Below are 72,089 nucleotides of genomic sequence, written 5' to 3'. Positions count from 1 at the left end.
GTAAAGTTTAAACAAACTCAGTTTGGTTGGTTGATTCGGGGTGTTCGAATCACATGACGGGAGATAAACTGTTGTTCAGCAATCTTGATGAGTCCTTGAAGATCTCTGTAAGACTAGGAGATAATAAGGAAATGAAGGTTCATGGTGTAGGCATTGTGACAATCAACACCCAGTCAGGAGCGCAGAAGAAACTTCGTAGAGTTCAGTACGTGCTAGGGCTTGCACATAATCTCCTAAGAGTAGGGCAGATGCTGACCAAAGGATACTCGGTGGTGTTTGAGAATGATCAATTCATCATCAGCAATAGTCAAGAGAAGAAGCATGTTATATCTATCACGAGGTCCAGGAACAACATGTTCCCTTTAGATGTTGCAAAGATGGAGTGTTTGTCAATGATTGTGAGGAGTTACACACCAGAAGAGCTGTGGCACCTGCGGTTTGGCCATCTGAATTACAAGAGTCTAATATCTCTAGCTCACAGAAGGATGGTGAAAGGGATGCCTGAACTCAAGGAGAAATCGCAGTGTGAAGAATGTGTATTGGCAAAACAAGTAAGGAATACATTTCCCAGTGGTGTGTCTCGATGAGCAAACTCGTGTCTTCATCTCATTCATATGGATCTTTGTGGTTGTATGAGTGAGGATTCACTGGGAGGAAACAGGTATTTTTATTTACTTGTTGATGATTTTACTAGGTGGTGTTAAGTATTCTTCATCAAGAACAAGTCAGAAGCCTTTGAGAGATTCAAAAGCTTTCATGCACTTGTGGAGAGGCAAACTGGCTTAAAACTCAAGGTTGTGAGGAGTGACCGTGGTGGAGAATTCTCCTCACGTGAGTTTCAAGGCTATTGTGACAAACTGGGAATAAGGAGGGAATTCACTGCCCCCTACTCACCTCAACAAAATGGCGTGGTGGAGAGGAAGAATAGAACGGTGGTGGAGATAGCCAGGGGTCTACTCAAGAGTGGAGGTTTGCTATCAAATTCTGGGCAGAGGCTGTATCCACTACGGTGCATCTCATCAATCGATCTCCAACGCAAGCTCTACACAACAAGACTCCCTATGAAGCCTGGCATGGAGTTAAACCAAATGTAAGTTATCTCAAAGTATTTGGTTCATTTGCTTTAATTCCATCACATAGGCATCAGAAGCTCAGTGACAAGACTGAGAGGTGTGTCTTTGTTGGGTACTGCTCAGAGACCAAAGCATATAAATTATACAATCCCATCACTTGCAAGACTATAGTGAGTAGGGATGTGGTATTCCATGAGGGGTCTTGGTGGAATTGGGATGCATACTCTCAGAAAAATCCAGTGATCACAATTGAGGAACTAACAGAAGGTTCATATGGAGCACCAAATGAAAATTCAAGGAGTGGTGCTAGTGAAGCAGCAAGGGGAGCTGATGTGAATTCAAGTGAAGACAACTTAGTTCAGAGATAAGGAGATCAAGTAGCTCAGGTGGATGAATCACCAGTAAGGAAAACCCGATCAATGTAGGATATTTACAGTAGCTGTACCTTTGCTTTATGTGCTGGTGATCCAACTGAATTTGAAGATGTAGTGAAGCACAAGAAGTGGCAGGAGGCAATTAATGAAGAGTTGTTTTCAGTTGAGAAGAACAAGACTTGGGAATTATGTAAGTTGCCACCAGGGAAGCAAGCAGTGGGCCTGAAGTGGATATATAAGTCCAAAGTCAATGCTCAAGGCCAAATTGTGAAGCTAAAAGCCAGACTAGTTGCTAAAGGATACTCGCAACAGTATGGGGTGGACTATGAAGAGGTTTTCTCTCCAGTTGCTCGATTGGAGACTGTAAGACTAGTATTTGTACTGGCGGCACATACAGGGTGGCCTATGTTTCATTTTGATGTTAAATCTGCTATCTTATATGGAGAAATCCAAGAGGAAGTATATGTAGTACAACCTGAGGGGTATGTAGTCGAGGGAAGTGAAGATCATGTCTACAGATTGAAGAAAGCCCTCTACGGATTGAAGCAGGCCCCCGTGCATGGTACAGTAGAATAGATCAGCATTTTAGGGACCATGGCTTAATCAGAAGCGAGTGTGAGCATACACTCTACAGAAAGGAACATTCAAGTGGTGAGAATCTTTTGCTGAGCTTGTATGTAGATGATATTATATATACAAGCTCATCAAGTTATCTCATTGATCAATTCAAGTCTAAAATGAAGAAGACGTTCAAATGATAAACTTAGGTGAGCTGAATTACTTTCTCGGGCTTGAAGTCAATCAAGAACCAGATGGATTTTTTATTAAATAGAAGAATTACATTGAGAACATGTTACATTAGCTCAATATGAAGAATTACAAATCAATCACAACTCCAATGGGAATGGCAGCGAGATCACAAGGTGACTCAGATGCTGAGTATGCGGATCCAAGGAAGTATAGAAGTATAATTGGGAAGCTCTTGTATCTCTCACACACTCGACCTGACATCTGCTACTCGGTGAGCTACTTATCAAGATACATGAATTGTCCGAGCAATGATTACTTCTCTGCAGCGAAGCGAGTAGTGAGATACCTTGCTGGAACTAAGGATCTTGGGCTCTGGTATTCTCGGGGTGAAGAGGGAGAGCTGGAAGCGTACTTGTACAGTGACTGGGGAGGGTCTCAATCAGATCGGAAGAGCACTTCTGGTATGTTGCTTTGCTTGGGCCAAAGCACAGTGTCATGGAGCTCAAAGAAGTAGGAAATTGTTGCTCTATCCACAACAGAGGCCGAATACATCACATCAACATCAGCTGCATGTCAAGTAGTCTGGTTCAGGAGAATTCTTCATGAATGTGGGCATGTAATCAACAAGGCTACTCGACTTTGGTGCGATAATCAATCAGCAATCGTAGTGGTGAAGAATCCGGCACACCATGGGAGGACCAAGCACATTAACGTGCGATACCACTTCATCAGGGGCCTGGTTTCAGATAATGTTGTCTCACTCCATCACTACTCCACTAACGATAGAGCAGTCAAAGCGAGTGGCTGGGCGGGCGGCCCGCTGCTCGCCAAAACCCGCCATTTAGCGGGAGCGGGGCGAGCCCGGCCCGCCATTTTGGCGGGCGGCAAAAATGGCAACCCAACCCGACCCGTTTTGGGTTGTGGGTTGGGCGGGCCGGCCCGCCAAAAAATTAAAATAATTAATTTATTTTATTTTTATAAATGTTTTAATATATGAAACATTCATTATAAATTCATAAAAAAACTAAATTAAAAATTAAAACATACAATAATTAACAAAATAAAAACATCCATTATAATATTCAAAACCTAACAAAATCAACAATAATTACAAAATCTCTAAATAAAAACATCTATTACAAATTTACAATCAACAAAATTAAAAAAAAAACAACAAAGCACAAGATAAAACATCTATTATAATTATAACATTCATCCATTACAATCAACAAAAATTTAGCAAAATTAACAAAGCACAAAATAAAAACATCCATTACAATCACAATATTCATCAAAATCAACAAGTCATTAAAATATTTTGTTATCTCCATATTTCTTTTAAAACATAATTAAATGCATATTAAACTTCATTAACCATCACATCACATCAACAAAATTAAACATGCATATTTCTTTTAAAACATAATTAAATGCAATTTAAATCCTTAACAATATTTTATATATTATGTCAATATCAATATATATATATATTATATAAATTATATGGGCGGACGCGGTCGACCCGCCCCAACCCACTGGCCCGCCCGCCCAACCCAGCGACCCCGCGGGTTAGCCCATTTAGGCCCCGCCTCCAGGGCAGGGCCTATAAATGACTCAACCCGACCCGCCCAATTTTATTGGCGGGGCGGGCCGGCCCGGCGGGCCAAACCCGAATTGACAGCTCTAACTAACGAGCATCTAGCAAAACTGTTCACCAAACCACTTCCATTCGAGAAGCACATGGCAATGAGAAACTTGATTGGAATGTGCACGCTTCAATCAAGGGGGGTGTTGAAGATGTGATTGAAGATGGGCAGACAGGTGATGGTATGGAGAAGCAAGGTCTATGAACTCAAAGCATGGTGAAGAAAGGACTGAATGCATGGTGTGGTGGAGCGCTGGAAGCGGAGGACGGTGGTGTGCAAGCATGGGTTTGCACCAAACCCAGGATGGCATCGTCTGTGAGAAGCTGGTAGTATTTTGACTAGTAAAAGTATGTTTAGTATGTTTGTTAATGAAGGTTGACTAGTCTTTGTGTTTAATGTTGTGCTATTTGAGACAAAAATCTCTGGATGTTAGTGTCTGACCAATGGTGATGCAGCCTAAGTGTGTGTGTAACCAATAAGATAGTAGTGGGTGGCACTGACCAATGAGTGCATAAGTTGCTGTCTGTTTGTCTTTGTTACTTTTTGATATATAATACTAGTAAGTGGATGAATGTGACTAGTTGGTCAAGCTTAAAATATTGTTTCTCTTCTCTTCTTGACATATTGACCAGGAAAACCCAGAACAAAAGAAATCAAGTTTTTTTCACAAACACTTGAGAGAATATAGGGTATTTCGTCGAACACCTTGGGTCTCACCGAATTTCGGCAGGTCATAGCTTCAACACGATTTTGATGGGCAAGGCTCCATGCAACCTTAGTTTCTCAGGAGTTTTACTTTCATTGTTTCCGTTCTTATCTTCCTTCTTTGTTATTATGATTTCCTTAAATATCCTTGCTTGGAACTGTAGGGGCCTCAGCAATTGCAACATCATGAATCGTATCAAAGATCATATTAAATCCCATAAGCTAGACATTGTCTGTCTCGTAGAGACCAGAGCAGACGTGGATAGAGTTAAACGTTTTAGTCGTCACTTCAGAAGAGGCTAAAATTCGGCTGCAATCCCTTCTTTGGGATTTTTGGGTGGAATTTTTATCCTCTGGAAAAGCTCACTCGGTCTGGTCACTCCCTTGGCAATCTCGAGGAAATCTCTCCATTGGCAATTTCTTCCCAGCCTATGGGCGCTTGGATCCTGTCTGTTGTTTACAATATACAGTCAATTGAGGAGCAGAAAGGTTTGTGGAATAAACTTTCTCGTACTATTATGTTAAATTTTCCCTGCATTTTCATTGGTGATTTTAATTCCATTACTAATCACTCAGAGCACAAATGTGGTTGTTTTAATCATTATTCTTGTAAAGCAGTTCTTTTCAATAATTTTATAGCTGAAAATTCTCTTCTTGATATAAATTTTACTGGTTCGGAGTTCACCTAGTATAATGGTCACACTGGTCTGGCGCGCCGTTGGGATCTCTTAGATAGGTGGCTGGTTAATACCACTTGGACTTCTCACTATAGCAATTTTTATGTCGCTCACCTTCCTAGAATCAATTCTGATCACTCCCCTCTTTTGTTAATTGCCCAGGTTCGTGTCTCTTCCAGTAGTAGAATTTTCAGATTTGAAAACTTTTGGCTTGAATTCCTTGGTTGTTAAGACCCTTGCCTCTCTCACTGATACTTATGAAACTTAGGACATTAATTCTCTGCTTAATTCTCCTGTCTGAATTTCTGATTATTCTTCCCAGCTAAGGACCCTTTACAATTCCTATAACTCCCTTCTCAGGCTTGATAATCAGAAATGGGAACAAAGGGCTAGATTAATGTGGGTAAATGGTGATATAAACTCCGCTTTCTTTTCACAATTGTGCCCGCATTAATAAGCATAAAAACTCAATTTTCCATATCTTAACCAAAATGGTAATATTTTGACTGATAGGACTGCAATTGAAAATGCCTTTCTTCTTCACTAATCTCAACTTTGGTCCGACCCCAGTCATTCTTCCTTCTCTTCAATCCTAGAAGCTCTTCCAGCTAATCTCCCCTTCCTCTCTGAAGATAATAGTAACCTTCTCACAAGGGATATTTCTCGGTGAAGTTTTAGAACTTTAATGTCTCAACCTTCTGGAAAAAGTCCGGGCCCGGACGACTTTAATAGTGAATTCTTCAAATTCTTTTGGGGGTGAAATTCAAGATAATATCTATGAAGCTATTCCTTATTTCTTTAAAATTGCGACGATGCCTAACTCTTGGGGCTTAACTTATGTGGTTTTAATTCCTAAAATTGAAAACCCAAAGACTATTTTTGATTTTCGCCCCATCTCTTTATGTAATGTCTGCTATAACTCATTGCTAAAATTCTTGACAATCATTTAAAGCTTGTTATCCACAATTTAATTGGTAACGAGCAAGTGGGTTTTCTGTATGGTAGACACTACAAGAAAATTTTCAAATCAGCATGAAAAAAAATCGTGACAAATTTGCCACAATATTTGACACAGAATTAACAAACTGTGTCAAATATATAATTTTTTAAAAATATTCTTCATTTATCTTGGAGTGTTCATTTCCCCTAGTAGGCTTTATATCCACAATTTTAATCATATGGTTTCCAAAGCCTTAAAAATAACCTCTTTTTGGAAACGGCAACACATTTCCGCTGTTAGAAGAGTCATTCTCGTAAATTCTGTCTTAATGTTTATCCCTTTTTACACTCTTGTTGCTCAGCACATTCCTGATTTTATCACTCATTCCATTAACAAAGCTACTAGGAGTTTCCTTTGGGCTAAAGATGGCAATTGTAGCGGTCTTCCTCTTATTGCCTGAAACAAAGTTACTACTGCTAAACCTGAGGGTTGGTTGGCTATTAGAAACCTTTTTAGTGTGCGAACTGCTTACGTAGCCAAGAATGTTATTAGATATCTTAACTCTGATAATGCCCTTTGGATTGAGATTTTGAAATGCAAATATGCCTTCATGCATCCTTGGGACATCAAAATTCCGCCTAAATGTTCCTGGTTTTTTTGGTTCTTTTGCAAGAATATGAGCTTGATCAAACCTCAGCTCGGGCTTAATTCAATTGATCCCAACAACACCTATGTTTTGCATGATCCTTGGTGTTTTGAAATTCCTATTATTTTCAAGCCTACCTTTTACAATATGGATTTTGCAAATTGCAATTTGCAGGTTTCTGATTTGTTGCTTGATGATAATTGGAATACTACAACCCTGTATGAGCTTCTCAGCTCTAATCTCAACCCTCCAATTGGTAAGCTCGGTCAGGTAATTTCTAGTTCTTCAAATTCTTGGGTTTGGATGCCTAACACCGGCATTGTCACTTTGATGTCTTCCATTTACCATGGTCTTAATGCTGGTATTAATTTTATTGATGAGTGGCAAGCTTGGAACAATCTTTTGAGATTAAATTCTTCTCCTAGGTCCAAGTTTCTCATCTAGCTTATTTTACACAAAAAGCTCATAATTCACAACTTTTTTACTTTTTAAAATTAATTTCAAATGAAAATTGTGCTCTATGCGATAATGGTAGGGAAAACATCAATCACCTCTTCAAATCTTGTCCTAAAACTTTAGTAGTTTGGGATGTGATCATGGAGAGGACACATCTCCAAAGATTCTGTTATGCCAAACACAACAATAATATGAAGAAAAACAAAAAAAAAATAGTAGCACACAGAGATTTACGTGGTTCGGTCTATATGACCTACGTCCACGGGCAGGGAGATAGAGATTTTTTATTCTTCTCTTTCGAGGTAAAAACTCAACTAGATGATACAGATAAAACCCTATATATATCCAAATTAAAATAAAATAATATAACCCATAATGGATCAGTCTGTTGGGCAGGCCCAAGCCAAAAGCCCACCACAGATTTTCATTGAAATCTCTAATTTAGGATTAACTCCCTAAATTAGGGTCGAGTCATAATTTGGATATGGTTACAATCATAATCAATTTCAAATTCAACAAATCTCCACCTTGACTTGAATTTTCCCATACATCAAGAACCAAGAACATCCCCATGCCATCCACGCCCCGAAGGGCCTCACGCTGTGTGGATATTCACCAAGTCTAAGCTATGTTTGAACTTTTTTATAGGTAAAGGCTTCGTCAACATATTTGCTGGATTGTTTGCTGTGGCTATTTTCTCTATGGAGAGCCGTTTGTCTTCAATAACATCTCGAATAAAGTTCAACCTGACATAAATATGCTTTGATCTTTCATGATAGACTGGATTTTTCACCAAGCTTAAGGCACTCTGACTATCACAATAAATAATTGGTCTCTGCCCATTCAAGCCCAAACTATCAACAAGACCATGCACCCACATGCATTCCTTCACCCCTTTTGTCAGTGACATGTATTCTGCTTTAGTGGTAGACAAAGCAACTGTAGACTGAAGTGTTGCTTTCCAAATGATGGCACACCCAAATAGGGTAAAAATATAGCAAGTCAAAGATCTCCTCTTAATAAGGTCTCTGCCATAGTCAGAATCTGTATAGCCAACAAGACTACCAGTACAACCATTAGTACCATAAACCAAGCAAATATCACTCGTACCTTCAAATATCGCATAATCCATTTAACTGCCTCCCAATGAGCCTTCCCTGGATTACTCATAAACCTACTTACCACACTAACTGCATGAGCAAAATCTGGCCTAGTACATACCATTCCATACATCAAGCTACCAACAACATTCGAATAAGGGACTTTACTCATGTCACTACAAAAATTTCACAGATTTGCAACAGCTAAATCCGTTGCAATTCCGTTGCAAACTATAATTTTCAACGGAGTTGCAACCCATTGCGGACGTCACTATTTCTCTCGTTGCAAATATTTCTGTGACGGAAAAGTTATCCGTTACAACATTTGCAAGGGATTTGCAACGGACTGATTGCCCATCCGTTGTAAATCTGTTGCTACCTTGGAACAGATTGGTATGCAGTTTACAGTGAGCCATTACCAAATCCGTTGCAATTTCCGTTGCAAATTTGCAACAAATTTGTAACGGAAGTTTTAGATCTGTGACAAATTAGTTGCAAGTCCGATACAAATTTGCAAACATATTTGTACAGCTTTTTAATTTGTTGCAAATTCAATGACAAATCATTGTAAATACGTTGCAAAAGTTGTAACGGGCTTTGCAACGACCATTCCGTTCCATATTTGTTGCAAATCATGTGCAAAATTTACAACGAATCGGTTGCAAAAGTCCGTTTCAAATCCCTTTACAAATCCCTTTACAATTGTTTTTAATGGTAAATTTAATTTTTCATATATTTCAATAGTTACCTCGCTACATTAAATGTTAAGATTTAAATTTCGTAACAAAAGAAAAACTAGATATTAAAAATAAAAGTTCTACAATGTTCAACAAAATACAACATCCATAGTAATAACAATAAAAAGTGTGTACAAATACAAATGATAAAATAGATCTATAAGTCATGATCATCATCATCATCATCATCATCATCATCATCATCATCATCATCATGCTCCTGATGCTGAGAACTTTGACCTGGTCCATTAGGTAATAATCCGGATTGCATCATCTTTCTCATATGCCTCCACTCACGGTGCATCTGTCTAAACATGGTCTGGTTCTGTTGGATCAAGTTCTGATTTTGTTGCTCCAACTCAACCATCTTCTTCTTCATGCCATCCATCTCGTAAAATGATCTCGGGGAATAGTAGCCACTGGAGGTGGTGGGGGAGCTGATGTAGCACCACTACAAAATGAGTTTGGATACAAGCTAGATGCCTGTGATCCAAGACCATAAACTCTCCTTTTCTTTTCTCCACCAGAAGCCTCCAAGTATATAGCATCCATATTAGGTGGGGGAAGGTCGTGAACCATCTGATAATGGTTGTGAAACAGTCTCAACCATCTTCTGCATGGCGTCCTACAATTAAATTATAATGTTTATTAGAATATGTACAATATACTATGTAAGTAAATCAAATAATACCAAATAAAGGTAGAAAATTACATAAACTGCTTGTGCTCGTGAATCAACACCTTTTTCCTTCTTTACTAATATGAGTCTTGCGTAAGATATCAAATCCGTAGGTGGCTTCAAGTGACTTACTCTAATAATAATCATAACAAAAAAAACATTAAATAAATTAGTTTATAGTGAAATTAAAATTTATATATCTACATAAAACATTCAACCATTATACATGGGATTCATGCAAAATGTTGATTACTACATTCAATAACAAACCTAAATCAATATTCAATTAAGGAAAAAAGTAAATGAATGGTGAATAGATTAATTCAATGATAAAGCTTATTATTTAGATCAAGAAACCAAATCTACTACTTGTTACAATTTCATCTATAATCCTAGTAAAAAATCACAATACATAACTATTGATGTACAACATAAGAGAATTATTTTCAAATGTAATTGCTTAAAAGATACTTAAAAGATTAGATTATACATGTGCTTATGCATTTCATGAAACCATAGACATTAATTAATTCAAAGAAGATTAAATAAATTTAATATGTTATCTTAATTGGTTACATGTTTAAGAAATTATTTGGAGACGTAATTATACATACGTGCTTATTCCTTGTGCATTTCTACAATAATATGTATTAATTGTTAGTGAAGACTAAATAACTTTAATATGTTTATCAAATCTAATAGCGTAGTTAACAAGTCATATGGAGCGATATCTTAACAAGAATAAATATTAATTCAAAGCGAATAAGATTAAATAAATTTAATATATTTACCAAATCTATAGCATGCTCAACAAATGATTTGGAGCCTCCTATATGCCTGCTCATTCCGTTCCCTTCACCTCATGTCTCACTGCGCCGATTGTTAGAGGCTTGCCTAGACTTATGCTTGAATTCATCTTTATTCCAGTATTCAAGCCATTTATTCCAAACTTCATCCTCAACCCAAACAGGCTTCTTACTAGTCTCTTCATAATACTTGTGCCATCTACATAAATTGCGGCTATATTGACATCGAGAGACTTTTTCCCAAACTGCTTTAATAGTTTCCTCTTCTTCTGGGGGCCAATAATATTTTTTCTACAAGAAAGAAGAAAGAATTTAATACAATAAAACAAATATTGTCAATAACAAAGCCTAACATGTAAATAGTAATAAAATCATACCTTAAATTCTCTCCAATAAAAATCATGTGTGTGCTTATCAATTTTGGACCATGTATATCCTTCTTTATACTGTCTCTCCTTCATTTTCTCAGTGATAAATTTAGAAATTCCATGACCATGCGGTATAAAGCTACTAACATAAAACAATTTAGGTTAATAAAAATTTGTACAACTTTATAATACAAAAAAATTTCATGTAGTTTTTCTTTATATATATACACTTTCTCTTTTACCTGCCCGACTGGACATAGATACGAACTCTATGTGAAGCATAAGCATCACCACCCCGTGAGAGGAAGAAATAGAAGGACGGGGACCCCACTGTAGTAACTCGCAATGAGCCGGAGTAGTGCTAGTAGGAGGCACTAGACCGTGGTAGGAGCAATAGTAGATGGTATAGATATGGGATCGGAGTAGCGAGGGGAGGCAGATCGCCTCCGGACAGACACTAGAAGAAGATGACACAGATGCCGCTACAGGCCGAGATTGAGAGGTAGGAATACCACTCCAACGATGACTAGGCAAACGATTTCGCCCAGTCATATCTATAAAAATATATAATGCTAACACTATTATTATAAGATCATAATATATAAATATGTGCAATAAGAAAACTAGAATAAGTTTAAAAAGTACATTCTACTTTCAAAAAGTGTAACTTAAAAGTTAAATATTCATTTCCACATCAAATTCTAATTCAATATGCATCTTCTACATCATTGAAAGCATCTAACTCATCCTCCTCTTCGTCATTGTGTTCATCTTCCTCACTTTCTTCACCTTCTTCCTCTTCCTCTTCCTCAAAATCGATACCATCAATTTCAATGAATGTACCATCAGAAGATTTGAGAGATACTTCTTCATTTTCATTCTCAATTTCATGTATTTGTACTTCATCACCTGAAAAGCGTAAACAACTCGAACTTGCATTTGATTCGGCTATCTCCACAATAGATCTAGCCTTAATTGCACAAAACCATAAGCCAAACATTAGAAGATCTTGTCAACGAAGGATATGGAGAATAGAAAAACTTGTGCAAACATTTTGAGTTGCAAGAATAAATGGTTCATATTTGTTAAATATTCTATTCTTGTGCACATCAATGAGCTTATATTGTGGATGTATTCTAGTACCAATTCTCAATGTAGGATCGAACCATACGCATTTAAATAATACAACCTCTTTCATTGGCCAACCTTCATATTCCAACTTGACTACCTCAATCAGCTTCCCGCAATATTCCATCTCGCTAGCACTTAAATTAGATCCCTTAATGCACACTCCACTGTTCATTGTGTACTTCATAGATCCACGTTTTTCTGTGTGGAATTTGTAGCCATTTATATAGTAACCATTGTACGTTTTAACCTTATACATTGGCTTGGCAGCAAGACATCTCAAACATTCATTTGTGATACCCGAACTTGGATGATGTGCCTGTTAATGATATGTATATACACACATCATTATTAGATTATTAAGACACAATAGAAATTCAATATGCATTCAATAGGATTAGTTAAGAATACTCACATAACTATCAAACCACAAGGCAAATTCTGTTTCCAACAAGTGATCAATTTCATGATCTTGAATGCTAGGTTGATTTCCTTTAAGCAATTCTTCATACAGTCTACATTAAAGGGAAAAAATTGTCATATTTAGTTTAGTTATTATTAACATTATTTGAAGACAAAGCATTGCCATGTGATATTGTTGCTTACTTAATATAAGGTTGAACTTCTTCACAATTTAATAAGACGTATGTCCGAGCAGCATGATATTCGTGTATTGTCCAAACGTCATGTCTTTTTCGGGACCCAAACGCTTACGGATGGTTTAAAAATTGAAAGCATTCCTGGATATTCATGCATGTCAAAGTTAATGCTATCATCATTCCGTGCCACTTTTCGATGTCTTGTGTGAATATGTGACTCAAAGTAATGTGCACAAAATGATGATATTTTCTTCAACAAGGTAGGCATTGCAAATTGATCCTTCAACTTGGGCTTTATTCTTTACGTTATTCTTTTAATCTACGCAGTACCTACAATTTATCATGCTTAAAATTATTTACAAGTACAATACTATTCTTCTAATTTAATGGGGAAACCAATAAAAATTAAATTTATACCTCTCAAAAGGATACATCCATCTATATTGCACTGGTCCAGCAATCCGTGCTTCATATGCTAAGTGAACTGGAAGATGTTCCATGCAATCAAAGAAGCTTGGAGGAAATATTCTTTCTAACTTGCACAAAATAATAGGTATTTCCGATTCCAACCTCCTCATATCCTCCTCTTTAATCGCTCTTGAAGTGAGATCCTTAAAAAAAATGCTCAATTCTGTCAATGCTTGCCATACATTATGTGGAAGTAGCTCCCTAAATGCAATGGGTATCAATCTTTGCATGAAAACATGACAATCATGGCTTTTCATACCAAATAATTTCAGCTTGCGCTGATCCACACATCTACCCATATTCGAGACATACCCATCTGGAAATTTAAGCTCCTTCAACCAATTGCACAATTCTTCTTTTTGTTTTTTATCCAAAGTGTAACATGCCTTTGGACACCTCTTTGTCCTTTCTTCAATATGTAACTCTGGCCTACTGCAAAATTCCTTCAAATCTTCTCTAGATTTTACATTGTCTTTCGACTTGCCAGGTACATTCATTACAGTATTAAATATATTATCAAAGAAGTTCTTCTCAATGTGCATTACATCCAAATTGTGCCTAATGAGGTTTGTCTTCCAATAAGGTAAATCCCAAAATATACTTCTTTTCTTCCATCCACATTTGCTAGAGCTCCTTCTAATTTCAAAATTTAGAACTTCCCCATCTAATTTTGTGACCTTTTGAAGCCCAAAGCTCTCAATTTCTTCGAGTATTTCAAATCCAGATTTGACTCGAGGTGCACATTTCTTTATTACATTTCCTTTTCTAAACCACTTCTTATTCCTTCTGTAAGGATGATCTGGAGACAAAAATTTACGATGATTATCAAACCATGATGTCTTTCCACCTTTTGTTAGGGTAAAAGCATCGGAATCCTCCATGCAGTATGGGCATGCTAATTTTCCTGCTGTACTCCAACCAGACAACATTGAGTAGGCTGGAAAATCATTAATTGTCCACAATAATGCAGCTCTCATCATAAAATTTTGCTTGCTAGCTACATCATAAGTCTCTATTCCAACCTCCCATAAATCTTTCAACTCAGCTACCAAAGGTTGTAGAAATACATCCAATTTATCTTTTTGGATTTGACGGACTGGAACAATTATTGAGAGAAACATGTACTCTTCTTTCATGCACATCCAAGGTGGTAAATTGTATGGTGTGATTATCACCGGCCATGATGAGTATTGCCGACCTGATTGCCCAAATGGTTGAAACCCATCCGACATAAACCCAATCGACATTCCCTGCACTCGGATGCAAAATGATGGATGCATGCTATTAAAAGTGCTTCCATGCAAGAGAATCTCGAGCAATGCCGCATCACATCATCATTTTCCATTTCATGTCTTGCATGCCATACCATATGCTTGGCTGTGGCATTAGATGCATACAACCTCTGAAGACGAGGAGTCAAAGGAAAGTAGAACATTTTCTTGTATGCTATATTTGCTTTTCGGCTATCAATATCAATTCTACCTTTCTTGAACCTATCATCGTCGCAGAATTTGCAAGTCGTCAATTCACTATCTTCACCCCAGTACAACATGCAGCCCCGTTTGCAACAGTCAATTTGTTCAACAGGTAACCCTCACCCTCTAACTAATCTGTTTTTGTTTCATAAAAATCCATCAACCATAACATTATCTGTTGGGAGGCATTCTTTCATCAATTGGCAAAAAAATCATCATACAATCTTTCGGAAAAAAATGATGTTCTGCCTTCAAATTCATTAATCTAGCAACAACAGACAACTTTGAGATTCCATTAGGATTATTAGGCCATAACTCTTGTTGTTCTGCTCTAAGCATGTCATAAACATGTTGAATTGATGGAGTTGGGTTGTCTTCATAGTCATCTGATTGAAATGAAGGCCCAGCAGCATCACGAATCATGGTCTCCAATGGAGTCATATTATCAACCCCAACATGTTGAGCAAACGCCTCTCCAACTACTGCATTTTCGCTAAGAACATCAATATCATCACTTTCCCCGTGATGGATCCAGGTTTCATAATTCTCCACAAAACCATACTTAGCAATGTGTGATTTAATAGTATCTTCATCCAAAAAAATTTCCAATTACTGACACTTCTTTCCGATTACATGGGCATCTCATCAACCTGACCATCAAGACAATTTGGGTGAGCCTTAGCAAACTCCACAAATGAATTTATTCCAACTATAAACATAGGATCAATTAATCCTCTTGTTCGCCTTTGATACATCCATTGTCGGTCTGGCCTCATGTTTTGTTTCTCTAAACTAACATTCACAAAGATAATATTGGAAGAATTTATTAGTCCATGAAGAGAATTTATTGTCATAACTATAAAAATCTAATATTAAATAATTCTTTCATAAATATAAGGGACCATGAATAATAATGAAATCTAATGCAAGTGCCCTCAATGGTATTTTATATATTTTATATAATAGTAATAATTAATTTAATAAAAATTATTTATTTATTTATTTTTGACAAAAAATTTTTGTATATATATATAACCCGGAAGAGTCAGTAGGGCTTGAAATGGAAAAGCAATTATATTTATCTTGTGGTATGTTATGCTAGGCATATTATTTAAAAACAAAAAAAGGTATCATCTAGTTTGGAGGTGTTAGCTTTTGACTCCATTATTATTGTAATATTGAAGCCCTTTGTTATTGTTTGCTTTTAATATGATTTGCACCAAAGACAAAAATTAAAAAGAAAATGTAATTTGCGATTACTCGACAATCAAGTGAGTTAAGAATATAAAAAGGTTTTCAAAGATTTATTAAAGAAGATACAAAAAAATTTTTCCAGAAAAACAAATGAAATATTATGAATAATAACATGCACTTAGATTAATGTAGTTTCCATCCAATAAGAAGTGCTTGAGACTAAAAGTTCTCAAGGTTGGTACACAAGGATGGCGACACATTCTTGTGAAGTTATTAATGCTTAATCTCTAGCTAAAACTTTTAGATTAAGTAGATAATTAATTAAGATTGCTTGCAAGATTAGCCACCTATTGATAACCTCCATTTTAAGCGTTAATTAATTGTCAATCTATGAGATTCTTATCCTTCTTTGACTGATTAGAGTAAAACTAATTTTAATTTGACTCCATCAAAGAATCCACTTATTGTAATAAAGATTCTTTTCTTCTTTTTTTTTTATAAAATATTGTTCTTTTCAGTATTGATTTTGAAACATAAATTTTAATTACATACATACACACACACACACACACACACACACACACACACACATATATATATATATATATATATATATATTACCAGTGGTATTGTTATCCTCATTTATATATATATATATATTTGTTGGGGTTCCCATGTTCACACTTGATGAACAGTGGTCACCACAATGAAGAAACAAAGCAAGGAATGCATCATTGAATTGATGTATAAATCCAAAGAACATTCTCAATTACTGGCCTCATCTCCCCACAACCAAAATATAATAGAGAATTGTAGACAGTTGAATTAAAAGTGATTGAGCTTTGGCTTTTATCCCAATGATCCAACCACATCTGAAAGATATCAACTTACTATCAACACTATATGCACATCTCTATCTTGACTTGCTTGTACACATTCCTACAATTTAAGTCAATTTCAATTAAGCTTTTCATTTTATTATTAAATTACAGCAAGATGGTCACTAGCGAAACAATGCGTAGTAAACAAACAAAACACCTGAAAAAGAATATATATTAATAATTTGAAAGACACTGTTCTTGATTCTGCGCATAAATCAGATTGTCACTTGAGTTGAGAAAATTATTTTTTGAAACAATAATGTTGGCACACATAACTCGAGCAAACTGACCATGCTAACTACACGTCAATTAATTTGTTGATGATTGCTCACCAAATTTTGTTGTCAAGCGCCAAAAGAAAAAGAAGAGGAAAAAAACAACAATTGATGCAATATTTTAGGAACATCTATATTTTAAAGGTTTTTTTAAAAGAAAACAAAAGCAATTGAAAGAACAATTAAGTATTGAACTAGAAGACATCAACAACAATTAAAAGACCATCACTGCCACAAAAGATATTATTATATATAAATATATATTTACATGAGATGGGAAGCAAGATCATGTAACACAAGAATAAGATATGCAGAAACATAACAAGAGAATGGGGAAACCTTTGACTAGTGAGGAACTGAAGAAAGCTATAATAATGTGTACCTGGATAACTTCAATAGCCTGGAATTGAGGGGTTTTCACTGTTTGTAGCTTTCCATTACTCGTGCAAGCAGCCAGCACCAAACCAGAGCCAGTTCAGTGATAATTTCAAATTCTAGATTGATAATTCCAACAAGCAGGGTACATAAAATATTCGAATAAAGAAGAACAAATGAAAATATAATGCACCTATCAAATTATTGCTAATGTAAAACTTCCCAATTTGCTTAGAGAACAAACAATTGCTAGATTATGTGAGATAGATGATAACCTGCTTCAGAACTTCCGAATTTGCCTCCCCATCAGCTAATTCAGTTAATGCATAGATATCATGAACAACGAAATCTTCCGCTGGACAAGATGAGATAAAAGAAAATAAACAATGGAAAAATCATCAAAAGAAAACCAAGTTTGCAAGCATATTTCTGGTGCATGCTTAAGACGAGCCTAAAATTTATATCAATACGAACGAATGAAACAAAATGAGAAGCCCGAGGTTAAAAAAATGTGTCAATTTTTCCATCGACATACACTTGATGAGTTATTGATTTTTATTTGCTAGTATTACATATGATGTACATCACTATAAAAAATGGAAAACAACAAGAGTTTGACATACATATACAAGACCAATGGTTGCTGAAATAGCTCAAAATGTAGAAATTTATCTATAAAACTAGGAAGATCTTGTATTAGGGACATAATTAGGTTCAAAATTGTATAAATATCAACCAAAACCTAAATAAATCCAAGATGAGAAAGAAAAATAATCAAATATGCTGGAACCATTTTTCAGATTTGAAATCCTAGAAATCACAACATGAAAATCAAATTTTGCTAAATCATTTGAGCTTACCGCATATGTAATTGAAACTAATTTCATTGTCGAATTTCAAAGGCAATCAGAGCCAGTAATCTTGATATCTATCAGCCAAATACACCTAATATGCCAATGAAGAAATTACCTGCCCATGATAACCACATCAAAATGAAAAAGATTAAAATAAATCAGTGCCTAAAATCAGCTCGATTTCATTTAAAAGCTGATACAAAAACTTCAAAAGTCAAACCAGCAAAAATTGACAACAAAAGAATAAAAATCATTATGAGGAATAATCTCAAGCAAGAGTTTCCATATGTATATGGAAAGTCTATCATGTTTATAGTCCAGTGTACAAGAGAATTACCCAAGGTATCATGTCATTCAATTTCTGATGGAAGGAAAAAAGTGGAACTACATAAAAACCTATCAATAAAAATTTACCAATAATTCCTGATAAATATGTGCCACCAATTTCATATAGAAGAAAGCATGAGCAAAACTGCATTATTAAGAACTTATCACTAGCAACGCAATACAAATGAACATGAATATAAGTCATAATCAAGAATTAATATAAGTCTATGTTTACCTAGAATATCTCCTTCTATCACAATGTTTTTTAAGTAACTTGCAAAGTTGAAACTGTACTTATGACAACAAGATCAAGCAGACAATATTATACCAATTTGTGAGGGGAAAACAACATGAGGTTAATTGCTTATCAGCAGATATATAAAACAATAATGTGTGCCGATTATTTAATGATGAGAATTAATGATCAAATTGAAAGATAATAAGTAAAATGAGAAATTAAAAACAACTCTAAATGCTTAAAGACAGAGTGAAGCTATTTTTGTGCATAATCTTATTGGCATGATAGACATAAGAAACAAGAAATTTTGCAAGTTTGATGCATCCTAAGTGCATTTTAAGCTTTAATTGATAGAACTGGTTGAAAATAAAGAAATACAAATGAACATGAATATAAGTCATAAGCAAGGATTAATATAATTACTACATACTCCTGAAGTTGCAATATCCCAACAACCTTTCTCAGCCAATTTTTTAAGTGAGCTGCACAATATAACACATTTTTAGTCATCCAATTGAGAACAATGGAAATCATGTTAATTTACAATCAAGTTATGAAAGCTCAACAGATTCAAATGGCATAATGTTAATTATCACAGGAAGAGGAAAAAAATAAATTACCAGTAGAAAACAGCAAAAAAAAAAAATCAAGTAAATGCAAAGATCTGAGAATAAATAAGCAAAAATTCCACCTCAGGATCAAATACTCCAAAAACTTACTAACATAGACATCCTAAAAGTCAAGAAAAGATCAGAGATCTACTTCTCTTTTATCCTTACCATAACAAACAAACTAAATCCACTTTACACAAAATCCAATATTTCAAAAAACAAACAAGAAATTAACTCCAAACTATCAGATACTACTTCATTCATAGAACATGCAACAAAATCACCCCAAAAAAAGCGTTTTTTATCATAAAAAACCGGAGAAAATGGAGATTAAACTCACCTAGAACAACAGAACAGTGGGTATTTTGGATCTGGAGCTTGGTGTCCAGATCCAATCAGGCCAGGGATCCAAGAAACCCTAAGATTAGGCTCGAAGAAGATGAGTACTGGGACCTTTTCTGATCTGCGTCGTAGCTCTATCTCAACAGAAGGACTGGGACCTTCCCGGATTTGCGCTGTAGCTCCATCGGCAGCTCGAAGTTTGTAGGAGTAGAGCTTGAGAAGGAAGACCTGTGTCTGATTCGCGGAGATCGTTACTGATGAAGACTAGGACGGAGATGGAGGAGGAGGAGGAGATGGATCTTAGAGAGATGAGACTGGGATACGAGAGAGATGAGATCTGGGTAGAGGAGGAGAAGGTCCTAGGGTTCCAAATAACATAAGAGGGGAAGTTGGAAATATTAAACAAACCCTTAATTTATTTAATTGATAACAAAGTTTTAAAACCACCCTAGTTTATTTTAATATTAAACTAAGATTTATTTAGATTTATATCTACAAATTGTGGTAATAAAGGTTTCATAAATAAAAAGCATATATTATCATATAAAAAAAAGCTTTTATCCATAAAGATTTTTATCTAACTAAATAAAGATTTAGTTAAATTTTTAAATTCGTAGTATTTTTAAACATTTCGCTAACTATATATATTATATATTTATTTTTTAAAACAGTTTGTCATGAAAATTTAATATTTTCAAATATATTGTACTATTAATTAACTAAAATATTTGAGATAACTAAAATTTCTTTGATGTTTTGAAGAAAATTTGTTGGGTATTAGCTTGAACATATGTACGAGGTTGGCTCCCAAAAATAATTCTTAATTGGCATAAAATATATATGGAAAAATATTAATATTAAATAATAATCAATTTATTTTAAAATTTTAAATAAATATTTTTAATTTATAAAAGAAAAAATTAAATATTTTTATAATTTAATATTTTCTCATAAAAATATTTTAGAATTGAAAATATTATAAAAATAAATAGTTGGTTTGAAGTATTTTTTAAAAATAAATTATAATTTTTAGGAATAATAAAATTATAGAAATAATTAGGAAAGTAAATATACTTACTCAAATAGGAAAGTATATTAATTTTTATCTGATTTATTTTTTAAAAACAATTATGGTAAAAATCCGTTGCAAAATCTGTGATAATTATGGTTGCAAATTTGGAACAAAACATCCGTTGCAAATGTTTGTTTCAAATTTGTTGCAAACTATCTCCCGCGCTCTTCCCTCCATTTTTATTAGTAACGGAAAAACTATTTCGATGTAAAATTTGTTACATTCGGTTACAAAAAAATGCATGCAAATCCGTTTCAACTAACTTTTTGCAATGTATTTTTTTCTCGTCACAAAAATCATGTGCAAAGTTTTTTTAATCCGTTGCAAATCTGTTACAAAACTGTTATAAAATGGCAATAGATTTATTCCGTTGCAATTATCCGTTGCAAAATTGTAATTTTTTTGTAGTGTGTAATACCTCTCATCATTTGTACTAGGTAAGGTACTAGCATCAAATTTAAAGTGTGATGCCAAAGGAGTACTAACTGACTTTGAGTGTTCCATCTGAAAAGAATGCAACAACTTTTCAATATACTTCTGTTGTAAAACATATAACAGTCCTGCTTTCCTGTCTCTCCAAATCTCCATACCCAACATCTTTTTGGCTGCACCTAAATTTTTCATTTCAAACTCATTGATCAATAATGCCTTCAAACTATCAATTTCAACTTTATTCTTAGCTGCAATCAACATGTCATCCACATATAACAACAAATATATAAAGGAACCATCTACAAGCTTTCTAGAGTAAACACAATTATCATACTCATTACGCACAAAATCATGAGAAACCATGAATGCATCAAACCTTTTATATCACTGCCTCGGGGACTGCTTCAACCCATACAGTGATCTTTTCAGCAAACATACACGCTCTTCCTTTCCAGAAAACAAGAAATCCCTCTGGTTGTGACATATAAACATGTTCCTCTAGATTCCCATGTAAAAAAGCTGTTTTGACATCAAGCTGTTCTAACTCCAAATCAAAAGCACTTACAGTGGCTAGAAGAACCCGAATTGTATTGTGCTTCACAACTAGTGAGAATACTTCATGATAATCAATGCCCTCCTTCTGTGAGAAACCCTTTGCACAAGCCTGCTGGTTCAACTCCAGGAATCCCTTCTTTCTTCTTGAACACCTATTTGCATCCCACTGGTTTTACACCCTTTGGTAATGGAACTAGTTCCCAGGTTTCGTTCTTTGCTAGAGATTGTATCTCCTCAATCATGGCAATCAACCATTCTGATGCTTCTCTACTCTGCACTGCCTCTTTATATGACCTCGGTTTATCAGAATCAATATGTTCTCCTACTGCCAAGGCATAAGCAAAAAAGTTAGTATTAACAATATTGACACAATCTGCATACCTCAGAGGCTTTATAATTTCCCTTCTTGGTCTCCTTGCTGCTATACTCTGTGATTCAACAGTTTCTTCTATTCCTTTTTAAGCTTCAATCTCAAACTCCACCTTCTAATTCGCACCCTGATCTTTATTACCTGTAACATTATCAAGCTCCTTTCTCTGGCCAAACATAGCAGATTCATCAAAAGTAACATCTTTGCTAATAATAAATTTTGGAGTTCTATCTTTTTCAGTACACCACAATCTATATCCTTTAACTCCAACAACATACCCTAGAAATATGCATTTCATTAACCTTGGCTCAAGTTTACCATCATTCACATGAGCATAAGCATGACAACCAAATATACGCAAACGAGAATAATCAGAGGGTTTACCAGACCATACCTCTTGAGGAGTCTTCAAATCAATTGCAGTTGATGGAGATCTATTCACCAGATAACAAGCAGTGTTAACTGCTTCGGCCCAAAATTGCTTAGAGAGGCCAACACTTAATCGCATGCATCGAGCACGCTGTAACAGTGTTTGGTTCATGTGTTCTACAACTCCATTCTGCTGTGGTGTATATCGTACAGTGTGGTGCCTCACTATACCTTCTTTCTTGCAGAACTCATTAAATGGTTTATTATAAAATTCTAAACCATTATCTGTTCTGAGTGTCTTGACTTGTTTGCCTGTTCGCTTTTCAACCATAGTCTTCCACTCCTTGAACCTCCCAAACACCTCATCCTTTGATCTCAGAAAATATACCCAGACCTTTCTAGAATAATCATCAATAAAAGTAACAAAGTACCTGCATCTGCCATGAGACTCAACTGGAGAGGGACCCCACAAATCTGAATGAATATAATCAAGAATACCAGTTGAAGTGTGCTTTCCAGAACTGAATTTCACCCTGCGTTGCTTTCCCATAACACAAGTCTCACAAAATTTCAGTTTCCCAGTTTCTGCACCACCCAATAATCCTTGTTTGCTCAGCACTACAAGCCCTTTCTCACTCATGTGACCCAATATGTAATGCCATAATTCTGTTCTATCATCATGCTGCTCCGAGGAATGAGATACAACCATTGTTCCCATCACTGAACTGCCTATCAATAAGTAAATACCATGCTGCAATCTACCCTTCATCACTACTAGAGCGCCCTTAGAAACTCTCAACTGCTCACCATCACCAGAGAAACTATACCCCTGTTTTGGTAGGGTACCAATAGCAATCAAGTTCTTGCGTAGACCAGGAACATACCATGCATCAAATGTTCTGACTATTCCATCATGCATCTTAATCTGCACAGAACCACTGCCTTCAACACTAAGCTCCTCATCATCACCCAAATGCACACTGCCTTTCCATTCCTTGAAAGAAGTGAGCAATTCCTTTGAGAATGTCATATGATAAGATGCTCCAGTATCCAAGACCCAAGTATTTGCAGAACCTGAAATACTGACAGTCAAAACATCACTTCCCATGCCTTCATCAGAACTATCCACTGCTATATCATCATTATCTTGCATCACTGTAATTCCTTTCTGCACTACAAATACACTGGCATTACTACTTGATTCTTTATTCTCATTTCCTTTCTTCCTCTGTGGGCAATTCTTCCTGAAGTAACCTTTTTCTTAACAGAAAAAACAATGTAATCCTCCAGGTCTTGATTTAGAACATGATTTTCCCCTTCTCCTACCATCCCGTTCCTTGATTCTGCCTCTGTTAACAATCAAACTTACTTCTGCACCATCTTCTTTAGAACCAGAAACCTTCCGCTTCAATTCCTTAGACTACATAGCATCCTTTACATCGCTAACAGAAATACTGTCTCTACCATATAACATAGTGTCAACAAAATTCTCATATGAATTTGGCAAGGAACATAAGAGGATGATAGCTTGATCCTCATCATCAATTTTAACACCAACACCTTGTAGATCTAGAATAATCCGGTTAAAATTGTCAAGATGATCTTTCACCTGCATATTCTCTGTCATTCGTAAGGTATACAAATGCTGCTTTTGATATAACCGGTTGGTTAGGGATTTCTTCTGAAACTTTCTTTCCAACTTCTTCCATAATATTGCCGCAGTCGTTTCATCAATAACCTCTCACAAGACTTCATCAGTTAAACTCCAAAGAATAGCGCTATGAGCCTTTGCCAAAATCTCTGCCTTCTCCTCCACCTTCATCTTCGCTGGTAATTTTCCTTCTCCTTCCAATGCTGTCGCACATCCTTGTTGAACCATAATCGCCTTCATCTTGATCTTCCATAGAGTGAAATCATTTAATTCATTGAACTTCTCAATTTCGAATTTATGAGAGGCCATCCTTTTAGCAAACCCAGAAACCCTAAATTCGAAGTTGATTTCAAAGGACCTTGCTCTGATGCCACTTGTTATGCCAAACACAGCAATAATATGAAGAAAAACAAAAAAATAGTAGCACACAGAGATTTACGTGGTTCGGTCTATATGACCTACGTCCACAGGCAGGGAGATAGAGATTTCTTATTCTTCTCTTTTGAGGAAAAAACTCAACTAGATGATACAGATAAAACCCTATATATATCCAAATTAAAATAAAATAATATAACCCACAATGGATCAGTCTGTTGGGCAGGCCAAGCCAAAAGCCCACCACAGATTTTCATTGAAATCTCTAATTTAGGGTTAACTACCTAAATTAGGGCCGAGTCATAATTTGGATAGGGTTACAATCACAATCAACTTCAAATTCAAGGCATATCAACAGATTCTTTTTTGATAACATTTCCACATGTTGTTGGTTGGAGAACACTTCTACAAATACTACCTCCTGGGCTGCTTCTTTAATCTTTGATGCATTTTAACTAATATGGAAATCAAGATGCAATTTCATTTTCAAGAGCACTTCTTGGAATCCTCAGCAAATTGCCATGCAAGCTATTGATCAAGTGGAGGAATTTAAAAAATCAGAGAATTTTCAAAGGGAAATACTTAATCATTTTTATCCTACCTCCCAGGATTACTTTCTTTTCTCATATGGCTCTTGGGTCAATAATAATACCATTGAAGAAGCTAGCTTTGTACTAGTTAATGCTAACAAGAAAATCTGCATCACAGGCTCCTCTAGAGTTGAAGTTACATCTACCTTTGAAGCTGAACTGGGAGCTGTGGAAATTGCTGTTAAAGTTGCAGATTATTGAGGCCTAAACTTTGCTCGATTTTCATTGATTCTAGACATCCACAACAAGTCTTTTCTCAAGGCAGTAATGACATCAACAGGAGATTCACGCAACATCTTAACTTTTTGAAAACCTCCTTTGATGTTAACAATGAAATCGTTATTGTTATTCCCAGTGCTTGGAACACTCTGGCATCCTGTCTAGCTTTGAAAGGAAGAAACACCCATTGTCTAAGGGTATACTATCAGGGTCTTGACCTTTCGAAATGGTTAATGATGGCCATTTTTAAGAAGGTTTAAACCCCTATTTGGTCCTTGTAAGTAAGTTCGAGTGCCCATTTGGTGTCTCTATTCCAATTTTGCCACTAGGAGTACCTTTATTATACAAATTGAGAAATCTTGGTCCCCACCCTAAAAATTGGTAGTTTGTCCGTCAACCATGGCTGACGTGGCTTATTTTATTAATTAATTATAATAAAAAAAACTAAAAGTGATATGTATCATCTCCTCCACCCCCTCTCCTCTTCCCCACCATTCTCCTCTACATCAACGCTGGCTCCTTCATCCAGTGGTTTGGTGGCTCCAAGCGGTGAGCATCATCACCGCGATGATGATGCCAAGTTTGCTCTCTCTTCTCTCTCTCTCTCTCTCTCTCTCTCTCTACTCTTGTTTCATATATACAAATATATCTATATATATATTCTTGTCTCGATCTGTTTCTACATGTCCGAAAATGAAGCTTTTTGCTCTCTCATTTATATATTGAATATACACATGTATGCATACTTGTCTAGTTGTCTTCCTTTCATTATGTCTGAAACTGAATCTCTGCTCTGTTTCCTCTCTATCTACACTTGCTTCATGTCTGCGTGCCCTGCATCTCCGTTTCTGCATTTCTAAATATGAAACATGTACATATACATATATATATATATATATATATATATATAGCTTCATGTATGCATAGTTTAGCTTTCCATTTCTGAAGATAAAGTCTAGCTCTCTCTCTCTCTCTAATTTTGTTTTCTCTTTTCACAGTACCCACTGTACGCACCACTTATTATCAAAGCCATGCATGCATGGGCATGCACACACCACTTCCAAGCTCACTCATGGCCACTCCACGTCCTCACTCTCCGCGCCATCATCTACCAACTCTGGTGCTCCTTCTCTAGCAAGCTCTTCCTCACTCACCGCCTCAAAGAAGAGCAAGGAGTTGATGTCTGTGAAGGTGTTCACGGTGGTGATGATGATGCTCACCGTTAGGAGCCACCAGACCACTGGATGAAGGAGCCGACGTCGATGTGGAAGAGAATGGTGGGGGAGAGGAGAGGGATGGAGGAGAAGGTACATATCATTTTTAATTTTTTAATTATAGTTAGTTAATAAAATAAGCCACGTCAGCCATGATTAACGGACAAACTAACGATTAGGGTGAGGACCAAGATTTCTCAATTTGGAGGTACGCCCAGTGGCAAAATTGGAATAAAGGGATTAAATGAACACCTGAACCTACTTACAGGGATCAAACATGGGTTTAAACCTTTCTAAGAATGATTGCACTATTTGATTGTTGTTTGTTGAAGTTTTTAATCCTTTCCTTTGCTTATTTTATTTTTTTTTTTTTCTTCTAAGAATTTTTTTATGTTCTCTCTCCTTCCTTTTTCAATAAATAGTTGCTAAGTAGCTCTATCTTTGAAAAAAAAATAAAAAAAGTAAATGTGGCTTTATAGAAAAAAAAAAGAAAATTTATCAATCAAGATCATCATGTTATTTTATTTTATTTTTTCAAATCTCCAAAAATCCAACGTCTTTATTTTATTTAAAACTCAACCTCTTCTCTGTTCTCCCAAAAAGTACACGTGGCGCCATAATACCCACGGATCAAACAACGGATCCCAGTGTGCCCGGTCCAACGAACAGAGTCTTTAATCATATAAATCACCACGAAACGTTCACATTTATAGTTGATCTCCAAATCGAGACCACACGATCACTTCAAGATTCGTACCCACAAAACCGATATCCGCGCATTTCCTTCGAGGCCCCTCTCCATTGCTTCGAAGCATTCGTCGGGAATTCCGGAAGAGGGAGTGAGCAATGGCGAGGTCCAGCGCCGACGATATGGAGCTCCGGCGGGCGTGCCAGGCCGCCGTAGACGGTAGCAGCGCCGGTGGCAAGCACAAGGTCGTGCTATCCATCCGTGTCGCTAAGAGCCGCGGCGTTTGGGGCAAATCCGCTAAGCTCGGCCGCCAAATGGCCAAGCCCCGTGTCCTCGCAATCACTAGTATTCTCTTTTGCATACTTTCTCTTTTGTTTTTGATGATAATTGTTTTTGTTTGGTTGATTAATCGTAGTAACTAATAACTAATAGCTGGGGTGGTGAGAAGGTAGAGATCATCTGATGATATTTGATTGATCTTGATAGACGGGTAAAATTTAGGGTTTATTGGAGATGGTAGAACTCGGGAAACATTGCCAGCAATTGTTGTTTGCTCTGTTTATTCATTAAAAAATTGGTTTTTAATCAGTGTTAAGATATTAATATTGATATATCTGTCTTGGATGACTTTATAGGCCAAAGTTCTTTGATTTTTTATTGTTATTGGTTGTTCATTTATGTAAAAGAAGATTACCTTGGCGTATCATTATAGAAATTCTTGGGGATGTTGAGATTTAATTGATACATAACTTATTTATTCATTTTTGTAATATAGATTATTTTAGTTGTTTTGAATCAATCTTATGGGTTGTTTATTGATGGGTAAAATGTACTGACACCTTCTAGGTTATATCAAAAGGTCACCTACATGCACTGAAGCTAAGTTATTTCACTTGGTCCTCTTGAAGTTATACCAAAATGATTTTTTGGGATGCACTGTTTTTTGATTGTGTAACAAATTTATTTACATATATTGTGACCAAGCACACAAGACACACTGGACATATTGGCCCACCACAGATGCGGGTCTCTAAATTTTAAGATATGTAAGGAGTCTAGGTGACATTTTGTTATAACCTGGGGATGTAAGTGTATTTGTTTGTTTTATTGAAAGTTTTGCTAATGAAAGCGTAACTACAATGTCTGTACTCAAGAGCTACTATGTATGTTCATGCATAAGAACATCTTAGCAAATTTACAAGTTGATTACTTTACGTGAGAATGCCTATTCCTTTGCATTATTATTGTTTCTGTAGCCTTAATATAATGATTTTCTTTTGTTGTGTGCTTGCAACAGGCTTTCATGTGATTGAGGGTTGCTTTTGAAATGAAGTTTTATCATCCATTGATGCATTTTGGTGATTGAATTTCTGTTAGTTTGTACTAATTGAACAGTTTGAATGCTTTTTGATTTTTAATCACAAAGAGGAGCTTTAAGCTCTACTAATATTTGAGGCCACCATGGTTCTATTTCCATTGAGAAACTGTATAGAAATGCATTCACATGAGGCTGTACATGCTCCTAGTTAGTTGTGATATGTGTTAGAACATTCAGGTAAGCTATTAATTAGTAGCATATTCTATATAAAGAGAACTTGATAGGCCAAACAACCCAAGGCCATTGGAGGTTTATGATAAGAAAAATATAAGACAGGTTGATAGACTTAATGAGCACTATTAGATAATTATTATTAGATATGTACTAGCCACTTATGCATTAGATAGTTAAATTTATGGTGTGGTTAGTTATTGTATGGGAATTTTAAGGTGTCTGGAATGGGGTTGATTAGGATAGGGAGAATATTAATTTGTTGTTTGTTGTAGGAGGAGACCTCTTCTTAAGGGGAAAGCTTGTGAAATTAGTGTGCTTTTTGAATCTAGTTGTCGTTGGCCTATAATCTGGCCTATAAACTAGATTATTTTAGTATTATTAAAAAAATTTTCTGTTCTTTCCCTGAGTTCAACTGAACTAAAGAATGTTTTGGTTCCATTTTTACACTTTCTTGATTTAGTGCAAATATGATATCTCATTGCAGCCAAATCCAAAGGACAGAGGACTAAAGCTCTTCTTCGTGTCTTGAAATACTCTACAGGAGGAGTTCTTGAGGTAATACTATGGTGCTTTATTTGGGCTTGTTGCATGTAAGTTCTGAAATTTCTGTCCTTGTAGAACACATCCTTATATTTTAAAGGCAATTTCTTTGGTGAGAAACCTTGCACTCAGTTTTCTTCTTTTGTCACTGGAGAAAGTTTTGTTGCAAAATTTATGGATATGGCTCAGAATTTACAGAGAAAAGAAACAATCCTCATGTTTTTACTCTGCCACTTTGCAGTTTAATTCTAAACCAGGCAAATTTGCAATGCTAACTCTTTTTTGTTTGTCACATCTAACTGAATAATTAGGAGTTTATATTTCTCATGAAAGCTCATGAAGACTTTGAACTTAATGAGGAGCTTCCTATTTATGTAAATGGAATAATCACTTGTTCTTACATTCTTTGTTCATTAAGATTGAACTTTTGACATCTAACTGCTTCCTCCAACCTGCTAGAAGTACCTTTCGGTTAAACCAAATTCAGGACTATTATGTGAATATCTACTATTGTTTTATCCTAAGCTTTGATGTTTTTTCAGCCTGCAAAACTTTATAAGCTGAAGCATCTTTCTAAGGTTGAGGTCATACAAAACGACCCCAGTGGTTGTACATTTACTTTGGTAAGCCCTTTTTCCTTCTTTTTGTGACCTTCATTCTTGTAAAGAAGATTTTATTTTAGTTCCATTTTGCCTATCGGACCAACCTAAATCTAAGTCCCACTGTGTCTTGCTTGAATTTTCCTAATGACTATCATTTATTTTGTGCTCTTATTCCCCAGGGATTTGATAATCTGCGAAGCCAAAGTGTTGCTCCTCCTCAATGGACGATGCGCAATAAAGATGACAGGTAACTTTATTTGGTAAACAAGTTGTTTTTGCTCAAACCTTAAAAATTTTCTATTGCAGTTTTGTCCACAAAATTAAACACATAAAGTTAAAATCTCAAGTAATATTATTTCGTGATTTTCTTGATATTCTTACTTTTCTCTTTTAGGAATCGGCTTCTACTTTGCATTTTAAATCTTTTCAAGGAGATCATGGGTCGTCTCCCCAAGGTTGTTGGTGTAGATGTTGTGGAGATGGCTATTTGGGCAAAGGTGCATTTGAGCTACTTTTTTGAACAAGACTATTAAGTTTCTGAGTTTCTCAAAGCATTTTATGGTTTGTCTTCATGGCAAACTAAATGATCTTCAATATTTTATTCATTTTTCTACTCCTAAAACCGTAATGTGCAATTTACATGCAATGCCAAATAATTTTAATGGGCATTTTCTCTTTTCTGTCTATCCAAAAATAAAGGAATCTTTGTTTCTCATATATCCTTCTTATTGTAATTTTAAATGAGGTATGATATCTGAAGGAACGATTTGTTCATACCATTTATACTGCATTCACCAACTATTAACTTATGAAGAAACCAAGAAGTTGTGAACAATGTGTTTCGATGTTGAATCTGCTTAATCCATTGATTCATTGATTAATTGATTAATTCCCACCGTCTACATATTAATTATGCATTGTCCAAAGTAAGCCGGCCAGGAACTATAGAGTTTGTGATGAAACTGGTTTAGCAGAAGCGTAGAGGGATCTCTACTACCATAAGCAACACTTGTAAGTTGTAGATTAAAACTGAGGTTGGTTAGCTTCTGTTTTAAAAGTTTAATATATTTACTCTTCAGTGAAATCAAAGGCAGATGATACTTATTTTTGCAGTAGAAGTTTGAGTTCATTATAGTACAAAAAAATGTTGCACTTTTTCGGGTCCTATTATTTTATAAGTCCTTGTATGCTCTTGCTCTGGTTATACCCATTACAACATCAATCAATTCTTATTTTGGTTATGAAAAAAAGAGTGCGTCTTCATTTTTAAGAATAATCAACCATAAACATACTGTCAACTTCAATGTCAACACAAATTCTATTCTCTGTTTTGCTTGAAATCCTTGAGTTCAATATCTAGCTTCTGAGTTAGACTTCTTGATATTAAGTAGAAACTGGAGAGTCCACCATTTCTTAGTCTTTTTTAGATATTTCTTTTATACAAAGCCATGCTGTATTTTTCAAAGCTTTATAGAAAGTTTCAGCCCAGAGGTGCTTCTTTCGTTTAAAATATCAGGGTTCATAAGCTTCCTGATCATTGATTCGAACATGAAGAAAATAATTATATTCTTTCATTTGGACAATAAATTTATTAATAGAAGGTTAATTAATTTGATCACTATATGGGTGCTGATGCCTATATTGAGGTTTCAGTTGTATATCAAGCATAATTTATTATGGATCATTCCAGATCAACTTTAATATAGAACTTATATTCCTCATGATATAATTATCATGGGAGACTGCTTGTCTGAAATATTGATTGCATAGCATTTTGGTCCAATAAATATTAGTGAATGCAAAGGTTGGCAAAAATCTTTGACAATCTGAATGCTAAATATTTGATTAGATATTTGTTTATTTATTATTATTATTATTATTATTATTATTATTATTATTATTATTATTATTATTATTTTTGTTGTTTGAATACTAAAACCTGTTTATTGAACATATTAATCTCCGTCTCTAGAAGCAGTCCTTTTGTGTATATTTCACACACACACACAAACACAACCAACATCATTTACACACAAACACACACTCAAACAAACACAACCAACATGTGAAGCAATGTTGTGTGAGTAGCTGTTAATAACTTCCATTTGCTAATAAATCTTTTTTCAGGAAAACACACCAGCAATGTCTAAGCAAATGAAAACGGAAAATGGACCAGATGATTCTGGTATGGCTGAGAGTGACTCTACAGTTACTGTTGAAAAAGATCTAGTTTCTCAAGCTGAAGAAGAAGATATGGAGGCTCTTCTTGGCACGTATGTCATAGTTTCTGTCTCTTATTTAGTGCTTTTTGATTTTTCACTGCAAATTGCATGGCAATTTTACCTCGCTCAATTTTAAAATATCGAAGTTGAATGAGGTACTCATTGATGGACTAATATAAGGTCATATTTCTCAAGTATTTTCTTCAAATTATTATTATTAGGATAAAGGAAAAAGGCCTTATAGATTGATGGAGTCAATTTTTAGGGAAAATCAGGGGCAAATTTTAAATAAATTCCTATACTTTCCATTTAGCAATCATATCCTTCTTCAACACCAACCACAAAAAAACTTTCTAACTAAAACAACACTTCACATTCATAGAGATTATTTTTATGCCATCTCATAGTAGTTGGGCTGCCTTTTAATTTAATGAAGATCTCTCGAGATGAAGACTCTGATTTTTTTCTCTCTTTCATTGATAACTAATATTTGATGTAAATATGAGTTTCAAGGATAAAGCATTACATTTGTTGTTGCAATTTCTTAAACACACCATGCATTTCCTCTTCTTTCCACATCTTTCAACCACCACGTTTCCTCAGCTGAATGATAGGAGCTACAGATTGAAATTGAGAGAAAGGGGAATTCTATTTGCAAATAGAGTGCAAGAATCATAAACACTCAAGTCAGTCCATTTGGAGAGGACGAGGCTCCTATGTAATAAAGCAATTAACTTTTCACATATAAAAAACAACACAGAAATATAATAACTAATTCCTATAATTTAGAGAAACAAAGTAACTAAATAGTGTTAAGAACTGGAGAAGTGGGGAAATGGAGCATATGGTTGTTTTAGTGGGAAAGTATCTTTGAATATGCTTTAGAAAAAAACACCCAGAAGTTGAAATAAGAAAGGGTTCATTTCACTCATGGCCACAAATGTTTGCACTTTATAACACTGTGGGCACAAAACTTTTTTTTGTAATACTAAAGCCACTTAACTTTTCTCCAGTTGCACATGAGACCATAATGGTCTGTTTTAAGGCTAATTCTGGTGCTATGTCAGTGCCATATCAACACACTCGCCGGAAACAATTGCCTCACGTGCAATCGGAGAAAAGTTAAGTGCCTCATGGGCAGTGGTTGTAGAAGATTGACAGGTGCTAAAGCTTGGTATTTGGCTTGTTGACAAACTAAGCAATTATGGACAAAGGTTTGACATCTTGCTTCATTCGTGGCTAGAAAAATTTGGAGGAAAGACACTTCAAGGTCTTTAAATATCCTCCATGACCTGTGATAAGTGTGTCATGAGATTTTGAAACAAGCTTTTGACAAAGAGAAAGCTGATCTAGAATAATTAACCTTTCCTTAAAATAGAGCTTGTGATCCACCATCTGAAAATCTACTTGGGTAGAAGGATTTTGTCTGATAGACTTCATAATTTGACAAGTAAATGGATCTGATTGAAGGGTCTCTCTCAAATTGGAAAAATCTAATGGAATGGGAAGAGTAAGAGCCAAAAATGCAGCATGTTGCGGACGTCTTAATAGCGAGGAAAAAATTCGCTACTGCTCATTGGGGGTAATTTGCTAGCTGAGAAGATATTTGAGGCTACAATGATCTGTTCGGACCAAGAAATGGCGACCCAAGAGATAATGTTACCACTTCTGCAAAGTTAAAACAAGAGCAAGTAATTCTCGATCATAAGTAGATTTAAATCGGTTGGAAAAAGAAAATCATTTGCTAAAATAAGTGATTAGATGCTCAGCTTGCAAAAGGATAGCTCCAATTCCTTCAGAGGAAGCATCACATTCCACCATAAACGGCTGAGTGAAATTTGGTAGTTGGAGGACTAGTACAGTGGTTAAGTCATGGAAAGCCTTCTCTGTAATAAGAGACCAATGAAAAGCATTCTTCTTCATGAGATCGATGAGTGGTCGGGCTATCATGCCATAACTCTTCACAAACCTGCAGCTATAGCCTGCCAATCCTAAAAAAGCTCATAGCTCCTTCACATTGGTGGGTATTGGCCACCCCAAAACTGTCTGAATCTTGTCTCAATTAACACCAACTCCCTTCGCTGAAATCATATTCCCCAAAAATGAGATTATTGTTTGCCCAAATAAACATTTAGATGCCTTGGCATAATAGTGATGATCTTGGAGAAGCTTAAGGGTAAGTAACAGATGATTTAGATGTTGCTTGAAAGATGAACTGTATATTAGGATGCCGTGAAAGAATTCGCGGATAAAATTCTGCAAGTATGGCCAGAATAAGTCATTCATTGCTGATTGGAAGATGGATGGGGCATTGGTGAGGCTAAAGGGCATCACAATGAATTTATAATGACCTGAGTCAGTGCGGAAAGCAGTTTTCTGGATGTCTGCAGGATTCATGCGTATTTGGTGATAACCTGAACGTAAATCGATTTTGGAAAAGATAGAAGCACCGTGTAATTCGTCAAGCAACTCATCAATGTTTGGGATTATTGGATATTTGTCTAGGATGGTGATTTGATTTAGGCTTCTATAATCGATGCACATACGACTAGTGTTGTCTTTCTTTTAAACAAGGAGAACAAGACTTGCAAAAAGGCTGGTGCTTGGCTTAATGAAACCTAATTTAAGCAATCCTGACACTTGCTTCTCGATTTCAGATTTTGGAAGTAAGGGTAACAATAAGGATAGATGTTTGGTGGTTTTGAATTGGGAAGTAAAAGAATGGAATGAGTGTGTTGGCGATAAGGTGGAAGGGTTTCCGGTCTTTCAAAAATTCTTGCAAAATTCTTAAGCAATTTTTGAATTTCAACCGAAAGAGGATTGCCTGAAAATTCAGCCTCTTTGGAAAAATATTGAAAGGTCATCTTTGCCTCTGACTTCTGTGGCACCCATTGGAGCTTATATCGCCTCCCGTCAATATTGGAAATCAGTAACATCTCGCTCCAATTGGCTTTCACTGTATTTAAGGAAGCAAACCACTTATTTCGAAGCACCAAATCTGCTCCAACAATAGAAAAAAGGGTAATAATCTTGAGTGATAGTGAGCCGTTGCAATTGAACAACAAGGTTCTAGAAAATGCGGTTGCAACAAATTATCTCTCTATTGCCGATTTGGACACCAAATGAGGGAACACGCTGAACATGTAGTCTTCCTTCATCGACAATTTTGTCAGAAATAGATTATGGGTTGATCCACTATCAATCAAAATCAAACACCGAGCGTCCTTCGAGAGTCCCTTGAAGCTTCATAGAGGAGCCGGATTTCTTACCTTGAATGGTATGGAAGAAGATTTCAGCTAGATCAGCTAGATCAGCTAGATCAGTAGTAATTAGTTCCACGACGCCATTGTCAACTGGTGCATCTTCTGCAGGTTCATCGCCATTAGCAAGTTCTAGGAGGGTGAGTGATGCCGTCTTGCACCAATGTCCCAATGCAAACTTCTCATTCACCTAAAATAGAGGCCCTTCGAGATGTGATTATGCTTCTCAATATCCCATGCATGAGTTGGAAGCTGACGAGAGGATGGTGCTGTTGAAGTCGTGGCTTGTGATGCAAGTTGATTTCCAATCTAATTGGGAGACACTTCATATGAGAAATCAAGAGTTGGGTTGGGCTTTGACGAATTAGGCCATTGGCATGCTTTATGCCGATTCGAGCACACTTTGTGCTCGAATTCCAGGGCAAGGCTCATGGCTTTTTACATGGATCTGGGTTTGTGAATCCGTACATAAATCTTGAGTTCCTCTTTTAGCTAATTAAGGAATACACCTAAAAGACAATGTTCAGGCCAATTTTTCACACGAGCAGACCTTTTTGCCAAACCCTTGGCCGTACTCTTGCACTTGAAGGAGGGTGTTGGAAATATAGTCCCACATCGGTTGTGTGATAGAAGTGTAATGAGTTTATATATATGTATAGGGGTTATTGTTTTTATTGTTGTTTTTACTCATTGATAAATTTTTTAGGCTTATATAGAGCCTTACACCTCACTCTTATAAAAACAATCCTGGACTATTTCATAGTTACCTATTTGCCCATAGGCTCCTGAAAAACCTGAAAAAAGCCATGAATTCTATTTGAAAAGGACAAGGCTACAGCTGCAAATAGAATTCCCCATTGGCCAATTGAGAGAAAGGGGAATTCTATTTGCAAATAGAGTGCAAGAATTGTAGACACTCAAGTTAGGCCATTTGGAAAGGACAAGGCTCCAATATAATAAAGCAATTAACTTCTTACATATCAAAACAAAAGTCAGAAACAAGTATTGAAATTGAAAGATAATAACTAACTCCTATACTTTAGAGAAACAAAATAACTAAATAGTGCTAAGAAGTGGAGAAGTGGGGTAATGGAGCATGTGGCTGTTTTAGTGGGAAAGTGTCTTTAAATATGCTTCAAAAATGAACACTTAGAACTTGAAATATGTTGACTTGGCCAATTGCCATGTGCTTCCCTAGTGAGTATTAATTTCCTTCTAAAATATGTGCATAATGGAGGAGTTGTATGACCATCATACACAAGAGAAAAATAAATTTTCTCCTATCTAGATCCTCAACCGAATCAATCAGTGGCTGAAGACATTCACACACCAATATCTAATGGGTAAGTATGTCTTCAGAACTCCAAAATATTATAGAGAATAGGAAGATGTCATTGAGAAGTTGCTGTAATCTGAGAAGAAGCCCTGGAAACACTAGGAAAAGATTATGTACCCCAATAAAATCTTTCTTCCAAAGTGAAACCATCTACCCACCTGTCTTGATAACATTTATGTAGAATTCCTTCCATTATTGAATTTAAATTCTATGTTCATGGTGTGTGTATTTCTAACTTGAATAGTAGCTCTATCCAACAAGTTGAGTGGTATCTACTGCAATCTGAGTTACTGAACACGCATCTTATAGTTCTTAGAGTTCTAACTTGTTGCCTAGAAAAATTTTCTCTGGTATAACCTCTACTATTGTTTGCGTATAAGTATCATTTGCAGATACCATCCAATGATGAGGGATAACCGTGAGGTAACTTGTTTAATTTCATTTTTCTTACTAAATGCAAGAATGGTGCTCAAGTTTAAATTAATTTTTTAGATCGTAAATGTCTCCAAACTGATCTATAATAAACTTTAATATTTCAGCATGTCATCTATTCCAGGCTGCAAAAAAAAAAACTAGTGTATCATTATTGAGATAAAGGGAGATTGCTCCTAAGTGAGAGATAAGGAGATCCTTGCTTTAGGTCTTTTTACTAATAATGTTGCTACAAGAGCCCCCATTTTCCCAGAAGGTAGCTTTTATATGTCATATCGAAATCTTCATCTAGTTTAGGCACTTTGACAAAGTCTTTCCCCTTCAATAGCTCCAAAAGAAAGCTCTTATTGTCTCATACTTTTTATAGTTGCACAATGACATTTTTGCTTGAAATGTTATGAAAAGGGCCCTTTTAACCAAGGAAGAAGTTTGATCTGGCATATTGAAATCTTCATCCAGTATATCTTCTTGCCCATAATACCTTTTTTTTTCCATAACTCAAACAAAAAGCTTGAGTGCACATTATAATATATATTTTTTTTCATGGTTACACAATGACTGCAGGGTATTTAGATATTTGAAAGAAACTTGATAGGGCTTATTTGAAACATATACATAAAGAAATTTGGGCTTAGCAAGTTAAAGATGAATTTGGGATTTTTTGGTTATTTATTTGGCTGTAGATCCCACTACATTGACTATTTCCACTGCCATCATCACCACCACCACCTTTACCACTGCTTTCTTCATCCATATTCTTTTTCTTTTTCTCTTGGAACCTTATGAATTCAGGAGCAAGCCACCGGCCCTAGAAAAAAGAAACTGAGTAGCAAAAACTGAGCTAATGTTTGGTAATAAGTTCTTTCCAAGGATATTTTAGGAACATATTGCCTTATAAATTGGAAACAAATTTAAAAGTAATGGTTTAGAAATGTTTCTTCAAACAATTTGCTTTGAATCACATTTATGCCACCAATTCATTGGCAACTTATTGTTTCATCTTTGATTCTTATTGCTGCTTGTTAGATTTTATATTTTAGTACTAGTGGACCCTATATGGGCTCTATATAGGCTTAGGGGTTTTACACCAAAAAGTCTCAAGACTTAGTGGCTCAACCCCTATACCTATATATAAACCCATTACATTTCTATCACACAACTGATGTGGTACTATATTTCCAACACCCTCCCTCAAGTTCAATTGGGTCATTTTTTTTTCAGTTTGAACTTGCTCAGACTTGTACACCAGAGGTCTGTTTTTTTTTACCAGGACTTGCACACTACTTTGTGTCTCAGAGATCCTACACACATGGACTTGTACACTACTTGTGTCTCAGAGGTCCTACACACATGGACTTGTACACTACTTGTTTCTCGGAGGTCCTATTTTAACTGACTTGTGCTCCTTTTGAAACCCTAGAGGTTTTTTTTTTTATTTTATTTTATTTTATTTTTTTATTTTACCCGGTCCCACTATAACTGCCATTTTTACCATGATCATTTTTTCCCTGAAGCTCGGATACCATGTTAGATTTTATATTTTGGTACTAGTGGACCATATATGGGCTCTATTTGGGCTTAGGGGTCTTACACCAAAAAGTCTTAAGACTTGGTGGCTCAACCCCTATACCTATATATAAACCCATTACACTTCTATCACACAGCCGATGTGGTATTATATTTCCAACACTACTTTATATAAATAATACATGTTTTAATGCAGATATTTAATGGGAATTGGCGAAGCAGAAGCCTTCTCAGAACGGTTGAAAAGGGAATTTCTTGCTTTAGAAGCAGCAAATGTCCATGCCCTTTTGGAGAGTGAACCCCTTATAGAAGAGGTATCCTTTGTGTAAATCTTCTCTATCTTTGAGTTTTGCTTCCCTTCTAATGATCCCATATGCTGGACATAAAGCATCTATTTTATCTCTAATTCTAGCTTCTCTATCTTTAAGCTCTATTATTTTAGATGATCCAGTATAGGGAGATGATAAGAGTTTGTTTTCTTCTTCTTTTACATTTTTTTTTTCTTCTCATCATTACTACAAATAGTTTTTCTTCACCTCAATTTTCAATTCCAGTAAACTTATAAATTACTTCCATTTTGACAATTGTATAATTGTGTTATATTTCTAATTCATCCGAAAAAACTTGAAATAATTATGATGATTTTTTAACTTTTATGTTATTTTTCATCATGCCTTTCTTATTGCAATATTTAATCCATTCAGGTGCTGTATGGATTAGAAGATGCAACATTGTGTGTTGATGACATTGATGAGTGGCTAGGCATTTTCAATGTAAAACTCAGACATATGAGGGAGGATATTGAATCGGTATTTTCACCAAATTCTCAACCTCTAATGCCATGCCTAATTAGTGTTACTCTAAGGAATTTGCGATACTATTTTGATCCCAGGAAACTTCCTGTTCATGATAACCATTTGTAACATATTATCTCTCAGGTGGGCATCGACATGCCATATTAAAGGGAAAAATTATTGGACATCAAGGCTGGATATTAGTAAAATCTTACGGCCTAACCATTATAGTTTGTCAATGTCGTTGTCAACATGCTAGCATTGTATTATTGGACATCTGCTCCTGTATTTTAATCACATTTGCTCATTCCTTTCTATCATATTTTTGCAGATAGAGTCTCGTAACAATACTTTGGAGTTGCAGACTGCGAATAACAAATTATTAACAAAAGAGCTTGACAGGCTACTTGAATGTTTGCACATTCCTAATGAGGCGTGTAATTAAAAATATTTAATTCCTTATAAATTGCCTTTACTACGCATTTTAGTGGAATTAATTTCTTAAATCTTTTCTTCATAAACTCCGTAATCATTTAATGATACTTTCACCATGTGATACCAGATTGCAGAATGTCTTACAGATGGTTCATTTGGTGAAGCCCACATGGTTAAAATTATCGAAGCATGTGAGTGGTTGTCTAGGGCAATAAATGTACTTGAAGGCCAAAATTTGGCTCTGCAATACACCAATATGCGAGCTGTAAGTCTTTTCTTTAATGTTTTAGTTCATGAAGTAACTTTCTTCGCAAAAAGAACGAGAAATAGTTTTATTACATTTTAATCAGCATACTCTGATTGCAATTATGATTAACTGTAGGAAGTAGTGCAAAAATAATAGATTAGTATTAATAAGTGAAAGATTCTCTCATATTCCTTATAACCTGATGCATATGCTTTAAGAAGCTAAGCATGTGCTATGAACTTATGATAGTAAAGAAGGTACTATTGAAAGCAAAATCTCTTTGAATTGAATGAAAGTCAAGTGAATGAAGAAAATTTCTACTTGATGGGAGCTGTGGGCAAATAAAGAATATCAAGAAATCAATTTCTATTATTGGTCTAGTGTTTGAAATGTTTTGGAGGTTTGATGCAAGCCACCAGGGTACACTTGTTACAACTAGATTCTATGCTTGTTCAAGATCATGTGATATGTATTCAGATATGAACGAATCTATATCTTGTCCTTTTTGTTTCGGAAAGTACTTAATACTGCCATCATAATATGATTCCTTTCCTGCTCATTTGAAATTACATGGAAATCTTTAGCTACTTAACCGAGATGGTTTTGTATTACACAATTGAAAAGATACATGGTGGTGTTTTACACTGATAAAGTTTTACAGTAGAAACAATTAATGGAAACATCTTTGCAAGTAAAGAAAGCATTGTATTGAGAATTTGAAAATTTCAGATTTATTGGTTGAGGCTGCAAAAACAGTAGGGAAGTGTTTTCAAGAACATGAAAAGTTTGACTGAGCAGAGTCACAAAAATTTACAAGATATTAGAGATCATTGCTTCCTTATTAGCAAAACCAATCATTTTCCCGGAACCTAGTTCCTGGACAAGCAATCTCTGGTAGAAAAAAATTAGGATTCAATTTAATTTTTCTGTAAGTTGATGAACAGAAAGAGATTGGTGGATAGTTTGGGAACGGGAAGAGCATTTTTTTAAAAAAGGAAGGTGACATTCTTAATCTTATTTTTCTTTGTCCAGCAACAATCATTGGGAATCCATCAACTACAACAAAATTTTATTTCTTCAACTTGGCTTACAGGTGTCCAAAATTTTCAAAAAATTGGTCATATGATCAGTGGATCCTGAATTAATAACCCAAGACTCAAGATGATTCACAAGACAGGCATTTAAGGATTCAGATATTTGACAATGACCATATTTAGCATATATATATATATATATATATATATGAACCGGAAGAATTAGACAGGGAGTTGAGTAAAGCTCTAAATTTCTCAATCTCTTCCTTATTTAGATCACGAATTTCTTTTTTTATCAGAGGCTGGATTTTTAAAGATTGGCTCCTCTTTGTTTGAAAGATTAGCTTGACTCCTTTATTGTTCATCAAAGGCACCAATACGATTGAGGACATTAGCCTTACCATGAAGTTTGAAACAGTTTTTCCTTGTATGATGTGATTTCTTGTAAGAAGTGCACCGAATTCTATCTCAGTTGGATTGCTTCTTAGATGATCCATCATTTGATTTATCATTATAGTCTTGATTAGACTTGCCCCTGCCATTTAGAGTCTTTACAGAGATTATTGTAGAACTGCCAGTAGATTGAGGCTTTACAATTGCTCATCTTCTATTTTCTTTGGCACAAATAAGAGAGAAAACTTCATTTAATGAAGGAAACTAACCCTTTCTAAGTATTTTCACCCTTATTGGATCAAATTCCACATTGAATCCAGCTAACAACAAAAAATACAATCCCTTTCTGCTACACTAGCAAGAGCTTTAGCATCCTCACTACAAATGCATCTTAACTTCTTGGTAATGGTCCAAATTGAGCCAAAGACCATTCATGAGATTATAATATTGGGTAACAGAGATGATCTATGAGATAGTATTTATATTGTCCTGTGGTTTGTACTTGCTTAGTTTAGGTATACTATTGCATACAACATAAGCTCAACTGTGAAAACCTTTTCGTCTTTTTGCTTTCATCCTTTTAAGTTACAATGTAAACTTCCCTGTTCAAGATTTCAGAAAATGTACTCAGCTGGCAGACAAGCAGAGAAGACCTTAGCATGCAGTTTATTTTGTTCCAGTTCAGTACAAATTTTCCTTGTTGCAAGATCAACTAATTTCTTGGTTTTGCACATTTAGTTGACTATGGCAGTTGCATCATAATGATTCTAAAATTGCTTAGTATTTGTTGAGCAGTTAACTGTTTCAGTATCTTTGGCATTATAACTGGAGGCAGCTTGTAAATGATTTTTTTTTATTTTAAATGATGACAATTTGTAGGTGGAAGAAACATCATAAATTTTAATTAAAAGTTTAATGCATGCATTTTAATAGATTTAGTTGTACATCAAAGATGATAATATATGACAAAACCATTGTACATGCTTTTAATAACTACAATACTCTATGATCACAGTTATGTAATCTTTGCATAAAATACTGCCATGCCAATCCTTATAAAGTAAACTGTACCTCAATATATATATATATTATTATTATTGTAAATTTGAGCAAATCTATATCTAGAGCTTCCCTTCTTCTAAAAGTTGCTTACAGGTGCTAATGGACTAGTATGTTCTACCCAAATGGATAATTGAACAGATGGCCTTTCAATCCTTTGTAGATAGAGTTTTTCTTTTTAGCCTGAGAATGTTTGAAAGATGACAATAATTATAGTTATTGCTGCTATGTATGAGCTTATATTTTTCTCAAAATTGATGAAATCAACTAGGTGACTCTCAGTTATGTGGTTGATTGAATCTAGTCTTGCTGAGCATTGTCTGAGCTAAATCTATCCAGGTTAAGGAGAAACGCGCAGAATTAAAAATATTGAAAAGCACATTCGTGAGACGAGCATCAGAGTTCTTACGAAATTACTTCGCCAGTTTGGTGGATTTAATGCTTAGTGACAAGAACAATTTTTCCCAGGTAATTTAAGTTTATTTATCCTTACTGTTGTAGGGAAATAATGTAGTTCACTGCTGTTTAAATTCTTAAAGGCATTTAGTGATGCATGCAGCGTGGACAATTGAAAAGGCCAGATCATGCAGATCTGAGATACAATTACAGATCTTATGCGAGACTCCTGCAACACTTGAAGGTTCAGTTTAAATCAATGTTATAGATGATTCACATAATCATAATAGTTGCTCTTCTATATGATCTCAATTGTTTCTTATCCTGAGATCGAATTTTCAGGGTCTTGATAAAAGTTGCTTGGGTCCTTTAAGGAAAGCATATTGTCATTCCCTTAATCTGCTACTCCGACGTGAGGTCAGAGGAAGAAATACTCTATTTTTTATTTTGAACAACTTTGTAATGTTTGTGACTTGTTCTTGAATCAGCTTATGGTACATGCATGATAATCTTTGATAGAAGATCTCAGAAAACATTTTACATTCTATTGTCTTATTCATGATTTGCTGCATTTATTATTCATTTGGCTTCCTGAAGAATTCCGATAAGGCTTTAGATGAAACAAGAATGGGCAAGAGTATGAAATGTCAATCTAAAGTATTCAGTTTTTGTCAACATAATTTCAGGTTATCAAGGAGGCTTAGGCTTCTAGGTTGAATTCGATTCAAATAAATATGAATTTGGTTAAATTGCTGAACTAAATCTATAACCTTAGGATTTCTAAAGAAAAAATTAACACCCAACTGCCATGTTCAGAATATATTGTAGCTGTTATATATTTGGTTTCCTAAATAAGTACACAAGTTTTTTGATAAGAAAAGTAATTAAAGTCTGGGCTTAAATATTTAGTTTTGGGAACATGATTTCAGGTTATTAGATAGGCTATGGGTGTTCGTGGCTTGGGTTGTTTTGTATTTGCATGAAAACTCAAATGAATTAAACTATGTGGTTTTTAAACAGCACGAGTATAACTGAAGCTCACCTCCATTTAAAACTGAACCAAAACTAACCTATCTATTTGGACCAAATAAAAATTTATTTTCTCTCCATGAAGTTTAATATTGTTGTTGTTGTTAGTCTCATTATTACCATTATTATTGTTGTTGTTAATATTTTAAATATTTTTCTAGAGAAAATTATTTTTATTTCTTATTTGGTATTCTAGTTTTCCAAAGTGAGAGTTTAGGCCATAAAAATGCCCCAAACTACGTAATTTTTTTGGTTCCCAAATTCATTTTCAGTTCCTTCTAAAACAACTATTTATGCTTAATAAAAAAATTTATTGCTTTAATGCTTTTTGGAAACTTTTATTACTTTAATTAGATGTTATGTTGAGTAGAGCAAAATCATAAAATTAGTTTGTGTGACTCCCAATACATATATGACGATCAATAATACCTTCTGCCCTCTAGTTTATAGAAGCTATTGTGCCCATCTCTAGAACTTAAGTCAAGAGTCATAATTCATTCTTAAAACAAAGCTTGGCAGTAAATTCTTTGTATTAGATGGAACATTTTATGTTTGCCATCCATAACTAGTGCAAAGAATAATATGCAAAACAAACCAAGCAATTCAAATGAGAAGCGGACTGGATATGTATTGATCGATTTAGAAACTCACAAGTAGACTTCAAATTACAAAATAAAGGCATCCACACTCTCATAAAGAGAACTCAGGGATCAAGGTTATCAAGATAACCGTAAAGGACATTTTTACACTTTTAAATTTGTGAAGATAGGAAAAATAGTTTGTATATCTCATTAGTAAAAGGATTCAAGGGTATATATAGAGAAATATTAGGGTTTTGTGGTATGGGTCCAATATGGCCCATTAACCAATATAAACTATAACATAACTCTAACAGTCCCCCTCAAGCCGGAGCATATATATCGAGCATGCCCAGTTTGTTACATAGATTACTAAAGACTTTAACATTTAAACCCTTGGTGAAGATATCCGCCAATTGCCCAAACAACTGGGTATATAGCATAGATGACTCCGTTCAGTACCATATCACGAATATAGTGACAATCAACCTCCACATGCTTGGTACGCTTATGGAATGTTGGATTATTTACAATGAAGATGGCGGCTTGGTTATCACACAACATCTGCATAGGTATTATGATGCGGAATCCCAACTCAGATAGAAAAGACTGCACCCAAACCATCTCACAAGCTGTCTGTGCCATCGATCTGTACTCTGCTTCTACACTTGATCTAGAAATGACATTCTATTTCTTGTTTTGTCAAGTAATCAAGTTTCCACCGACATACATACAGAAGCCCGATGTAGACTTTTTGTCTCCTTTATTGCCAGCATAACCTGAGTCAAAATAGGCTGCAACATCCAGGTGACCATGATTCTTGTAGAGAAGACCTTTGCCGGGAGCTCTTTTAACATATGCAAGAACCCTCAGAGCACCCTGCCAGTGAACTTCTCGTGGCTCATGCATAAACTGAATCAAGAGCCCAATGGTATAACATATATCAGGACGAGTAACTGTCAGATAAATGAGCTTGCCAATCAGACATCTGTATTGACCAGGGTCTTTGAGAAATGGGGAAGATGTCTCCCAGAAGGGTGGTGACTGCTCAATAGGTGTTCTCTGGTTAACAACCCAACAAACCAGTCTTCTCAACTAAGTCCAAGACATACTTCCGCTGTGAGAGCGTTATCTTTCCTTTGGCATATGCAAACTTAATACCAAGGAAGTATCTGGGTCGTCCCATATCTCGTGTAACGAAATGTTTCATTAAATGCTCATTAGTTCTCTGAATGCCCAGGCGATCGCTACCCGTCAACAAGATGTCATCGACGTATACCGCAAGTACAACACAACCAGATGAAATGTTCTTATAGAACACAGAGTGATCCACATTACACCTGCGAAAACCATTTGCAAGTGTAATTACACTAAACTTTTCAAACCATGCACGAGAACTTTGTTTCAGACCATAGATCGCTTTCTTAAGCTGGCAGACTAGTTTCTTCCCTTGAGCAACATACCCCGGAGGTTGCTCTATAAACATTGTCTCAACTAAGTCTCCATAGCCAAAGGCATTCTTCACATGAAGTTGACAGAGTTCCTATGATCGATTCATAGCTACCGAAAAGAAGAATGCTAATGGAATTCGGACAAGCAACCGGTGAAAAAGTCTCAGCATAATTGACACCATAAGTTTGAGTAAAACCACGGGCAACCAACCGGGTTTTTTAGTAATCAACTGTACCATCCGCTTTGTGCTTGATAAAGAAGACCCATCGATAAGTGACGACGCTGGCATCAGCAGGGCGAGGCACAAGCTTCTATATACCACAAGATCTCAAGGCCTTCATTTCCTCATCCATTGTCGTCTGCCATTGTGGAAGCAAACATGCATCCTGGTAGTTCTTGGGAATTGACTCAGCAGACAAGGAAAGAGCAAAGGTGCGGAAAGACGGGTGAAGATTATCATAAGAAACAAAAAGTGAGATGGGATGTTTAGTACAAGAACGAATACCTTTGCGAAGGGCAATAGGAAGATCAAGAGACAGATCTGCATGGTTCGAGGAGAGGACCGGAGGGGGCGGAGATGGCGGTGGTACATGTTGGCGACGATGATAAACCTGTCCAAAACGGCCATCATCTGTATCCATTAGAGGAGGCATCACACTGGGCATAGGCACAGGCAGAGGCGGAGGAACCGAAAAAGGGATGGGGAGAACAATATCAGATGACGTAGTCAACATATCGTGAGGAACTGAGTTAGAAAAAAATGACTGAGACTCAAAAAATGTGACATCCATAGACACATAATATTTCCGACTAGTCGGGTGAAACAAACGGTATCCACGTTGGGTGCGGGAATATCCAACAAAGACATATTTAAGCGCACGCGGGCTCAACTTGTCTAAACCAGAAGTTAAATCCTGAACAAAACCAACACAACTGAAAACACGAGAGGAAAAACGAAACAACTCAGTATCAATTAGAAGATGACAGAAGAACCTCTCCCCCTAGAGGTGCATAAGGCATAAGATTAATAAGATAGACTGCAGTTAAGATAGCATCAAACCATAAATACATAGGAACGTTACGCTCTACCAAGAGAGTGTGCGCAATATCCAAGATGTGACGATGCTTTCTTTCAGCGACCTCATTTTGTTGAGAGGTGTGTGGACAGGTGGTTTGATGAATAATCCTAAAGGACGCACACAAAGAATTTTCAGTAGAAGATTCAAATTCTAAAGCATTATCGGTGCGAAGACATTTGAGAACAGTGGAAAATTGATTTTTTATTTCCAAAATAAATGTTTTAAGGACATCAACAATAGACCAACAGTCTTTTAACAAATATACCCATAACTCTCGGGAAAAATCATCAACGAACACAACATAGTAACAAGGACCAGAAATAGACGCAACCTTAGAAGGTCCCTAAACATCACAATGAACTAAATCAAATAACGACCGACTAGACACTAGAGTAGAACGTTTAAAGGTAGCACGATGATGTTTACCCAACTGACATAACTCACATTGAATTGACTCGACCAGAATCCAAGGCAAAGTTTGCTGAAGACAACTAAGAGAAAGGTGACCAAATCTACAGTGTCATATGAGTTATGACTCGGACTTAGAAACAAAAGCTGACAAACCACGAGGAATATCATCACGCACCAACGTATACACGCCGTCACCATGATTACGCCCCAAACCAATCCTCTTTCCCGTCTGCAGATCCTGAAAAATGCAGTGAAATGGGAAAAATGCCACACTACAATTTAAATAGTTGGTGATCGTAGAAACGGATAGCAAGTTGACAGGAAATTCAGGTATAAAAAGTACATTATTTAGTCTATCCTGAGAGGAAGCCTGCATAACTCCCTCTTCAGACACTAAGCACGATCGTCCATCGGCAATTGCCACAGAACGAAAAACCGACAAAAAGATTTTGGGGAAAAGGTTTTGTACCTGCCATGTGAGAGGAGGAACTAGAGTCAATAATCCAGGGACTGTCCTTGGAAGTAAGAAAGGCAGTACCTGAGGAAATAGGAGAAGAGACTATGGCGTGAAATACTATGCCCTGTATTTGTTGGAACCGTGCAAAGTTAACCGGAGAGATAGTGACAAACTGTTTAGCACTGGAAGTGGGTGACGGATCGATTACCTCAATACAAGCATTGGCCACTGCCGAGCGACCATGCTTATCCCAACAATGATCCTCAGTGTGGCCTGTCCATCGATAGAAGACACAAACCTACCCCGAGAATCACCACGGCCAGCTCCTCGACCACCACGAGAGGAGCCTTTACCCCCCACGCCCACGAGATGCTAGGAAAGCGGACTGATCAGAGGAGACAATGGGCGATGGAGACGTGTATGTAGAAGACAAGCGAAGCACGCGAGCATAAACAACAGCAAGATCAGCCATTCTCTCAGAACTCAGAATAGAACTAATGGCTGCACCTCAAGAGGGAGCCCGAAAACATATGCGATGACTGCAACTTCATTCCGGTAACGACGAAGGGTGGCCAGATCAAGAACTAATGACTGGTAAATATCTAGCTCATCCAACAGGCTATGGATGCGAGTGAAGAACTGAGGGGCGGTACGATTGCCGTGATGAGCTATAAACAGTTGCTCATATAACTCAAAAACACGGGAGATATTATTTTCATTTCTATATTTCAATCTGCACATCTCCCAAATTGCCTTTGCAGTAGTTAATATCACCACATTTCGGGCAATATACGGCTCCATACTACCGGTCAACCATGAGGGAACTGCAGAATCCTCAGCAAGCAATCAGCATACTTGCCATCCTTAGAATCTGGAGGACCTGCCGTGAGGTATGACAATTTCTTATGAGCCATAAGCAATTGCTCAAAACTCTGTGCCCAAAAAACATAGTTCCTCCCATCTAACTTTTGCGAGGTACAATGGAGATTCTTAACTAAAGAATCATGAGACGAAGACATGACGAGGTAGAGACAAATCATTCAGCAACGAGACAAGTGCATCACTGGTAAGGGCTGAGGAACATCACCAGGTGCTCATAGATCAACGAAAAAGGCGAGAGATGAGCGGCGGCTGGCAGTAGAGGTGGCTGCGGCGGGTGGAAGGTTAAGGTTTGGAGTGGTGGTGGCGGTGTCTAGAGATTAACCCAGTGCTCTGGTACCATGTGAAGATAGGAAAAATAGTTTGTATATCTCATTAGTAAAAGAGTACAAGGGTATATATAGAGAAATATTAAGTTTTGTGGTATAGGCCCAATATGGCCCATTAACCAAATATAAACTATAACATAACTCTTAACAAAACTAAATTGAGATATACAGATAATAATTGACAAAATATATATATCACCTTGAATATTAAATAATATGCTTTAATAGCCCTTCTCAAACAGTTGATTTAGTGAACATGAGTAATTTGTCCAAAAGAACTTGAATTGCTCCAAAATGAGCATATCAACAATGTTTATAACAATAATAGTTTCCTTCTTTAAATGTTACCTAAGAAGATGATGATAAATTATATATATCTTGCGTACTTAAGGAAAATTGAGTCGTGTGTGATCATCATGATGTTTTTATTATTACAATAAAGAGACATATGCTTGGGTTAACATAATATAAAGCATATAAAAGCCAACAAAACTTGATGACCTTTGTTGGCTTATAGATATTGTTTGAGACAATATGCTTGATGAAGCAAAACTGAAGAAGAAATATATAGGTCTCTATGCAAATCTCCACTTATTTAAGAAGGCATTCATGACATATGTTTAAATGAAGGCTATGATTAGAGGAAGCAACGATCAAAATTGTTGCAGATGTCACTTTTCGCCATTGAGCAAATGTCTCCTTATAATCAATACTTACTCTCAAGATAAATCCTTAGTCATAGCACAAGCTTTTTAGTATTTAAGTAATCCATTTGGCTTTTGCTGATCTTATATGCCCTGATGAATTAATAGAAAGTGAGTTAATGAATACACTTACTGGTTAGCCAAGTACAGAGTGGTTAGGCATAAATAAGTTGAGGAAAAAACCGAGTAGGATCAATAGATATAAATGGAGATAACAAATTTGCAGGTTCTTGATTAGATGAAAAAGGATGATCTTTAATAGCTTGTGTTGGTGGTTTAGGATGAATAGTATAAATAGTAGAAATTTGTGAAATTGGAAGATGGTGTTGAGGAAGACATATGTGTTCATGCATGATGTGCTTAACCATCAATAAAAGACTCATAATAACATGAACCCCCTTTTATTCTTGTAAAATAGATCTCCAAATGTCCAAATGAACACCTTAAAGAGGGAGAGAAAACAATGGAATTTGGAAATAACTGAGAGCGCTTCTTTTTCTCATTCAACTTTCATAATACAATTTGTGTACTAGAGAGTAAAACATAGAAAAATCTGTAGCCTTAAGTACCCCCAGATTTTGATAATATATCTTCTTAAATCTAGGGGAATCATAATATCTTAAGAAATTTAAGATTCTAGGATTTTTATTGGAAAACTAACAAAAATACTGGTAATCAAGTCCCAATTTTTCCAACACTCCCCCTCAAGTTGGAGCATAGACATCAATTATGCCCAACTTGCTTACAAATGAATCAAAGTCTAGTCTTAGGAGTTCTTTGGTAAATATATATGCAGTTTGTTGACTTGAAGGCATAAATGATATACGGATAGTTCCATCCTCAAGTATTTCTTTTATGTAATGTTGATCAATTGGCACATGCTTTGTCCGGTCATGTTGAATAGGATTACTAGCAATGCTAATTCCAACCTTATAAATTATTATCACATAACAATTTCATGGGAAGTTCTGTTGACCTGCCAAGTTCTTCTAGAATTTGTTTTAATAAGAGAATTTCACAGTTCCCATGAGCCATTGCTCTTTATTCTGCCTTGGCATTGTTCCTTGCTACCACACTTTGTTTTTTGCTTCTTCTTGTCACCAAATTTTCTCATACAAAAGTGCAATTCCAAAAGTAGACTTTCTGTCAGTAGCCAATCCGACACAATTTGCATCGGTGTATGTCACAATCCCATGTTTATTTATTCTTTTTTAAAAATATGCATTTCCCTAGTGTTCTCTTTAAGTATCTCAAAATTCTGTAAATCGCTTCCATGTGTTCTTCATAAGGAGCATGTAGGAACTGGCTCACCATACTCACAACAAAAGAAATGTTTGGTCGAATGTGGGATAAGTAATAAATATTTTCACCAATCGTTGATACCTTTACCTATCCACTGGGACTTCTTCCTTACTCCCTCTCAAGCTTGGAATTAAACTCCATTAGTGTATCTGCCGTCTTGCACCCTATCATCCATATTTCCTCTAGAAGATCTAGAACATATTTCCATTGAGAAACCATTATTCTTCTTTTTGACCTGGCAATATCCATCTAAGAAAGTATCTTAACTGTCTGAGGTCTTTAATTTCAAACTCCAAGGATAGATTCTTCTTCAATTGTATTATTTCCTCTACATCACTACTAGTGAGGATAATGTCATCTATGTAAACAATTAGCACAACTATCTTCTTTGTAACTGAAATCTTTGTAAACAATGCGTGATCTGCTTGTCCTTGTGCAAACCTATATCTTTTTACAAATCTTGTGAATGTTCATGCTAGGCCTAGGAGATTGTTTGATCCCGTTGTTGCGTAACTGCAAGCATATGGTTTTACCAAGTAATATTTAAGATATAGATCCCACGGACACAATTGTGTTGATTATCAATTAACTGCAAGTATAGATTAGCTAGGCAAGTATATAATATGGGTGTGAAAGGAATAAAACAAGGAATTATAGTAAGAAATCTGCAAAAATTAGATATAAAAGAGGCTTAGCTAAGAGGACAATTTTCGAAATATTGATCCGTAGGATGGGTTTCACCACAAGGTGTAATGAAGTGTATGTTTGGAATCTCTCTTGTATGAAAAGATTTACTTTGACGGCAATTGGCAAAAGAAATGCTTGCTATCCCTTTTCAAAGTACAACAAGGTGGTTAATCTAAACTAACCCCTATTTTCATGGTGGTTAGCCTAAATCAAGCCTTTGATCACAAGACAATTTATCAAAGTCTCAAGAAATCCAACTAAAGATCTCAAGTTTGGTTCTAAAAAGGTCCAAAACTCAAGGTTCACCTTTCAGTAAACCTGAGTCTCTAAAAAAATACAAATGCTTTCACATCCACAAGCTACAAGAATTTACAACCAAATCAAAGCATGATATCATTGAAAGAAAAGAGTATTCCAAAATATGACCATATCTCCACAACCTTGGGCTAAACCCAATCCTAGGCTAAGAGTTTTACTCTTCTGTAACAAAATTACAAGCTGAAAGATTTAATACAAGCATTTTCATGTCAAAATACAATGATCAAAAACAAGAGAAAACTCCCTATTCTTTTCCATCAAAAGCTTCCTTTCAAATCTCCTCCTCTGGCTCCCTCTCCCCTCTGCCTGCCTTTTTACTTTTCTGCTTTTCAGCTCTCTTTCTATGTCCAATCTAGATCCCATTGTCTTTATGTTCTATAGTCAGCCTACTACACAGGTGGGTCATATTTCTTGCTAGGCTTGGCCTTTTTCTGTTTCCTTAACTGCAACTGATTCCAATCTTTTTCTTGGGCCTCTTTTACTCCAGCACAATCTCCCTAGATGCAAAAAATGCTATAGAAAACAAATTCGAGCTAAAGAGAAGAATTACAAACAAAAGTTATGAAAAATGCATGATGAGATGACAACAATGGGGCCTAATACATAAAAACTGTTAGAATTATGTTATAGTTTATATTTGGTTAATGGGCTAGCTATGAATCGATCATGGGCACTCTGTCAACTTGATGTGAAGAATGCCTTTCTCTATGGAGACTTAGTTGAGACAGTGTTTATGGAGCAACCTCCGGGGTATGTTGCTCAGGGGGAGAATCTAGTCTGCAAGCTTAAGAAAGCGATCTATGGTCTGAAACAAAGTCCTCGTGCATGGTTTGACAAATTTAGTGTAATTGCAGTTGTAGATTGTTTTCGCAGGTGTAATGTGGATCATTTTGTGTTCTATAAGAACACTTCATCTGGTTGTGTTGTACTTGTGGTATATGTCGATGGCATCTTGTTGACGGATAACGATCATCAGGGCATTCAGAGAACTAAGGAGCATTTAATGAAGCATTTCGTTACACGAGACATGGGGCGACCCGGATACTTCCTTGGTATTGAGTTTGCATATGCCAAAGGAAAGATGACGCTCTCACAGCGGAAGTATATGTTGGACTTACTTGAGGAGACTGGTTTATTGGGTTGTAAACCAGAGAGTACACCTATTGAGCAATCACCACCCTTTTGGGAGACATCTTCCCCATTTCTCGAAGATCACTCGTCCTGATATATGTTACGCAGTTGGACTCCTGAGTCAGTTTATGCATGAGCCACAAGAAGTTCACTGGCAGGGTGCTTTGAGGGTTCTTGCATATGTTAAAGGAGCTCCCGGCAAAGGCCTTCTCTACAAGAATCATGGTCACATAGACGTTGCAGCATATTCTGACTTGGGTTATGCTGGTGATAGAGGTGACAGAAAGTCTACATCAGGCTTCTGTACATATGTCGATGGAAACTTGATTACTTGGCGAAGCAAGAAACAGAATGTGGTTTCGAGATCGAGTGCAGAAGCAGAGTACAGATCGATGGCACAGACAGCTTGTGAGATGGTTTGGGTGCAGTCTTTTCTATCTGAGTTGCGATTCTCTATCACAATACCTATGCAGATGTTGTTTGATAACCAGGCAGCCATCTTCATTGCAAATAATCCAACATTCCATGAGCGTACCAAGCATGTGGAGGTTGATTGTCACTATGTTCGTGATATGGTACTGAAGGGAGTCATCTCTACGCCATATACCCAGTCGTCTGAGCAACTGGCGGATATCTTCACCAAGGATTTAAATGTTAAAGTCTTTAGTAATCTATGCAACAAGCTGGGCATGCTCGATATATATGCTCCAGCTTGAGGGGGAGTGTTAGAATTATGTTATAGTTTATATTTGGTTAATGGGCCATATTGAGCCCATACCACAAAACCCTAATATTTCTCTATATATATCCTTGTACTCCTTTACTAATGAGATATACAAACTATTTCTCCTATCTTCACAAAAATATATATGAACTATGCTTGAGTGAGCTTGTCTATGCTCAGCTTGGCTTAACTCATTGAAACTAGGCTTGAGCTCAAGCTTTAGTTCAATGAGCTAAGTGGCTTACGAGAATTAACAACCTGCACTCAAGCTCTAGATACCTGAAGAAAGAATATAGCCAACAATACCAAGTTCCAATAAATGCTCCAATAAGTAAATCACTGATCACAAACCAAATCCAAGAAAATGAATTTAGCAAACACTCTGCGTTCTTAAAGCAATCAAGGTTATGCCTTCAATGGAAATGAGAAATCTAAAACATACCTAGGTCAGAATGAAAGCCCCTCGTTTACATTTCCCTCTGCTCATTGTTGGCTAAAAGCTTCATGGCATATGTTGAAAAAATGGAGAAGAAAATGTGTGGGAGATTGGTGATCCTTGAGGATTGAGATTGGAGATCTGCAGGGAAAATGACTCAGTTCTTATTTGTCAATTTTTAAAATTGAACCTTATCAAATGAATTATGTTATGTTTGGGCTCAAGTTGTTTACTTGTAGTGTTTGAAACTTGGCTTAAGCTTAGGTCATTTACTTCTTAAGACTGAAATCTTGCCTCAAGCTTAGCTCGTTTATAATCAAACAAGAATGAGCAAGCCAAAATTCCAGCCAAACACAAACAGCTCAGCATGTTTGGCTGCCTTACTTTACTTGACATAGAGGAGCTGTTTATAATATATACCATTTTAGGAGTATCAAGCCTGGTTTTTAAAATCGGATGAGGCGTGCGCCTTGAGGCGCGCCTCAAGGCGAGGCGCAGGGAATGACCTCAGGCGCACGCCTTGAGGTTGAAAAAGCGAGGCTTAAGCCTCACTCGTCAAGAGCGCCGCGACGCGAGGCGCACCGCCTCGGTCGCGTGAGGCTTTAAGCCTCAAAAATCCTGATTTTTTTGTAATATCATTTTAATTTTTAAAGCAAATAAAAAATATTTATATGTATATACTTTCATTAATAGAAACTTTTATATGTAAAATTCAATAAAGAAAAACTCATCAACACCTATGGTTTTGCAAGTAGTACGTACCAATTTAATTTTTTAATTTAAAGATTATGTAAAAATGACAAAATTTATCAAAATAAACTACAAATAAGATAAGATGAGTTACAAATAAGATAAGTTATAATTTTATTAATTTTTTTAAAAAATATTTATTTTATAAACAAAAATAATATATTTTAATCAGATAAAATAAGTTTGAAAAAATATTTATTTTATAAATAAAAATAATATATTTTAATCAGATAAGATAAGTTTGAAAAAATAATTTATTTTATAAATAAAAATAATATATTTGTTACTTTGTATTTGGTAGAAAATATTATTGTTGTTTTTTTCAAAAAAAATTGAGGCTTACGCCTCAAAACGCCTCGAGGCTTACGCCTCGCCTCACGGTTGAGAAGCGCCTCGAAACCCGCCTTGGGTTTTTAAAAACCTTGGTATCAAGACAAGAAGTATTACTGAACCATGGAAGATCTTGTGGAGTGATATTATTTGTATCACCTGAGTCTATCAAAAAAGGGTTAGGAACATTACTTGGAGGATGAGGAAATCTTAAATTACTAATTTTTTTAGATTAGAAAGGATAACAAAACCTTTGTATAAACAAAAGCGATCAAGATTCGCAAAAAAATTATTGGATTTCTTCTTTAGATACACAACAAACAAAAACAACATAAGATGATCATCGGAAATATGTGAGAACTTGACAGAAAACCTTGTCCTTCTTGACCACATTCATGTGATTGCTTGATAAAAGATTGTAAATGAGATCTGTACAGATTATCAAAAGCAATTCTGATGGTTTTTATTATGTCTAGTACTGTAACTAAAAAGTTTTTTTTTTCATGACTTTGCTCATCATACCATGTAAGATGCAAAACAAAGGAAGCAAATCAGAAAAGGAGAACCAAAAATTCATTGTTGGATCTAGAAACTCCAAAGTAGTCTTTAAAAAACATGATAGAGGTTCCTACAATCTCACAAAGAGAACAGAGTTATCAGGATAAGCGCAAAATATGTTATTACTCTTTTAAATTAAATAAGTGATAAATACTTAAATAATGAAGGGAAAATTGGGCATGTACTTGGCTCTCCATCCTTAATAAAGGGTCTAGTTTATGAATATATTTTAAGCATCAATAAATCTAAATCGACAAGCTTACTGGCCTTTCCAACTCTTAACTTTCAAACCATCAAAAGCTTTCTTTTGCTATTGTATTTGTGTAATGTCTTATATGCCTCAACCACTTTTTTTTCCTCTAAAGTAAACACAGTTGCAAGGAAGCTTTATTATAAAGGCTCTAAAACCTTTTTTCTAAATCCGCCTCTTAAGTATTCAGAAGATTTCTGATACATGAGCTGGAACAGTTTGGATTTGGTTCTTCCAGCTTAGTTAAAGCTAATGCTGGCCTGTCCTGTTTATAGCTGTAGACATCAATGAATGATTTCTGTTTTGTGTTAATATATCCTCAAGTTGGTTATTCTCTTCCAACAATTATGAACTTTAGCTTTTAGCCAACAATGAGATAATTATGAACTTTTTATACATGGAATATATAGGATTTGCACTTCAAACTTTTTTGGTTGACTGTTGAACTTTTAGGCCAGGGAATATGCTAATGAACTTCGTTCCAATACCAAACCGACCAGAAGTTCTACCTTTTCTCTTGAAGCTCCTGTTGGTTCAAATCTGACAGCAAATAGTACAGATACTTCAAGTGTTTCTGAAGTTTACTCTAAGATGCTCACAGTGTTCATTCCACTTCTTGTAGATGAGGTGCTTTCTTTTTATTCTTTTCATTTAATTAAAAGTATTATATTCATTCCTCTTTTCATTTAGTTGAAAGTTGCATATTAGTAATTGAAAACTCATATGTTGATGCCATTTCAGAGTTCTTTCTTTGCGCATTTTATGTGTTTTGACATCCCCATGCTTCTCTTACATGGAGATCCCACTAATGTTAGCAATAATGGCATTGGCGCGAGTGAAAATCATCAAAATCTTACTTATGCTAATGGAACTGATGCCAAGACCAGTAATCATCATCATCTTCTTCTTCTTCCTTTTTTTTCGCTTATAGTACTTAATTCAGTCTTCATTCATCAAATTTGTTCTACTTACATATTTGGCAGTCTGCACTTAATTTTTTTCTAATTAATCAGGTCACTCATTGGATGATACAATGGCACTTAATGAAGCCCTACAAGAGTTGCTTGATGGAATTCAGGTAAATTGTTATAAAATGAATATTAAATATGCTTAATTTATAATTCTTGTATGATTCCTTGGTCAAACTATAGTTCACCTCTAAATCTTTTTAGATACACTGATGTCCATATCAAGTCATAAGCATATTGCTCACGTAGTGCTATATTGTAATTAAACTACACTCTCCCTACATCACATCCGGCTTTTTTGCATATTCATGAGGTCATATAATTTGTAAGTCACAATTAGGATAAAAATACCCTATCTCGAATATTATGAATGAGTGGCCAAGAATAAATCTGCATGTTTTCTCCTAACACCTTATCATCTTATATATTATGCCAAATGTTGTTTGGTCTTAGATCTTATATGAAATCCTTTCCAGGTATTCATTTTGTCATAATATATTTCTTTATGTTTGAGAATTTTCAAATAGTCTATTTTATCTTACATCCTCCAGCCATTGTTTTTTTGGATAATATTATGAATTTGATGTATTGATATTGATGAAATTATGACTACTTGTCTTATGATATGGAAATTAAATTACTAAACACAATTTGTACCAAATTAGGCAAGCACTAAGATTTTTGCATAAGGCAAAACTCGGGACCAAGTCCAAAAAACTTACATTTGTTCCATATAACAGGGTGCACAATACTTCATAGCAAAATGCAAAGATTCACTGATTAATCACGCTATTCCTCACACAAAAAGTTGAACCCTGTCAAAAATAAATAAGAAACTCACCAAAGTTTCTCTCGCTAAAAAGTTGCAATTATAACCTGATCATCATGCGGCCCATACGCAACATAGTAAAAATCCCTAAAAATATCAATCTGCACCAAGATCAAAATGATTGTCGAACTATCACCTTAAATACTGCTGTGCATAAAGTTTTTTATGCTATAAGCCTGCGCGTGTTTGAGGAAGAAATATAAAATCATTGAGGTTAGCATCTTTAGATCATCCATTACTAATTCACTTCATTCAATTTGTTTGTTCACTCAATTTTCAATTTAACAGAAGAAATTGTTAAACATATAAAGCCCATTACTATTTACTCTAATGTATATATATACTTGTAAACATTGTGACATAAATATAGATGATCATTCTCTCTTCATCTTTATATTCTAGCATGGTATCAAAGAGGGTTGAGAAACCTTAACTCTAGTCATCTTCCGGTCATCATCTCATCAAACTCTGGCCTCATTCGTCTTAACTTCCGACCAAGATCTATTTTCTCCAGCGGATCTAGATCTTCTCATCTTCTTCAGCCATCATCTAATTTCTTCTCATCTTCTCCGATTATCTTTATCCTCTTCGGCTATCTCTGGCCATCTTGGTTAGATCACCTATTTATATGCATCTTCTCCGATTATCTTCTCCATACCTCAAATCAGATCCCGTGCCTGCACTGGGTTTGCCTGCGCCGGCCTTCCTTAAGTCACCGCCGATGACAGCACCGCAACTCCTCGCTAACCTCCCTCAAGTCACCACCGCCGAGCACTTCTTTCTGAGCTTCAATCATCTTCCTGGAATCCAATTCAAAGAACTTTCACAAACACAAAGAGACAACCTCATGGAGACAAGCACTAGGTGACAAACACAGTCCCGACACACAGTGACGGCAGACAGTGACGGCGTACAATGACGACATAGTGATTGCGTACAGTGATGGTGCACAATAACACATTAGTAAAAAAATGGCAAATCCAATTCAACCCTCGGATCCGGTTATTGGCAGTAGTGTTCTTCACACGGATATTAGACTTATTGGTCATAATTATCATGAGTGGGCATTTCCGGTATGCATGCTTTTGCAATCGGTTGGTCTCGCCTCTCATCTCATTGACGATCTTCCTGATGAGGCGACGACTGTTATGACAGTTGTCAAGGCTTGGCGTGTTGCCGATGATCATGTCATGGGTATCTTGTGCATGAGTACTAATGTTTCCATTAGGATAAGCTTTGTCGATCATTTATCAGCCAAGGAAATTTAGGACTGCCTTAAACAGCGCTATCTACACACCAGTGAGGCACTCCAGCTCTCCTTACTACAAAACCTATATAGTCTTCAACAACAGGATCTATCAATGGAGGAATTCTACACAGTCTTCACTCATGTATCTGGTCAATAGGATACTATGGTGCCGAAAGGATGCTCCGATTGCAAGTATTGTGCCAAAAAGGAAAAACATGAGTAGCAGAACCTCATGTTCTAGTTTGTGATGCGCCTTCGGTCCAAGTTTGAGCAAGTACGCATTCAGGTTCTTGAATATACTCCCCTTCCTACCTTTGCAGAGACACATCTTCATGCTCTTGCTTGTACTTCAGTGATCTCACACTGTTTTGGTGACTCCTCATTAGGTTAGAGTAATCAGGGCTTTTTCTTCTGTAGACGCTATCGTCTGCACCCACTGCAAAAATACAGGTCATCCTGCTTAGAATTGCTTCAAGTTACATCCTAAGCGGCTTGCTAAGTTTCGGGTCAGTCGCTTCTCTTGATCTCATTGCGGAGTTGTTACTGGCGCTTCTTCTTGTTCTGATCCTCTTGTCTGTGCATTTGGACCCGCTGCCTCAATGTCAGTATCAGGTACTATCGCTTCCTCTTAGGTCTTAGCTCAGAAGCTTCTTTTCACATGACTTCTGATGGTTCTTAGCTTTCATCCTATAGACCTGCTCCTAATGGTACGTATATTCAGACTGCTGATGGAACTTCTTATTCTGTTACACATTAAGGGATTCTTTCTACTTGTCGATTTACTGTTTCTGATGTGTCCCTCATTCCTAAGATATCTATGAATCTTATGTCTGTTGGCCAACTCACCGACCTTTATTGTTTTATTTGGTTTGATGATTCTTCTTGCTATGTGCAGAACTGTCGGACCAAAGCAGTGATTGGTATTGGCCATCTCTATAGTGATTCTAGCAGACTCTACGTTCTAGATCGTCTTCTCTTCCTTTTCCTTCTACTATACCCGCGCTCTCCACTGTTCCTGCTTCTACGCTCCATGTTTAGGGATCTGCTTTTCCTGCTTCTACTTTTCCACAGTGGCATCATCGCCTGGGTCAGCTATGTGGCTCACTTTTGTCTTCTTTAGTTCATCAAGGTGTTTTGGGTCATCCGTCTATTGATGTTGGTTTTCATTGTTCGGGTTGTAAGCTTGGCAAGCAAGTACAACTCCCATATTCTGCGAGCATCTCTAAGTCTAGTCTTTTTTATTTAGTTCATTCTGATGTTTGGGGTCCTGCGCCTTTTACTTCCAAGGGTGGTCACAAGTATTATGTCATTTTCATTGATGATTACTCTAGATATATATGGGTCTATTTCATGAAGCATCGATCTCAATTGTTATCTATCTATTAGTCGTTTACTAGTATGGTTCACACTCAGTTTTCTACTGCCATTCTTGTTTTCTGTTCTGATTCCAGGAGAGAGCATCTGTCCACTGTTTTTCGTCAATTTCTCTCATCTGTGGGTATTCTTCCACAACTTTCTTGTCCTGGTGCTTATCAGTAGAATGGGATCGCTGAACATAAGCATCGTCACATGATTGAGATTGCTGGGACTCTTCTAATTTCATCTTTTGTATCTGCTCATTTCTAGGCTAAGGCCGTTTTCACGGCGCTTTACCTCATCAACATGCAACCATCCTCTTCTCTTCAAGATATGTCCTGGAGAAATCTTGTTCGGTTCTTTTCCTTGTTATGATCATCTTCGAGTCTTTGGTTATGTCTGTTATGTCTTACTTGCAAATCCTGAATGTACCAAGTTAACAGCTTAGTCGATTGAGTGTCTTTCTTGGGTATATTCTTGAGCATAATGGCTATCGTTGCTATGAGCTTTCTGGTCATCACATTCACATATCTCTTGATGTCACTTTTAACAAGAGTCGTCCTTAATTCTACTCTTCTGCTACTTAACCTCCTTCTTCCTCTCCTTCTTCCACAGAGTCTATTTCGTTTCTTCGACTTCCTCCTTTGGAATTGGTTCCTACCATAGAGTCATCTGTTGTTCTTTCTTCACATCCTAATCCACCTCCAGCTCCATCTTCCGTTATACCTCCACCCCAAGCTTCTGACACTTATCCTCTTCACTATTGTCGTCGGCCTAAAGTTCCTCATGATTCCCAATTCTCCATTCCTGCTCCTTTAGATGCTCCGGCCAGTACCACTGATGCAGCATTTGATGGTCTATTACCTACCTCAATGTCTCGGTATAACCTTCGTGATCGTACTACTATTTCTGCACCTGACAAATATGGTTTTCCTACTGTTGGTGTTGTATATGAGCCCAGCGCTTATTAGGAGTCAACCAATATCTCTGAGTGGCAGTTGACTATGTCTGAGGAGCTTTCAGCTTTGGAAAAAACAGGCACTTGGGATCTTGTTCCTCTACCTGCTCAGGCCATTCCTATTACATGCAAGCGGGTGTATAAGGTCAAGACAAAGTCTAAGGGTTCAGTGGAACGCTATAAGGCTAGTCTTGTTTGTGGTTTTCAGCAGGCACGTGGTCGTGATTATGTTGAGACTTTTGCTCATGTGGCTCATCTGACTACAGTTTGCACTCTGAATGTTGTGGTTGCTTTCGCTCTTGGACTATCTCTCAAATAGATGTGAAGAATGCTTTTCTTCACAGTGATTTATATGAGGAGGTATATATGCATCCACCCCCCTGGCATTTAGACATCTGAAGTTATGTTTGTCGCCTTCATTATGCTCTTTATGGTCTCAAGCAGTTCTATGTGCTTGGTTTGAGTGGTTTAGTTCTGTGGTGTGTGCAGCTGGTTTTTCGCCCAGCAATCATGATCCTGAATTATTCATCCATATCTCTCAATGTGGTCGCACCTTGCTTCTGCTCTATGTTGATGATATATTGATTACTAGTGATGATATGGAGAATATTGCTTTCTTGAAGCAACATCTCAGCCAGCAGTTTAAGTTGTCTGATTTAGGACCTCTTAGCTATTTTCTGGGGATCGAGGTGACTTATACAGATGATGGTTACTACATTTCTCAGCACCAATATATTCAAGATCTCATTGTATGCTCTGGTCTTACTGACTCACGGATTGCCGCTATACCTATGAAGCTTCATGTTCAGCTTCGTCCCACGGATGGCACACCACTAGAGGATCCTTCTCGTTATCATCATATTATAGGTAGTCTTGTTTATCTTACCGTCACCAGGCCTGATATTGCTCATCATGTTCATGTGTTGAGCCAGTTCGTTAGTGCTCCTACTTCTATTCACTACGGCCATTTACTTCGTGTGTTGCATTATCGGAGGTGATAGCATTTGGACGCCTGTTCTATGCCCATTCCAGTCCGCTTCAACTTCACGCTTACTCGGATTCCACCTGGGCAAGTGACCCTATTGACCGCCGGTCCATCACTGGTTATTGCATATTTCTTGGCACTTTTCTTCTTGCATGGAAGTCCAAGAAACAGACTGCGGTGTCACATTTTAGCATTGAGGCGGACCTTTGGGCTCTTTTTACTACCACATCTAGAATTGTATGGCTTCGTTGGTTGTTGGCTGAATTTGGTGTCTCATGTGATACTCCTACTCCTCTTCTCTGTGACAACACCGGTGCTATACAGATTGTCAATAACCCCATGAAGCATGAATTGACCAAGCATATTGGTGTTGATGCGTCTTTCACACGTTCACACTATCAGCAGTTGACCATTGCTCTTCAGTATGTGCCGTCTGAGTCTCAAGTTGCCGATTTTTTCACCAAGCCCCAGACTTGAGAACGACATCGGTTCCATCTTCTCAGACTCTGTCTCAGATCCACCTTGAGTTTCCAAGCCCCAGACTTGAGAACAACATCGGTTCCATCTTCTTAGACTCTATGTCTCAGATCCACCTTGAGTTTGAAGGGGGGTGTTGAATATATAAAGCCCATTACTATTTACTCTAATGTATATATATATACTTGTAAACATTGTGACACAAATATAGATGATCATTCTCTCTTCATCTCTGTATTCTAACAGAGATTAGGTTTAGTAAGTATTGGTTTTGTTCCTAATTTGATGTTAATGCTTCTTTTTTTTTTTTTATTTTGTTGAGCAAATGCAAAAAAGAATACAAGACATAAGATCATGCATAAATTATGTGTGTTTTTTAAATGTTAAAAAGTTCCTGTCTGTTAATTTAATATTTTTCATAATTTGGTTGTCAAATGAGATATTCTCCAAAGTATATTCTTTCATATTTTCCCCTTTGCATTTATTTGGACTTTTAAATCAAGAACAAACTTTAAATAAGAAGGTTCTGTTCAATACTTTAATTACTGTAATGAGTATTAGACACATACTGAACTGTTGTAATATTATAGGAAAAAACAAAAGTTTGAACTCCATACCATTTTGCACTTGTCTTCAAATTCAGGAAGATTTCCATGCGGTAATAGAATGGGGATGCAAGATCGATCCCTTGTGCTGCATATCGATGCATGGGACAACAGAGCGCTACCTTTCTGGTCAGAAAGCTGATACTGCCGGATTTGTGCGTCTGTTGCTTGGTGAGCTGGAATCCCGAATTTCAGTGCAGTTTCGCAGGGTTAGTATTGGTTATACTGCCATTATTTTAGTTATGATGAGTAAATAAGATAACATTCACTTCTGAGTTGCATCTCAGTATGTTGATGAAGCTTGCCATCAGATTGAAAAGAATGAACGCAATGTGAGACAAATGGGAGTTCTTCCCTTTATTCCCAGGTTCTCAGTCACATTTGTATATTACAAAATTTAAAAGCTCAGCATGCTGTTTATTTGACTTAATCATACTATTTTGAAGAGTCCTTTTGTACTGGTTATTTGAAACTCTATTGTGGCTTGCATGGAGTCACCATCTTGATCATGTCATTTCACTACCTTCTTTCTGCATATCCTTCTTTATAGAATTATTTGGTTTCCATTACCAACCTATAGTTACCAAGAGACCTTTTTTGTATTCTCCTTTTTTCTCTAGATAGAAAACTATTTTTTTTTCTCATCACAACAGTGTCTACTTCTGGTAATACTTTTCTTTACATCACAACAGTCAATTTTTAGCGATATGTATGCTTTTACCATTATTGTAGTTCAAATTAGATATAAGTACTCTTTTGATTTGTTTTACCATTATTTTCATTCATCCTAGCGGGCTCGACTTATAGTAATACTTTCCTTCACATCCAAAATTATGATGCTGTAGGATCTGAAATGAGTTCAGAGTAGTCAATATCTAATGAAATACAGGCTTTTACCATTATTGTATTTTAAACTAGATTTAAATATAATTTTGATTTCTTTAATTCATAAGCAATGTGATTTTATCAATGAAATAGTAAGTAAAACTATTAAGCTACTAAAGTTTAAGTTGCATTTCATGTTCTGAAGGATTTGATGTCTTCACTTGCAACATATTTTCATAATTGTTTTTGTTCATGAAACTTTTCTAGTTTTTTGACCAACATCTTAATGGGTGTTGCAAATGTCTATGTTTAACTAGCTATATGTTTGTTGTCGTAGATTTGCCACCCTTGCAACACGCATGGAACAATATATCCAAGGGCAGTCCAGAGATTTGGTTGACCAAGCATACACAAAAATTGTGAGTTTTCTTAGTACTCTTTGTGATTGTTAGTTAATCAGAACAGCTATGAATCTATGACAGATGAAAAGGAATCATTTAGAATAAGCGCAACTGGAACTGGATGCTAAAATGTGCTCAGATTCTAAATTCACTTCAACTAAACACACTGTAAATTTTCTGTTTCTTTGAGACATTTTAATCTTAGGCCCTCTCATTTTAAATTTGGCTATTTGTGCTTTATTTAACTTCATAGCAAACCACAAACAAAACAGAACAAGAGTAAGAGTGCACCACACCTTTAGAGCATGTTGTCTTTACTAAATTTTAAGTGCTACATTAAACAGGTCAGCATTATGTTTGTGACTATGGAAAAGATTGCACAAGCAGACCCCAAGTATGCTGACATCGTATTGTTTGAGAATTATGCCGCTTTCCAAAACAGGTAAAGCAATCATGATAAATTCTGTATGCTAGTTAACTTTTGCCAAGTATATGTGATAAGGATGGTTCTGTCTTCTTTGGAAGTACATTTAGAATATTTTGTATTATCATAGTAACTAATAGTCCCACGTTGGTGAATGTGGTAAATATGAATTTAAATATATAAGCCTGGTCTCTCATTCTATTAGCTTAAATTTTTGAGTTAAAAGTTAAATAGGCTGAAAGACTAGGCTTATGTATTTTAATCGATATTTACAAAATTAGTATTTTTTTTTTCAAAGTTCAAATTCTTTGAACATCATAATTGCTAACTTTGTTTAGAGGTTAGCTTCCTAATAAACTTAACAAACCACCTATTTTTGCTCCACTCCAATCAACATATTTGTTCTCCGTTCCATTGACTAAACATTTCAATGCTTGTCTATGAAGCTCAATCTTCTCCTACCCAAACTTTACCATCTCTTTTATAGAGACCTTTTCCACTTTCTTCTCCAATTCATCCATAACATATTTTCCCGTTAACTTTTCCTTTATTCCCTCCTCCAACATCAACACTTTTGATGCACTGCACTATTCACCATCTATCTCCATCTCATTTAAAGCCACTTTCAAGAATGGATAGCACTGTGCAACACTATGAATCTAGATTTTCTTCATTGTCTACTTCATGCTGGAAGAGCATATTGGTCTTACCTGTTCTAGACACCTCTGTACCAATGCCGGGGACATGATTTCTCCAGAAAGTGTGGAAGATGATAAGATGAGGCTTCTTGGAGAGGTATTTTGTTTTTTCATTAGAATTAGGCTTTTGTTTTGCTGTATGCTATATTTATACATATGAGCATGGAGATTTGGTAAGAAGTCAACATCTAGACAAAGTTAGAAATTAGGATGTTCAAAGACATTGAACTTTGAAAAAAAAACAGTTAGTTTAGTAAATATGGAGTTGAATATACTAGCCTAGGTCTCTCATCCTATCAGCTTAATTTTTTGGGTTGAGCAAGCCTAAATAATGTATTTGGTTTGCTCCTAAAACTTGGTTTGTTTGTAGCGTGGCTAGTTATAAATTTATAATAGATTAGCATATATCAAGGGGACATATTAGAATAACTAATAGTGCCACATCTGTTAATGTAGTAATTATGGATTTGAATTTATAAGCTTGAGTCTCTCATCCTATCAACTTAAACTTTTGGATTTAATGAAGCACAAATTATATGTTTGATTTGTATCTAACATAGATTACCTCTGATCTATATTAAAGAAAAATATTTTATTGTCATTCATGCTTCACTGAGAAGTACTTGGTTGCAGTCTTTATGATTTAGCAAATGTGGTGCCAATACTTGCAAAGTTCTACCATCAAGCCAGTGAATTATATGAACAGGCTTGCACGCGTCATATCAATATGGTCATTTACATTGTACGGACACTTAACTTCCTACTCTTATCTTTTAGTTTCATGTCATGATATGAATTTTTGGTCTTTGAATTTTTCATAGGATGAGTTATAATAAAAATTAAATTTTGGCAATCTGTATGGCAGCATTTTGAGAAATTGTTCCTGTTTGCACGTAGAATTGAGGAATGTTTGCAGAGCTCCCCTGCTGAGGAGGTTAGTAAATCAAGATATTCTTGAATATTTTAGCCAAATTCCTTTTTTTCTAAGCTAATATTTATAGCTGCATAATTTACTTTTGCCCTCAATTGATGTAAGTGTAGTGATATCAAGTTATTCGATGGATTTCTTCTGGTTGCTTACAGCCATCGGCTTATTTCATAAAATTTTATTAGATTGGCCTGCTGTGACTATTGTTTCCATTCTCTTGTGCAAACTTTTAGGTGATGCATCAGTGCCACCAAAAACAAACTATGGTGTGAGTCAAACTAGCCTTCAATATATAATTTGTAGCAATGATAATCATCTGCTACCAAATAAAACAAGTTTTCACTGTAGTCAGAAATAATAATTCAAGTCCAAAATTTCGCAATTCAGAAATTTAAATTGTTCTGGTAAAAGCGGTTATTAGTGTCTTGATTCTAGCAAATAATAAGATATAAACTGAAACTGTTAATGCTCATGCGCTAGAAGTTCATTTTATGTGAAAGCAGCATTGTTGAAAGAAGGAAATTGTGGACCAAAATCAAGAAAACAAGCTGAAATGGGTAGGTTGTTGAACAATGTGTCATGGAATCAATCTTAGATCTGAAACAGAAAGGTTCTGCAGTAATTAACGGTGTTTGTGATTAATGCATGAATTGAAGTTAAGTCATATTGTTTGACTCCCTTAGTCAAGGATAGTTAGATGGATTGATCATTCCCCTGCATGAATGTTGAAACACTGATTCCCTTATTCAAGCAATATATTTTATCATTTCCTGTAGAAGTCAGATGCCCACAAGGATTGATTTTCTATAGCTTTTACTTTTGCAAAGAACAGAGGTCTTCATTGTCAAAAACATAATCTAGATTTGAGATACTGAAACAAACATTGAGGATTAGTGATACAAACTTTGAACCCTATTGATTATTTGCCTAGCTTTCAATAAACAGCTTTTATAAATTTGGCTCTTACAAACAGAAAATCAGTTTGCCACAGGCTTTGAGATTCCCAAATTAAAATTCAAACCATATGTCTAGATATCAACATTTACCAATTATGAGATTCTCTGTCTTATTCCTTTGTTTTACTCTGTTTAAGATTCTTGAGTCTACTTTGCATGGATTATGCATTCCATTTTGTTTATTAACTGGTAAAATGCACTACTTCAAAGAATATTTGATGATACCCCCATGAAAGCGGGTAGATGATACCTTTGTTTTACCTTGGTACTGGTTGAGACTCTTGAGACAACTTTGTGTGGATTGTATCCGTTTGTGTTTTTCAACTAGTAAAATGTACTTGTAGAATATTTGATAAGACCTTCATGAAAGCAGGTAGATAACTGCATGCTTGAGGACCTTGTTTAGTTAAAAAGTTTTTTTATTTTTATTGATTTCAGTTCTATGAGTCTTTTGTAGATTCCTTTTATTGTCGGGCTTTCAAAGGTTGATCTTCGCAAGACACTTAAATCTACTTTCTCTGGTGTAAGTCATGAGAGACCTATGAGTATTATCTTCTTTAGTTTTTCTTTGTTTTTCCTCATCTTTTTTTATTTGTTAACTGTATAAACAATACCTCCTTGCAAGGATAGCTTGACAAGTCTGCCAATGCTATGTATAAAAAGTTACAGAAGAATGTAACTTCAGAAGAACTGATGCCTTCTTTGTGGGAGAAGTGTAAGGTATGCCTGGTCAACCCTTTTCCAAAAATAAATTGAATTGAACAAGAGTTTTTGTCTGATTGACGGCTTTACTATACACGTTGCTAATACCATTTGAGTAATTAGATATTTTCTCACTTTAGGTTGATCTCTTCATGAAATCTTTTTAAACCTACTTCATTTTTCAGTTTCTAAATTTGACAGAGATCTTGGTTTTGTCTATCTCTTCCGCACAGTTTCTTTACTATACGCTTGATTTGCTATTTTTTCTGCCTGATTGAATGCAATCAAATCCAAGAAAGAAAATTGAGTTGATGTTCATTCATAGAGATTAAAAGATTGATAACAACATTTGACATGGTATTGTTTGATTGCAGAAAGAATTTCTGGACAAATATGACACATTTATTCAACTGGTTGCCAAGGTGTATCCAAAAGAAACTATCCCTTCTGTTGTGGAAATCAGAGATCTTCTCACACCTATGTAGTTCACTCACAATTTTTCTCTCTTTTCTCTCATATTCTTCTTATTCATTTCATTCATATATTTTCAAATTTGATTTTCTTTTTTGTTTTCAGTTTTTAATCTCTTCTTGAAGAAGATATAATTCCTCTAAATTTGTGAAGAATTTGTTTTTCCATACTGAATAGGACTTGTGAATAATTAAAATGTTCCATGGATGTCAAAATCTATTGGATAGTTTTCTTTCTTTCCTTTTTTTTGTTTTTTTTATGTTTGTATATAGCATGTCTCTCACAGTGTTATAGTTTCACACATTATCTATAATCATGGGAAATCTGAAATTATCTTTTACTTAATAATGTCAAACTTGCAAATGAACCTTATAAACTTATTATGTTTGATTTTTAGCTGTTTAAAGATATTTTAAATTTTGATTTGTCTTGTGCTTTGCAAAAGAACCTTTAAATTTTACAAACTAATCTGTACATAATCTTTTTGTGTGGATAAATTTGTACAAATAAAGAACTAAATGACGCATGTATTTTGTAAATAAAGATATCGAAAGCTTACTAAACGCAGTTATGGTTTTTTTTTTAATTAAACCTCTAAGTTTGGCATTTCCTTAAATAAACCCTTGAAAATTAGAAAGTTACATACAAATCCATGTACTTATTTGTAAAAACTCATTTTTCCCATAATAAATTTTTGCACCCTTAAATATTTTCAGACGTCTACCTATTTTTGCACCTTTGAATAGTAACAGCAAGCTGTGTTTTATTTATTTGTTTATTTTGTAATGGACTACATATTTACCTAAATATGAGGGAAAATATCTAGATATACAACATGGTTTAAGCTATTAGATCCTAAGCTGGATCATTAATCATTTAATGGAGGAGAATGAATCTGTGGATGAAACAAAACTTAAGCCTGTCTAGAATCAAGGTATAGAAATGTAAATGTAGGGATGGGGATAGGAATGGAGGATTGGAGATGGAAATAAAAATAATATTTGGTTGGAGGGAATGAGATGAAAATAAGGGAAGGTATATTAGAGAAATTGGCCAAAATTATTTTTGTACCTTCTAATATTTTAATCAAATAAGATCTTTTAATTATTTTTATATGAAAAACAATTATTAAATAGCTTCAAATTTCTACCTCCGTAGTAAGTATTATCCGTATGAAATATTTTTAATTAAATATTTAAAATTAATTCACCGATCTATTCATTTTCCAATTTAAATTTATATATTTTAATTAAAAATATAGTTTAATTATTTTTTACTTAAAATAAACAAATATTCAAGTGAGAAAATTTTGATTTGAATTTTATTTTTAGATCACTAAAGTTTCGTAAATCTAATATTAAAAACAATTAATAAGCAAGTAATTATTACAAAATTAAATAATAACACAAATGAGATTTTTAATTTTCATCCTTAACATTGTTCAGAAATTAAAATATATCAAATTGACTACCACTTGATTTAAAAATTACAAGAACATTACTATTAAACTTGAGATATTATGCACCTATAAAAAAACACATTATAGGAAGACAACCAATTAAGCTCAAAATTTCCACATGAAAGTAAACTTAGTATATAAAAGCTGAAAATGTGCACTTTGACATAACATGATGGATACATTACATTGGCATGCATTAAAACAGAAAACATAACACCATTACATGCGATTCTTGAAGTATCCAACATTGAACTTGAAATGAAACTCTAGTAATATGCATAGCTCATACACTAGACGGTGTGTATCCCAATCTTACTAGAAGTACATGGCAAAATGATAGTTGCATGATGTTACTGTGTAACTCAATAAAAGTTTTGAGTTCATCTTCTTGTTATGGTAAAATTTGCAAGATGAACATCACTTCATGAATGGAGAGACATCCAACCAATGTTAGTATTTGAGGTAATAATTTCCTCCTCTCTTCATACTCTACACAATTAGCATCTTTTCTAGCAACTGCTTCAGCCATTGGCCTAAATCTTGGTCCAAATGTTTTCACAAAACTAAGGGAATTTTAGCTTTTGGTAGGATTTTGCAATAGTAGTACTCTCTGATGGCACAAGTGATGGAGTTGATGCTGGTTCCTACATGGGCATGGGAAACTCATCAGTTGGTAACTGAGAGAAACCCATGTCCTCATCCAAACTAATGTGTTCCTACGTATATTGCTCTGCATCATCTCCAATGTCACCGTGTGCAGTGCCTGTGCTCTATCTCTTGTGAATACTAGAGCAAGATTATTGAAAAATGGAAAAGATTTTCCATAAAGGCTAGTTTCTTCTTATGGTTCTACATTGCATCAAATAAAAAAAATAGTGATATAAGTTACATATATCCATTAAATCATCAAGTAACTAACAAATGTAGTGACACATACGTGCTTTTCTCACACTTTATAGTGCATCTTTCATAGTTTTAAACTAATCCACTAATTTGAGGGTATTAGTAATTGCAGTAGTCTGTTTTCTTAATAGCTTCACTCGAGACTCGATATTAGGTGATGCTTTTATCATGCTTTGTGGAAGTTGTAAGAGGTAGGCTCTATATTTGTCATCATTTGACATGTGTCAAAGGTGATGTGGCAAGACCTTAGTGACAAGTAGACCTATCAATACGGGCCAGCGGGCACGGGCCAGCCCGTGGGTCGCCTGGCGGGTTGGCAAAATGCCAACCAGACCCAACCCACCTTGGGTTGGCGAGTTGAGCAGGCCGTCCCACTAAAATTATAAAATAATTAAAAATTATA

At 35.7% G+C, this 72,089-nt stretch overlaps 1 protein-coding gene across 3 annotated transcripts; it reads left to right on the top strand.

The window, feature by feature from the left end:
- Positions 1-27,309: 27,309 nt before the first annotated feature.
- Positions 27,310-69,564, top strand: LOC120261638 (exocyst complex component SEC3A-like). Of its 3 annotated transcripts, XM_039269597.1 has the most exons (25): positions 27,310-27,604; positions 29,296-29,366; positions 29,894-29,974; positions 30,133-30,200; positions 30,348-30,450; positions 32,081-32,226; positions 38,927-39,044; positions 39,435-39,539; positions 39,856-39,957; positions 40,087-40,224; positions 43,032-43,160; positions 43,252-43,332; positions 43,431-43,505; positions 56,946-57,119; positions 57,234-57,378; positions 57,506-57,570; positions 63,958-64,128; positions 64,207-64,286; positions 65,082-65,163; positions 65,490-65,587; positions 66,901-67,009; positions 67,133-67,201; positions 68,609-68,674; positions 68,782-68,871; positions 69,228-69,564. In XM_039269597.1, exons 1-25 carry the CDS (start codon positions 27,418-27,420, stop codon positions 69,336-69,338), a joined length of 2,664 nt encoding a protein of 887 aa, XP_039125531.1. In that variant the 5' UTR covers positions 27,310-27,417; the 3' UTR covers positions 69,339-69,564. The 3 variants fall into 3 exon arrangements, with proteins under 3 accessions (XP_039125531.1, XP_039125532.1, XP_039125533.1); XM_039269598.1 differs by lacking the exon at positions 39,435-39,539; XM_039269599.1 differs by lacking the exons at positions 67,133-67,201; positions 68,609-68,674; positions 68,782-68,871; positions 69,228-69,564 and adding an exon at positions 66,289-66,364.
- Positions 69,565-72,089: the final 2,525 nt, after the last annotated feature.

Source organism: Dioscorea cayenensis, chromosome 5 (genome assembly GCF_009730915.1).
Source record: "Dioscorea cayenensis subsp. rotundata cultivar TDr96_F1 chromosome 5, TDr96_F1_v2_PseudoChromosome.rev07_lg8_w22 25.fasta, whole genome shotgun sequence".
In the NCBI taxonomy this organism is placed as follows: domain Eukaryota; kingdom Viridiplantae; phylum Streptophyta; class Magnoliopsida; order Dioscoreales; family Dioscoreaceae; genus Dioscorea; species Dioscorea cayenensis.
Note: the sequence above shows the minus strand (reverse complement) of the source record. Positions and strands in the feature narration are given on the sequence as shown.

Excerpts from the sequence above, each read along its gene's own strand:
- LOC120261638 (XM_039269597.1), top strand. The coding sequence starts at position 27,418 with ATGGCGAGGTCCAGCGCCGACGATATGGAGCTCCGGCGGGCGTGCCAG. Across the intron at positions 40,225-43,031 it reads AATACACCAATATGCGAGCT|GTTAAGGAGAAACGCGCAGA; the intron begins GTAAGTCTTTTC and ends AAATCTATCCAG. Across the intron at positions 68,675-68,781 it reads TTAAATCTACTTTCTCTGGT|CTTGACAAGTCTGCCAATGC; the intron begins GTAAGTCATGAG and ends TTGCAAGGATAG.